At 44.5% G+C, this 67908-nt stretch overlaps 2 protein-coding genes across 4 annotated transcripts in view; both read left to right on the top strand.

Moving 5' to 3' along the window:
* Positions 1–7224: 7224 nt before the first annotated feature.
* Positions 7225–36047, top strand: MMAA (metabolism of cobalamin associated A). Of its 3 annotated transcripts, none has more exons than XM_068269805.1 (7): positions 7225–7325; positions 17239–17788; positions 21575–21697; positions 24213–24383; positions 29794–29879; positions 32931–33080; positions 35647–36047. In XM_068269805.1, exons 2-7 carry the CDS (start codon positions 17380–17382, stop codon positions 35932–35934), a joined length of 1227 nt encoding a protein of 408 aa, XP_068125906.1. In that variant the 5' UTR covers positions 7225–7325; positions 17239–17379; the 3' UTR covers positions 35935–36047. The 3 variants fall into 3 exon arrangements, with proteins under 3 accessions (XP_068125906.1, XP_068125924.1, XP_068125915.1); XM_068269823.1 differs by lacking the exon at positions 7225–7325 and adding an exon at positions 7335–7419; XM_068269814.1 differs by lacking the exon at positions 7225–7325 and adding an exon at positions 7575–7727.
* Positions 36048–55255: 19208 nt separating this feature from the next.
* LOC137546850 (uncharacterized) overlaps positions 55256–67908 on the top strand; it is a 15633-nt gene continuing 2980 nt past the window's right edge. The window contains exons 1-5 of the mRNA XM_068269791.1: positions 55256–55667; positions 58540–58616; positions 58956–59023; positions 63451–63520; positions 67526–67617. Of these exons, the coding sequence (XP_068125892.1) occupies positions 55408–55667; positions 58540–58616; positions 58956–59023; positions 63451–63520; positions 67526–67617 (567 nt within the window). The 5' untranslated portion in view covers positions 55256–55407. The remainder of the gene's footprint in view (positions 55668–58539; positions 58617–58955; positions 59024–63450; positions 63521–67525; positions 67618–67908) is intronic.

Genomic DNA, 67908 nt, shown 5'->3' with positions numbered 1-67908 from the left:
CCTGAGAGCCGGCCTGACCCCCCGCACTACCGCCGCCCGCCACCGGGGGGCGCCAGGGCTCCCGGGTGCCGGGCCATCCCGCGCTCCCGCCGCCCACCACCGGAGGGCGCCAGTCCTCCTGGGAGCACCCGGCGCTCCCCTGCGGGGGCCGGCGGAAGCGCGTGGGGCATGCTGGCTCTCGGGAGGACCAGCTCCGCCTGGTGGCGGGGGGTGGCAGGCGAGCTGGATGACACTATCCGAACTCGAATATCAGGTATCTGATCATCTCTACTGCCAAGTTTAAGGTAGCCATACACGTAATGATGATGGGCAGATTCAACCAAGAAACAAACTTTCTCTACTCAAATTTGATTAGAGAGAGATATGTCAGCTGCCCACACACTGCAGGCCGATTCTCGATCAATGTCAGCATAAAATCTCTCAGGAATTGTCCGAGCCCGCAACATAGCCTGTGTGTGTGTAATATATATGTGCTGTAACGTGTTTCTACATTACTTGTCCTGTGTCGCAGTGCCCATCCGTCTTCCACCTCTCTTCGATTAGCCGCATAAATACTGGCAGTGTGGTGCATGTGTGACGTCACGCGCTGGCAGCATGTATGTGGCTAATAGAAGAGCGGCGGGCACCAAGAAACAGGACAGGTAATGTAGAAACGCACATTTCAGCACATATACCCTGTGGGAACAGTGCCTGGGGTTTCATTGCGTTCGCCGCTCATCACGATATCGCTCGCTTTTACCTCACACTCCCGATCGAGCAAGTTCTCCCGACATCTTGCAACATGTCTAAGTCGCATTGTCGACCGGGCATGCATTTGGCGGCACCGATTTTCATCTGATTCCGATTAAAATAATCAAATCGGTTGGTTGATCGCCCGCCAAGTCACCTGATGTATGACCACCTTTACATTTAGGCACATCAGGAGAAAGTCTGAAAGTGTATGACAGGCTTTAGGAAAGGACCAATTCCCTTCCTATATCTGTGACTGTCCTTTGTAAACTGCACTCCTAATGTACAGGACTATGCTGCGCTGTGCGTTGGCAGGTTATAATAAATTATGAATAACAAAGGAAAGAAAAAGGCAACAGGTTTCCTGCCGCTCCCAAATGAACGGGGCCTTTATAGGAATGGAAAATACAGTTCAAAGTTCAAGTACATAAAGTTGTAACTACCTGTACAGCATTATCTCTAGTGGACATTACACAACACAACAGTATTACGTGCGGCCACGTGTGTATATTTATTAAGGAAAATTGTATACTTACCTTCGGTAATTTTCCTTTCCTGGAACAGAAGATGGCGACATACATTGGGTTAGGCCCCGCCCCCTGACCCCTGATAGCACAGTTCACATATAAATTCTCAGAATCCCCCCCCCCTGGCCATTCTCATGAAAAATCAGTCCTCGAATGGACCCGAGGGTGGGATTTGTATGTCGCCATCTTCTGTTCCAGGAAAGGAAAATTACCGAAGGTAAGTATACAATTTTCCTTATTCCTGGACAGAGATGGCGACATACATTGGGATATACAAAATCAAACAGAGAGGGAGGGAGTATGCAAAAAATACAAAGGTTTATTTCTCAACTGTAGACAAAACAGCTTCTCCAAACTTTAGAGAAGTCAGGCATGCTGGATTTACATGGTAATGTTTGACAAAGGTATGCACAGAAGACCAGCTTGCTGCCCTACAAATTGTGTCTACTGAAACTTTAGCATAACATGCCCAGGAGGCGGCCATTCCTCTGGTGGAATGGGCATGAATTTCCCTGGGTACTTCAAGACCCTTAGATTTGTAACACATTTGTATAATTTTCACAAGCCAGTTGGCTAGAGTCCTGGCTGTAGCTGCCCCTCCTTTCCTGGCTCCCTGAATATTTATAAACAATCGATCGGAATTTCTGAAGGACTGTGTAACATCAAGATATGCTTTAATGCTCCTCCCTACATCCAATGGATGGTAACCGTGGTCTAAATGAAAGGTTGGTAAGGTCAATTCTTGGTTGATGTGGAAGGAGGAGGCTACCTTCGGAACATATTGCAGAACTGGTCTAATGACTACTCTGTCTGGGAAGAACTGGAGGAGGTTGGCTGTACAGCCTAGTGCCTGTAAGTCAGAAACACGCTTTGCAGAGGATATAGCTACTAAGAATATTGTTTTTAACGTGATATTCCATAAGGAAGCAGATTCAACTGGATGAAAAGGGCTATCCGAGAGTGTGTCCATCACCACACAGAGGTCCCATTGGGGGAAGAAAGGCTTCCGTGGAGGTCTTATCTTTTGTACGGCCTGAATAAACTGAATGACCAACGGATTAAGTGCCCATCTTTCATTTGTCAAGGCAGAGAGTGCCGAAACTTGAACTTTAATTGCGGATAAACTCAGTTGCTTATCTACTCCTGTTTGAAGAAATTCCAGAATGTTCTGAATCGTTGGCATAAGCGGATTAAAGTTACGAGCTGCAAAATTTGCAAATCTCTCCCAGATTCTATGATAAGTGACATTAGTGGACCTCTTCCTGGCCTTTAGTAGAGTAGAAGCGACCTCATCAGAGAGACCTAGTGACAAGTACTTTTGCCTTTCAATTTCCAGGCCGTCAAACTGAGATTGTTGACATTGGGATAAAGAAGGTTCTGTTGACTCAGAAGATCCGGAATCTGCGGCAATCTGATTGGTCGTTCTATGGCCAATTCCATCAGGAATGGAAACCAAGGCCTCCTGGGCCAATCGGGTACTATAAGTATGATCATGCATTGCTCGTGTATCAACCTCTGTAAGAATCTCAGGATTAGAGGGAATGGAGGAAAGGCATAGCCCAGGCTGAACTGCCACGGGAGTGTTAGACAATCTGTTCCTATTGCCGATGGGTTGTAATAGCGGGAGTAGAATGCTGGTAGCTTGGCATTGGTTGGAGAGGCAAACATGTCCACCTGTGGTATACCCCAAGTCTCTACCAGATGCTTGAATACTTGATTGTTCAGAACCCATTCGTGTGGGTTCGCAAAGTTTCTGCTTAATTGGTCTGCTAACACATTCTGATGACCTGGAAGGTACACAGCTGTCAGGGTTGATAGATACCTCTGGGCCCACATCATTATGAAGCTCACTTCCTGCATCAGTGTGTGACTCCTTGTTCCTCCCTGCCTCCTGATGTAGGATACTGCAGTCGTATTGTCGATTCGGAGAACAACATCTTTCCCCTTGATCATATGCTGAAATGCTTTTAGGGCTAGGAAGGCTGCTCTTAGTTCTAACACATTTGATGGAACTCCCGTCTGTCGAACTCTCCACTTGTTCTGGACCTGTACCTCCTTGCAGTGTGCTCCCCAACCTGACAGACTGGCGTCTGTGGTGATCACCACTGGGATGTCTGGCTGCAGCTGGAATCCTCTCATCAGATGCTTTTGCTGAGTCCACCACTTTAATGAGTTTTTCACAACCATTGGGAGTAATATCTTTTGTGACATGTCTCCCTTGTTCCAATGACTTAGGAAGTATACTTGAAGTGACCTCAGATTCCAGTGTGCCCACTTCACCATGGGAATTGTTGATGACAATGTCCCGATCAGACTGAGACACTCCCTTGCTGATAGGGCGACTTCTGTTATTATGGATGACACTTTTTGCTGAATCCATAGGATTTTCTGAGGAGGTAGACAAACTTCGTTCAGGTGTGTTCTGAACCTGGCTCCTAGAAAGACAAGATCTTGTGCTGGTGTTAGCTGACTTTTCTTGAAATTCACTATCCATCCCAGGGCCTGCAATGTTTCTAACAGAATTTGCTGATGGTGGAGAAGGAGAGACCGATCTTGACTGACTAGAAGTATATCGTCGAGATAATGGAACACTCTGAGGCCCCTTTGTCTTAGGAAGGCTATTACTGGGACTAATACTTTGGTGAAGGTTCTTGGTGCGGTTGATATCCCGAATGGTAAGCTCTGGAATTGCCAATGTTGACCGTCGACTGTGAACCGTAAGAATTTCTGAAAGTTCGTTCTTATTGGAATGTGCAGGTAGGCGTCTGACAAATCTACTGTTGACAACCAGTCGTTCCTCCTGACTACCTTTATGATGGTCTGTAAGGATTCCATTCTGAAATGATGGATCTTGATATATCTGTTCAGGAACTTTAAGTCCAGAATAGGCCTCCATCCCCCTGAACTTTTGGGTACCAAGAAGAGAGGTGAATAAATTCCCTTGAATTCTTCCTTCCTTGGAACCCTCAGGATTGCTTTGCTTTGTTCCAAACTGTGAACGTAATCTAGCAATATTAGACGTTTCTTTCTGTTGAGAGGCATCTTTGTCTTGACCAAGCGGGAAGTTGGAGGGGTCCTTTTGAAGCTCCAAGAGTGTCCCTTCCTTAACACTTTGGACACCCAATCGTCCTTGATCATATCCACCCAGACCTGCCAGAAGGCGCGTAATCTTGCTCCTACTGGGTGCGCCTGGGCGGACGCACCTTCAGAAAGACTTTTGGTTTGGATTTGCTCCTGAATTAGGCCTTGACTTATTGGTTTTAAGAAAGGACGATTGTGTTCCTCTCCAATTTTTGTTAAATTGCCTGCCAGGCTTGTAAGACTTGGCTTGCTGAAACCTGGAAGAAGAAGAAGAAGAAGCTGATGTCCTTCTAGCTGGCTGTTGTCTGAAGGGCCTTTTCCTATCTTGTGGTAATAGGCCAGACTTGCCTCCGGTTACTTTCGCAATAGCTCCGTCCATTTCTGAACCAAAGAGATGTTTACCATCAAACGGGATCCTACACCAGTTGTTTCTTGAAGACTGATCTGCTGACCATGGCTTCAGCCATAAAGCTCTCTTTGCAGTGACATTATGCAACATAGCTCTAGCCGAGGATCTAATGGTGTCAATTGCTGCTTCTCCCATAAATTCACTTGTTAATTTCAGTTCATCTAAAGCCTTGATGATCTCCTGTCTATCCGTGTCGGAATTGAGGGCCGTTTCAATATTGTCTATCCAAACTTTTAATGCTTTAGCCAAGGATGTTAACGCAACCGCCGGCTTACATGCAGCCCCAGAAGCAAGAAATGCTTTCTTGATATCTGTGTCGATCTTTCTGTCTAGTGGGTTAGCGAATTATACTGCATTGTCCATTGGCAGAGTGACATGGCGAGCAAGTCGCATGATAGACGCATCTACAATGGGAGCACAGTCCACCAGCTTTGCATCTTCTTCACTGAACGGGTAGAGCTTTGCGAACCTGTTTGATAAGGATGGCTTCTGATCTACTTTATTCCATTCTTTAAGAAAAATGTCCTTAATAATCTTCATAAAGGGAAAATTATTAGGTTGCCTATCCAAATGAGGGTAGTATTTGTCAGGTTCCTGAAGGGACTCTTTATCTTCCTCCCAAGCTATAGCGGATTTGATAGCGGTTACAAAAGCTGGTATGAGCGCAAAATCAAATCCCACTGGAGGAAGGCTAGAGGATGATGTGCCTTCCTCTGGTTGCAATTGTGGAACTGCTGTGGCTGGATGTGCGACTGCCATCTTGTTGAATGTATCCTGTACAGCCTGCTGAATGAAGGATAATACCTGCTCATTATCCGCTTCTTTATCTTTCCCCAGTTCCGTAAAGCATGCTTCACATAGCATTTTGTCTGGAAGTGCGGGTTGCGCACAGGACCAGCAAAGAGATTTTCCCGGCTGTGAATATCTTTGCGACTCTATATTAATTGTATTGGGGGAATTAACTCTCCTAGGAGGGCTGTATGGCTTCCTATAAGAAGGATATGCGTAATAATCAGGGGAGTATCTTCTCCTAGGAGACCTGCGGTCTCTGGAATCATGTCTATGCCTTGGAGATCTGCTCCTGCCAGACCTATAATCCCTGCTAGAATAATATCTTTCCCGAGACTTCCTAGAAGGAGATTGTCTTTTAGATGAACGCCTTTTAGGCGATTGTCTTCTGTCATGTGATCTCTCCCGTCTCTCAGGGGTTTTCCTTCTGGATGAGCTTGCATCATGGGAGGAATGCTGAGCAGATTGCCCTTCCCTGGATCCTGAGCGTGACCGGGTATGGGCTCCCCCGGAGGACTGGTGACTTTTAGACACCGCTCGTCCCTTCTCCCTTCCCCGCGGACTGTGGAGACATAAAAGAAAAGGAGTATGTTCCACTAAAAAAATCCGTGTTTTTTTTTTTTTTTTTTAATATTTTAGGAAGGGAGAATGCACTCTTTTATATACCCTATAGACCCGTGCTGCTATGAATACTGGATGCACCTCAAGTGAGTATGTATCTAAAAAGGATAGTAGAGTGATCATTGATCACTCTGATACCTTTCACGGTGAGAAGACTGTGATTTCCTATGTCCTTCCATCTAAAAATAGACATTGCAAATATCAGCAAGCAGCAGTCAACCGATAAGGAAGATATTACCTATTTCCGTGGAGATCCAAATACCTGCTCCTCCTGATGGGTACTGAAAGAATTCCTTTTGGAACCAGCAACCTAAGCGATTCCGCAGTGAGTACTGCACCCGCAAAAGGTCGTGGAGAGATGCTGCTGCCGACGCTGATTAGCTGACCACCGCTTCCACCATTGCCCGCGCCGGCGTCCTTTTAAACATCCGGAATCCGGAAGAAGATGCATCCACCAATCAGATCATCCTCCCGCCCCAAGACTCGCGGGAAGATGGCGTCGGAAGCCTTGGAACGCGGAAGCAGCAGGGTCTATGCTCTTATGCCTTCCGACTTTTAGGCATAAGAGCTGCGAAGGGGAGGGAGGGAACCCCGCATCTATAGGCCCCTTTTAGAGGCCGCAATGCACGCAACAAGCGGGAGAGGCTGAACCCGCGCTGTACGCCCGGCTGGAGGTAAGCTACCCCCCAAAAAAGGCGCTCACAATAAAATTTTTAAAAAGGAAACAAAAAGGAATGCGAACTGTCCATTCGAGGACAGAAAAAGAGAATGGCCAGGGGGGGGGGATTCTGAGAATTTATATGTGAACTGTCCTATCAGGGGTCAGGGGGCGGGGCCTAACCCAATGTATGTCGCCATCTCTGTCCAGGAAATAGTATTCAGTGAACTGAGAACAGAACAGATATCAGACGCCGCTTCCATTTCTTATAGGAGTCAGTCAACTAGCTGGAGTCTGTATTCTCATTCCACACCAGCCCCTTGCGCGCTATGGCTTCATGGGAAGTGTAGTTCTAAGCTTGGTCAGTAGCGATAGAGAATGGAGCAGAATTCGCGCGTCTCCGACTACAGTTCCCAGCAGCTGGCCGGGCAGGGAGCGCCCCCTTGCACTGGGAGGTGGCATGACATCACAGGAAGCCAGAGGACACAGGCGGCTTCTCATGTAGGAGCAGGTAATAGATAATGGAAGATAGACGGGGTAATTAGCGCGTATCAACAGGATGAATGTAACGGCCGGTGCAAAAGTAGACGTGATCAGTAGATTTGGTTAGTTCAGTGTTGCCAACCGTGCTAATTTTGTCTGCCCGTAAAGTCCGTAAGCCTCACTGCGGTGTCCGTAATTAATCTGTGTGTGTGCTCTGACCGGGGGCGGGGCTGCCAGCTGCTGCATGACTTTTTGCTATGATCCTGAGCTGTGGACCAATCAGAGGACGTTGTTTTATCTGCGGGGCTACAATAATATGGCGGCGCTCAGCTGCAGGGACAGAAGCCCTGGGGTGACAGCATTCAAGCAGCAGTGCATGGATATCTGAGGCACAGGATGTGGAAAGCTATGGCCAGATCGTCCAGGCTAAGTAATGACAGCTTTAAGGGGCCCATACACCTAACGATTTTCCCGCTGAAATACGGCCGTTTCGATCACAGTGATCGAAACAGCCGTGAAATCGCTGCGCACACCGCTGACAGAACGATGGATTTCCGTCCGAAATCCATCGTTCCCGTCGATCCATCCGTGCGGAAAATATTTCTCGGTCACCGGTGGGTCGGGAGCGGCGTTCGAATGCCTGACGACTGATGCAATACAGCGGGTATACATTACCTGCTCCGCCGGCGCGAGTCCCCGCTGTCACCGCCCAGCTGGCATCTTCTCCGCATCAGCTTCCGCATCCCGGTGTTGTGTCTGATTACGCTGCCTTTGGATTTGCGCTGCCCCGCATGCGCAGTAGGAGACTGTGCGGCCACATTTCCTATAGAATGATGCTGCTGATGGTAAAATACTAAATATCTCTGCTTCTAAACATCCTACACTCCCCAAATTTTCAGGGTAGGGAGGGAAACCCCCCAATTACCTCTATGCCAAATTGCAGCCCCCAAGACCCACTGGTTCCCGAGATAGGTTTCTCTAATCTATCTCCTGAACCAGCAGGGCTCGGGGGCTGCAATTTGGCATAGAGGTTGTTCGGGGGATCCTCTCCCTACCCTGAAAATTTGACGAGTGTATGATGTGTGGAAGCGGAGATATTTATTATTTTACCATCAGCAGCATAATTACCTTCACACTGAGCATGCGTGCTACTCAGTGTGGAAGGGAGCTTCCGGGCAGCGCAATCAGACATTACACCGGCATAACTTCCTGTGTCACTGCAGTGACAGTAGAAGTACAAATAGAGGGCGCTCTATTTGAACTTCCGCTGTCACTGGAGTGACAGAAAGTTATACGCGGATGCCAGCCGGGAGCCGATGCGGAGAAGATGCCGGGACCAGGCGGAGAAGAAGACAGCGGTGACAGCGGGTACTTGCGCCGGCCGGAAACAGTAACGGTAATGTATGCAGGGGGGGGGGGGGGGTGGCAGCAGCGGTAGCTCCACAGATTGTGATCGGTTTCAGGCTAAAATCGATTCACAATCTGTTTGCAGTAGGTGGCCATACGATCCCTCTCTGATCAGATTCGATCAGAGAGGGATCTATCTTTTGGTCGAATCTGATGGGAAATCGACCAGTGTATGGCCACCTTTATGCTGGATCCACACGGTGCGTTTGCGCACTCGATTTCCCGCTTGATTCCTGTCGATTCGTTTATTTCCAACATGTCCGATTTGGATTTCGATGGATCGTTAGGTCGATTTGGCATACTTTGCATGCAAATCGACCTAACGATCCATCGAAATCCAAATCGGACATGTTGGAAATAAACGAATCGACGGGAATCGAGCAGGAAATCGAGTGTGCGAACGCACCGTGTGGATCCAGCATAACTGTGGCACTCAGCGTCCCAGGCTTTCCTTGCTGAGAGGAGGTGAGATAAGACTTCACAGCATGGAGTCTCAGTGGAGTGATTAGCACTGTGTGCTGGCTTCCCTGTACACGCCCCCCTCCTCCACTATCCTCCTGCACTCATACAATCCCCTGGCTTTATACTCTATTTAGCTCACTATTTAGCTCAGACACACAACCCTCCTGCACTGGATGTGGCGCTACAAAAAAAAAGTCTACAGCCACAATAATGTGCTGCTGGACTTCTTCCTCTCAGTAAAAATAATACTTTTTGCAAATTGCCTTCTGAACAATGTTATTGCTGCTTAGTTCGTCAAGAAGGGGGGGAGGGGGGGGGTGGAGGGGATGGGGTGTGTGTGTGTGTGGTGCTGCCTGTGTGAACGCACATTGATATTGAAATGGAGCTGTGTGCATGTGTGGTATTAACGGTGTGTGCATTCGGTGTGTTGTGTGAGCAGTTTGTGCGGTGTGGTATTTGTGGTTTGCAGTGTGTGTGTGTGTATGGTGTTTGCAGCATGTGTGGTTTGCAGTGTGTGTGGTATTTGTACTTTGCAGTGTGTGTGTGTGTGTGTGTGTGTGTGTGTGTGTGTGTGTGTGTGTGTGTGTTATTTGTACTTTGCAGTCTGTGTGTGTGTGTGGTATTTGTGGTTTACAGTGTGTGTGGTGTTTGCAGCGTGTGCGGTATTTGTGGTTTGCAGCGTGTGCGGTATTTGTGGTTTGCAGCGTGTGCGGTGTGTGTGGTGTTTGCAGTGTGTGTGGTATTTGTGGTTTGCAGTGTGTGTGTGTGTGTGTGTGTGTGTGTGTGTGTGTGTGTGTGGTTTGCAGCGTGTGTGGTGTTTGCAGTGTGTGTGTGTGTGTATGGTGTTTGCAGCATGTGTGGTTTGCAGTATGTGTGTGTGTTATTTGTACTTTGCAGTCTGTGTGTGTGTGTGGTATTTGTGGTTTACAGTGTGTGTGGTGTTTGCAGCATGTGCGGTATTTGTGGTTTGCAGCGTGTGCAGTATTTGTGGTTTGCAGTGTGTGTGGTGTTTGCAGTGTGTGTGTGTGTGTGTGTGTGTGGTTTGCAGTGTCTGTGTGGTGTTTGCAGTGTGTGTGTGTGTATGGTGTTTGCAGCATGTGTGGTTTGCAGTGTGTGTGGTATTTGTACTTTGCAGTGTGTGTGTGTTTGTGTGTGTGTGTGTGTTATTTGTACTTTGCAGTCTGTGTGTGTGTGTGTGGTATTTGTGGTTTACAGTGTGTGTGGTGTTTGCAGCGTGTGCGGTATTTGTGGTTTGCAGCGTGTGCGGTGTGTGTGGTGTTTGCAGTGTGTGTGTGTGTGTGTGTGTGTGTGTGTGTGTGTGTGTGTGTGTGTGTGTGTGTGTGTGTGTGTGTGTGTGTGTGGTTTGCAGCGTGTGTGGTGTTTGCAGTGTGTGTGTGTGTGTGTGTATGGTGTTTGCAGCATGTGTGGTTTGCAGTATGTGTGTGTGTTATTTGTACTTTGCAGTCTGTGTGTGTGTGTGGTATTTGTGGTTTACAGTGTGTGTGGTGTTTGCAGCATGTGCGGTATTTGTGGTTTGCAGCGTGTGCGGTATTTGTGGTTTGCAGCGTGTGCGGTGTGTGTGGTATTTGTGGTTTGCAGTGTGTGTGTGTGTGTGTGTGTGTGTGTGTGTGTGTGTGTGTGTGTGTGTGTGTGGTTTGCAGCGTGTGTGGTGTTTGCAGTGTGTGTGTGTGTGTGTATGGTGTTTGCAGCATGTGTGGTTTGCAGTATGTGTGTGTGTTATTTGTACTTTGCAGTCTGTGTGTGTGTGTGGTATTTGTGGTTTACAGTGTGTGTGGTGTTTGCAGCATGTGCGGTATTTGTGGTTTGCAGCGTGTGCGGTATTTGTGGTTTGCAGCGTGTGCGGTGTGTGTGGTGTTTGCAGTGTGTGGTATTTGTGGTTTGCAGTGTGTGGTTTGCAGTGTCTGTGTGGTGTTTGCAGTGTGTGTATGGTGTTAGCAGCATGTGTGGTTTGCAGTGTGTGTGGTATTTTTACTTTGCAGTATGTGTGTGTGTTATTTGTACTTTGCAGTCTGTGTGTGTGTGTGGTATTTGTGGTTTACAGTGTGTGTGGTGTTTGCAGCATGTGCGGTATTTGTGGTTTGCAGCGTGTGCGGTATTTGTGGTTTGCAGCGTGTGGTATTTGTGGTGTGTGTGTGTGTGTGTGTGTGTGTGTGTGTGTGTGTGTGTGTGTGTGTGTGTGTGTGTGTGTGTGGTTTGCAGTGTGTGGTATTTGTGGTTTGCATTGTGTGTGTGTGTGTATGTGTGTGTGTGTGTGTGTTGCGGTGCTGCCTGTTGATATGGAGTTGTGTGCATGTGTGATATTTACGGTGGGTGTGTGGTGTGAGCAGTTTGTGCGGTGGGGTGTGATGTGTCTGGAATTTGCGGTGTGTGTGTGGTATTTGTGGTGTGGGTGGTGTTTGCAGTGAATGTGGTGTGTGTGGTGTGTGCGGTGTTGCTGTCTGTGTAAACAGACATGTTTTTTGGAATCAAGCTCTCCAGCCGTGGCTTGTCATCTGCATCTTCAGCCATTGTTTACTTCATCTAACATTTTGCTGGGCAGGCCCACATACACCACTTCTAAGTTCATGTATATTTGGCTCCACCCATGATCACGCCCATGTTCCGGTGCATGGACACGCCCATTTTTGGGCGCAGCGTGCTACGCGCGGCGCAGGATGAGGTGTCAGTGAAAAAGATCCTTTGTCAGTAAATTTTCAGACGTTTGTCAGTAAAAAAAATTTGAAAGGTTGGCAACACTAGATAGAGTTCATCTGTTCCATACATGGTGTCCCATTCTGATGTAATCCATACAGACACTGAACGCTGTTTTCTAGTCTACCTTTATGCTGGGAATACACAGTTCGTTTTATAGGTGATTAGATGGTTCGATAGATAATTTCCGACATGTCCGATCTCCCTTTCGATTCCTTCACCGCTCGATTTCTGCTAGAAGTGAATGGAAAAAAGATAAGAAAAACGAGTGGAAGATAAGAGAATCGACTGCAGAATCGAGCGGCAAAAACGATCGAGGGGAGAAACGCATGGCAGAAACAAACCGTGTATTCCCAACATTAGTTGGGTGGAATAGATAAAGCTGGCCATACAGACGTCACCAGTTTTTCAAAACAATCAATGATTGCCACCACACACACCACATCAATGTAATAGATTCCGGTACGGAGCTGTAGTGTTGCTCTGGTCCATGTAGTGCAACACTATGTGCTGTTGATGTGCCACCGTTCCTGCCCTGGCCCCGATCGACCTAGATTTTCCATCCTGCTTGATCTATTCTTTCATTTGATTTTTTTTTTTGTCAAAATCGTTTGAAATTTCATCGATTTATACATTTAAAGGAATTGATTCCAATCCGATTGAAATCAGCTGGGAATCGAATGGAAAAATCAATGTGCGTATGGGCACCTTAAAGTGTATCTGAGCCAAAGTTACTTACCTAAAGAGAGGGAAGCCTCAGGATCCCATTGAGGCTTCCCTTGGTACTCTGATTATTATTATTATTATTTATTGAATTTATAAAGCGCCAACATATTACGCAGCGCTGGACATTAATTTAGGTTACAGACAATATTTAGGGGTGACATACAGCAATATGACAATACGGGAATACAAGAAAACCAGATCACACAGCACAGTATGAGTACCAGGTAATGCTTAGTCAGTCACTGGATGGAGCATGGAGATTAGGCAAGTTAGCTTCACTCAGATGCATAGCATGGGTTCACAGTAATGGAGGTGCATGATCAGGTAGGACGCAAAAGGAGGAGGAACCTGCCCAAAGGCTTACAATCTAGAGGGAGAGGTAAGGACACGAATGGTAGGGGACCAGAGTTCAGCTGTATGTTTAGAACACTTGTGAGGGGTAGTAGGCCAGAGTGAAAAGGTGAGTTTTGAGGGTTTTCTTGAAGATGTTGAAGGAGGGGGCTGCCCTAATGGGTGGAGGTAGGGAGTTCCATAGTGTTGGAGCAGCTCTTGAGAAGTCCTGGAGGCGTGCATGGGACTGGGTGATGCGGGGGGCGGTTAGGCGAAGTTCATTGGAAGAGTGGAGTGAGCGGCTAGGTGTGTACTTCTGAGTAAGATCGGAAATGTAGGTTGGACAGGTTTTGTGGACAGATTTGTAGGTCAGACACAGTATCTTGAATCTGATTCTGGACTGGATAGGAAGCCAGTGGAGGGATTCTAGGAGGGGATCTGCCGTGGTGGAGCGATGGGAGCAGTGGATAATTCTGGCTGCCTCATTCATGATGGACTGTAGTGGGGCTGTTCAGGTCATAGGGAGACCAGACATTGCAGTAGTCAAGGCGGGAAATTATGAGGGCATGGATGAGGAGTTTGGTGGTGGCAGAGGTCAGGAAAGGGCGAATCTTACAGATGTTACAAAGGTGGAAGTTGCAGGACTTTGTGAGGTTTTGGATGTGGGAAGTGAAGGAGAGTGCGGAGTCCAGAGTGACACCCAGACAGCGGGCTTGAGAGGTAGGGCGAATGGTAGTGTGGTTAACAGTGACATGCACATCTGGAAGGTTCGTGCATGGCCGTTGTGGGAAGATCATAAATTACGTTTTGTCTAGATTTAGTTTCAGGAACCTAGCGGACATTCAGGAGGAGATGGCTGATAGGCAGGAGGAGACCTTGTCCATGGTAGTGGTGGATATGTCAGGGGTGTGGAGGTAGACCTGGGTGTCATCTGCATACAGATGATAGTTAAAACCCATGGAGGAGATAACCTTGCCAATGGAGGATGTGTATAGGGTGAACAGTAGGGGGCCAAGGACCGAACCTTGGGGGACTCCCACCGAGAGGTGGTTGGGAGTGGACGAGGACTCATTGAAGGCGGTCGTGAAGGAGCGGTTGGAGAGGTAGGATGAAAGCCAGGACAGGGCGAGATCGTGAATGCCCAAGGACTGGAGTCTCTGATGTCCCTTGTCGCTCAGCGCAGCCCTCAGAAGATTAGAGACAAGGCATTTTTGCTATTCATATCAGGGCCATGCAGCTTCTCTTCCTGTACTGTGGCTGCGCGAGCCCGCCAAGTGCGACTACCCTTCTGATGGGGGCCACGCTCCGCCTCTATTACAAGCGCGGCTGCACACGCGCAATAGCATGGAGATGCTCGTACTTGATCGGCTCGAGCTTACTGCGCATGCACAGCTGCGCTTGTAAAAGAGGCAAAGCATGGCCCCCATCTGGAGGGGAGCCGCGCTCTGCGACGGGGGACGTACCGAGGGAAGCCTCAGTAGGATCCTTAGTCTTCTTTCTCTTCAGATAATAGGATAACAGAGGCGCCAATAGGATAAAAAACACTAAAAGAACTTAAAAACCCATCTTGGTAATAGAGGAGGCAGTGGTGGACTCACCCCCTCCAAGCAGAACACACGACTGTGGATTTTCAGTCAAAACAATTTTATTGGATACTCCAAATAAAGTGCAGAGCGCCTCAGTGTTGATGATACTGGCAGATGCTGTTTACTCCTATCTGTTATTGCCTGATGAAGCGGGTTTGTATCCCGTGAAACGCGTTGCACTTTATTTGGAGTATCCAATAAAATTGTTTTGACTGAAAATCCACAGTCGTGTGTTCTGCTTGGAGGGGGTGAGTCCACCACTGCCTCCTCTATTACCAAGATGGGTTTTTAAGATCTTTTAGTGTTTTTTATCCTATTGGCGCCTCTGTTATCCTATTATCTACATCAAGTCCACCCTTGGTGGAGGGTTGTACCCTTCCTTCTTCAACTACAGAGAGCGACTTTTTAATCCTGAGTGGGGTCAGGACAATCTCCCCACCTGCTTTGACAGTGGTTGCCTACTTGGTAACCCTGGTTTGTGAGTATTAAATTAATAATATTACTCTATCAATTATACCTTATTAGTCCATACTACACTATATTGGGCTCTTGGTGTTCTCTCTTTTTCTTTCTCTTCAGGTAAACATCTTATTTTGATTCAGAGGTTCGGCTCGGGATCACTTTAAAGGGAATCTGAAGTGAAAATAAACTTATAATGAATTGTATGTGTAGTACAGCTAAGAAATAGAACATTAGTTGCAAAGAACAGTCTCATATTGTTACCAATACAGGAAGATTTAAGAAACTTCAATTGTTATCTATGCAAAGAGTTTCTCTGAGAGACAGTCCTATTTTCTGAATCACTTATACATCAAAGAAACAGTGAGAGGCAGCTTCAGATAAGGTTGTACTGCAGGGGAGTTCAAAGGGTCATTAGCTCTGCTCTGTGTCATAGTTTAAAATACAGTGTGTGGTTTGTAATTGCAAATATGACAGAATGATGCAATGTTATATAAAAAAAGCTATATAACTGAACATAAAAATGACTCTTTTCTTTGCTACTAATGTTCTATTAATTATCTGTACTACACATACAATTCATTATATCATAAGTTTTTTTTTTTGTTTTTTTTTGCTTCAGTGTCACTTTACATTTTGGAAGTTTTCATTGTTGTCTATGTCCCCAGTGGAGAGATTCTTCCTGCTTCCTGTCCCTGGAGTCTTTTTTTATTTCAGTGTCTAAAAAGTTGGGTTGCTGTGTAAAGTGAATAAGGACAGGATGATTCTTGAATCAATTAAAACCTATATTTAAAGGAAACAAGTGATCAATATTAATAAAAGATTTATACATACCTGGAGCTTCCTCCAGCCCCATCCGCACAGATTGCTCCCACGCCGCCGTCCTCCACTGTCTGCATCTCCGGTATCGGGTCCTGCTACTTCCTCCAGTCGCGGCCAGTCTACGCAAGTGACTTTTCTGCTGGGGAAATAGAGAGCAGACACTTGGTCATTGGCCTAATACATAAGCACCAAAAAGTCATGCAACAAAATACAGAAAATGAATGGATCATGATAACATGAATGAGGCACACATTAACAATGGCTCCCTGCCAGGTTCAGCTTCTTGACAGGGAACACAAAATTCAAATTGTGTTTTTGGAAAGCATACTTGTCACATTCTGCAAGCAAAAGCGTTTTCTAACGCTACCCCCACCCACTTAAGGTAAACCGTGTGTAAATATTCCTTTTTTTTTTCTTTTTGCGCCAAATTACCAATTTATAAAATTCACAATCTGATTTTAGCTACGGTCTAAAGGTGCCCATGCATGGTACAATTTTTAATTTTTTTTTCGATTACATATTTTAGTTAATTTAGTTTGATTATTCCGTCTGATTGGATTTTTATAGAAAAAAAGGGATCATTGTTCGTTTTTCTTGATTGAAAAAAAAGATTAATTTCATTTTCCATCGATTCGATCGTTTTGGTCGAAAAAAACGGGTAAATCGAACGTTTTTATTGTACCGTGTATGGGTACCATAAGACTTTGCTGGGGAGATTTCCTGTACGATGGACTTCAGTCACTGAGAACAGGAATTTAACAAGTAGCTGAAATTTCTCCAGAGGCAAAAGAGCCATACAAATCTGAACTGAAACTTTTTTTTTTTTTTTGCTTTGGATAGAGTGAGGGTTGTTTACAATTTGTAAACGATTTGTTTTGCTCTCTGCATCCCCATTAAATATATTCTTTCCACTGTTTTGCCGGAAATTAGAGAATATTGTCAGTGTCAGAGACATTAATATATTCATTTATCGATGTAGAGAAGTAGTTATACCGCTTATAAGGTTTGTTTTGCTGTCTGTAGAAGTAATTCACTCACTTCCTATTCTTGATGACTGTGACCTGTGAAACAGGAAGTGACTGGAAATGTCTCCAACCTGAAGACTAAATAGAAACCTGACAGTGGTTTTAATCTTTCCTCACTTCATTTAAAGCTAAAATAAAAGTGTCGTTACCCTTTAACCCTCCCTGTCTTTATCCAGCATGAAACTGAATTTTTCTCGGGATTCCCACAATAGCATCTTTCTGGCAATTGGTTCTGTGTAATAGCACTAGCACTCTCAGAGAGTTATTTCCCGCCGTTATTGTTCCTTGCACATTGCTCTTATGCTTAGTATATAGAAATAAAACAAATATATCATAATATTTCTTAGACTTTTAAACATATGTCTAATTTCAGTCATTATGAAAGTAATTTCAAATCCTTGCTTTCTTTCAGGAATTCATATCCAACATTTGTACCCTTTTGAAGAAGCCATTGACAGTCTTGTCTGCCTAGAATTTACCAGAGACGATCTCTTTTGGCTTTTGATGTGTTACTGTCTCCTCATGATTTGAATTGCTCGGTGTCCCAGTTGGCATGATGCAAGCAGTCACTGTTTGCCAACTAAGGAATGCTGCATGGACGTTTTCTGCTGTTGTGCACAGAAATGCCATGATGCTAGTAACAGCCATGCACACGTCCCGAGATTACTGCTCTACATCCAGGATGCCATATTCCAGGCCTGGCAACCAGAGGAACCTATGCCTCTCAGCCCTGACTCAACAGGAAGCAGAGCCCTTAGCAGAAAAGGAAGAAAGACGGTTAAATCATATTTATGAGGGTTTGATAAAAGGACATCGAGCTTGCTTGGCAGAAGCCATAACACTAGTGGAGTCTACAAATATGAGGAAGAGGCAGATCGCTCAAGTGCTGCTTCAGAAGGTACTATCTCATCATCGAGAGCAGGAGCGCTTAAATAGCGGAAAACCTCTAGCATTTAGAGTGGGTCAGTGTTGAATTCCCTGTTTACAATGTCCAGTTCATTCATATGCTAATGTTCAGCTTTTAGTTTCATTGAAATGGATGTTCTGTTTTTCATCCTACCATCCTGCACTTTCCTCAATCAGTTTACTGTAAGATTGTTATCATGTACAAAGCTTCTTCTATCTTTTCTAAAGATGGTTTGTCAAAGGTCATGCTGGTTCTGTCTTAAGCCCAATCTACACAATACAATTCTTTGTACGATTCAAATACGATTCTATTTACGATCCAATTAAATCTGACATGTGTGATCGGGATTCGATTTGATTCAGTAACAATCAATCAACCAACAATCAATCAACAAACAATGGCAAATCAAATTGAGTTGAATCGAATCCTGATCGGACATGTCGGATTTAATCGGATCCTAAATAGAATCGTAATCGAATCGTACAAAGAATCGTATCGTGTAGATGGGGCTTTAAAGGGAACCTGAACTGAAAATTTAAAGTCAAAATAAACATACGCACGTCATACTTACCTCCCGCATAGTCTATTCATCAATCCCTTTCTACTCTACTCTTTCAACTCTCCCGACTCCCTCCTGTCCACTGTGATCAATGGAATTCTCAGTCCTCCATTTTAAAAAAATGACCCCATAACAGCTTCTGTGTCAGCACACTGTTAAACTGAAATATTGCCCACTTGAGCCATAGGGAAACATGGACATTACCTTGCACATCAGTTGTACTTTCAGTTATAACTGACAGCAACATGTGTTTATTTATTTTTTTAAAAATGTACTCGGTTCAGGTTGCCTTAAAGGTACACGCTATTTAATATTTTAATAGATGAGACATTCATTCGATAGAAACATAGAATCTAGGGAAAAAATGTTAAAAATGAAGAACCTTTTGACCGATGTTTGATCATTTTATCGATTGAATATTGATCCCAAGTATGACATTTTCTCAGCCAGACTTTGCAAATTATTTTTGTGTATTCGTGTACAAGACAAATGTGCCCAGTCACTATGGTTACATACTACTGCAGGTGCTTGTGGCTCGCCCCTGTTTGCACTCCTTTCTGTAGGACAGAACTTACTCCTCAGTAGATAGCTGAGCAGTGTGCTTGTATAGCTTACTGAGAAATAATCACTTTTGCAGTTTTAAGCTGTAAAGTGTGGGCTCAGCTTTTGTAAAGTGTGGGCATTTAGAAAAGCTTGCAGGAGGTATCATAACCACTGGTTTGGTGAAACACAGATACAACCCTCCCCTGCATAAGCGCTTAGGGATGCACCCGCTGAATGACCTAATTAGTCTGCATCTCCCACCAGTGCTGTGGATATTGCACAGTTACCCATGTGATGTCGTGTTCTGCACAAAGGGTGTTTTGATGACGTGAGGAGGAAAGCCATTGACACCTGGGGACATGTGAAGGCAATTTGCTGGTCATTTGCCAGTTTTATTTATATGGCAGAAGTTTGTTGAGATATACCTATAGTCCTCTCCTCTGGAACTCTTGCTGTGACCTCTTGTGAGGAGTACTTTTTCAAAAAGACCTTGTTGTTTTTTAGATAATCGATTTTAAGAAAATTCAAAGAAAAAACTATTTTTTTAACTAAAATATTTTTGCTGCGGTCGGGTACACTGTACTATATAGTACGTTCCAAGTTCTGCATACACATTTTATACATTTTAAAGCAAACCTGTGATCTAGCGCTGGGACTCTCTGGAAGTTTGCATGGACTACGTGAAATCAATTCAATATTAATGATGTATAATTGTAATTGCAAATATTTTGCATAAACAAAATTAGCACATTACAAACATCGCTAGGACAGAAGGAGGCACAGGGGGCAGAGGTGGTACAGAGGGACACAGTGGAGGCAGAGAGACATAATGGAGGCAGAGGTGCCACAGAGAGGGCAGCTGAGAGAACAGATGGACAGAAGTGATAGCATAGGGCAACAGAGGTGACATCGAGAGTGTCACTGAAGGCACAGAGGAACAAAGGTGAAACAGAGGGGGAAACTAAAGGCCTAGAAGAGGTACAGGGGACAGAGGTGGCACAGTGTTCCGACTTGAGAATGACTTCAGGTTAAGAATGAACCTACAGTCCTATCTCGTTCATTAACCAGGGACTACCTAGAGCTCTATGATAGCCTTTTGACTGTATTATCGCCTGACACAAAGGAGGATTGATAAAAAGATACACACAAATAAGATCACTTGATGATCATATTATACTAAATTATGCAGTCTTCTCACAGATTCTGTTTGCAGTATTGCTGGTTTGGATTCGAGTTTGGATTCGCAACCAAATATTTATCTTGCTTGAGTTCTCTTATTTTCATGTCCTGCTGATTAAATATACACATATTAATCATGCATACTTAGTACGCACATGTTGAGTGTTGGCTCAATTAGTATGCTCGTAAATATGAGTAAATAAGAGGATTCTGATTCACACGTAAAGAACTTGTATACAGGAAGCTCCAGTATCCAGGTAAACATCCCACCCAAGCTGGAACACCAATGCTGGCTTTTCACACCCTAATTACAGAATCTCAGACTTCTGAAGTAAGGATGTGACCGTACCATACATGACATGCAATAGAACCTGAAAACTGACGCTACAGGTTTCAAATAGGTTGTTTTATTTCACAGCCTGCATTGGAACAATCAGTGGAGCCTTTCATGCACACAGGCTACAGAATGGAGTCACATTGTTTCTGTACATTCAACCATTAAGGCACATGTACCACTTGAGGCCATGATATTGATCACTAGAATTATGAGACTTGCAAATGACAGCTTAACCCCTACTCTTAAACATCAGCCTTCTGATGTGGAATGTTTGTGAATCTTTTTATTCATTTGCTAGAAATTAAATTTAAATTTCATCTCGGGCTTCAAAAAACAAAACACAAACCCCTCCTGAGAGCTACAGATAGGTACTCTGTAAAGATACGTCTCACTGTATGGAGTGATGCTTGGCAGACATTGCAGGGCTTCCCAATACGCTCTGGACTGCAGTTTGATCTGGGCTGGAGGGAAAGCTGAAGATAATGAGTAGGTGACATCAATCAGATCTACAGAATGTAATCAGTGCCAGCACTATGCATGCAGTTTACAGTTTCAATGCCAATCTATTGTTTAAATTTGGCAGAATTTTAATTTTAAACACATTATTTTAGAACACAAGCATGACGTGAGTCAAGGACTCCATGGGCTTGTTTCAGTAAACGGTGCTAACCCAGTTAGCACGCCTAAAGACTTTGGGCGTGATAACTAGGGTGCTAACTGGGTCAGCACCGTTTACTAAATTTACATCGCGCGCAAAGTCCCACACTGAAAACTTTGCATGCCCACAGCGCGGTGTGCGCGAAATGTCGCATCGCGGTGCGCCGAAAACGGTGCGTTGATGCGCCTATAAGGTCGCATTGCGTGCGACTTTAACGTCACATGGTGCGACATTAAGGTCGCACCCAATGCGACCTTATAGGCGCATCGGGTGCGCTGTTTTTGCGATGCGCGCGCAAAGTTTTGCGTGCGGGACTGCACGCGATGTGAATTTAGTAAAGGGTGCTAACCCAGTTAGCACCCTAGTTATCACGCCTAAAGTCTTTAGATGTGAATTTATCATGCCTAAACTAACTTCAGGCATGATATAGGGCTTTTCACAGGCGTGCTAACACTTAGCACGGTTTACTGAATCGAGCCCCATGTCATTTATCAGATCTTACTGATATTTATAATTTATTTATTAACTTCTGCTATTTTCTGTCTTCCCACCTTTCTTGGCATAGGGCTGTCTGGTCCCCCAGGAGCTGGAAAATCAACATTTATAGAATATTTTGGGAAAATGCTTACTGCCCAGGGGCACAAGGTGGCTGTTCTAGCTGTAGACCCCTCCTCCAGCACCAGTGGGGGTAAGTTGTTATGAAGAATAAGTTCAGCTCGTATTCAGCATGTTCATACATACGATAAAAATGTTTTTGCCCTTCCGTATAGTGTCATTTATGTGTCATCCTGAAGGCCAGATACACATTTCCTGTAAAGGTGTGCACCTGGTATTCCTTTTTATTGTAGTCAACCACAATACCTGCAGTGAATTCTACAACTCATTTATTTGCAACAGAGTGCGAGTTCCAAATAAATCAATTTATGGGAAGAGATCCAGCATTCTTTCCTGTAACTTAGTAGTTTGCTTATAACAATGACACATGAGGTAATGCTTGAAACCCTATTCCAGGCACACGTTTTCATAACTTTTTTTCCCTACGAAAAAGCACTCTTATAGGCTTTTAGTATATGAACATAGTCAGGGCCCATACACTTGCTGCATCACAGACTGACTGCCAGTACTATAAATTGCAGTCTTCTCAGAGAGTTCAGTCCTCCTTGCACTCTGAGCAGCAGCAATAGCAGTTCTTCCCACAAAGGCTGAAATAGATCACAAGATCACAGCTACTACTGGTACTTACATCAAAATATCAAGACTGGATTTTTAGCTCCAGATTTTTCATTTCACAAATAGGTAACATTTGAGCAGCAGTCTTTTTAGTTCTGTGCCTGGAATGGTACTAGTTGCTACTGATTAGAGCTGTTTTCTAGAGATGGTCAGTGAGATGCAAATCATTCTGACGTGCATGCTCATATACCGTAGTGCAGAGTCTCTGCAGCCTGGAACTGAGCCAATCAAATACACGGCCTGGTGACTTTATTGGGTGCAACTCCAAGCTGCAGAGAATTGCATTGAATTTTTTTTGCAAGTTGGAAGTTTTTGCATCTCATTGATCTACTGTTCTGTAGAGCTTGCAAAGCTGGTTGTACAAAAGTGAATGTGTACCTCTAAATCTGATGCTGCAATTTATTTGGTATGTGAATATCTATGCCATGTATCATTGTGAATTACTAGCAACAAATTTATATCTCTATATCCATCAGTATAATTGCATAACCCACTGTTTTTTGCATCTTTTTATTACCTAACTTGCGGGTTTTGCAGAACTGTCTTCCTGTGCGCTTCTCACATGCCATTTGATTAGACTAAACAGCAGTCTGTAAACTATCTAAAATCCTACCCATTTACCATCATCACCCACATGAGGTAGTCGGGGAGGAGTTGGGAGGGGGGCACCGGCTAGGCTTTTCCTGTAAACACAGAGCAGATTAACTGACCCTACCCACTGTGTTCCTCTGCTGCTGACAGATTAACTCTTTCTGAGTAGCAGTTTTAACACATTGGGTATGTTTAGGAAGGGTACAAGAATCTAGCACTAAATAAGAGGAGCAAAATGGTTTATTTCAGGAAAATCGGGGCAATGGGAGGTACACATGGCTTTTATAAACATAGCTGTGAGGGTGTGGAAAGGGTTAAACACTTATTACACACAAAGGCCTCGTTCACATCATACGCGCTTCCGTGCAGATATGGAAGCGCGTATGATGTGCTGAAACTCAGGAACGGCAGAAGGGCATAGACTGCCCTTCTACCGATCACATCTACTGCGCTGCGCAGCAGTACGATGCACTGGGAAGCGCTTGCGTACTGCTGCCTGCATTTTGCCCGGAAGCGCAGAGCTGATCCCATCACTGTCAATAGATGGGATCAGCAGGGCAGCGGCACAGATGGCGCTGCGTTCGGATCGCACGCCTATCTGCGCTCCTCAGATGTGAACGAGGCCTAAGTGCCTGAGCCCACTGATGTAGTTGCATCCGCTTCTGTTCGCTTTTCAGCATCTCTAAATAACTGTAATTGTGTAACTAAAAAGCAGAAACAACTGCGTCAGTGGGCTCAGGCCCTAAACAGGGAGAAAGGGATGAATTGTATCTGCAATACTGGCAACAAAGAGATCATTTCTCTCAGCAGTGGGAGGAGGTGGCTGGGGTCAGGTTACCAGTTTTTTTTTTTTGCTGAGGAAGCAAGCCAGCAAAGTACTTTTTAATATATCTGCTGCAAAAAGTACAGGCACATGCCTTGTGCTGATGAATGCAATTATACTATTATACAAATTTAAAATAAACTAGCTCTTTAAAGATTGCCTATTCCCCCACCTCCCTCTGCCTCCTTCGCCATGCATCCTATCAATACCAGATTCATTCTTGGCCCCCTCCTCCTTTTGCGCATTCCCATGCAATAATGATCTCATTATGCAAGGCATGCTCCAAGTCTAGCAGGCTGAGCACAAATGGGAGGGGTTGAAGTGGTGTCTTCTCAGGGGGCATGGTCGCTTGCACTGATAGAATAGGGCCAGCACAGCACTTCAGCTCAGCAGTACTGACAGCAGAGGGATCAGAGATGGTAAGTGGCAAATCACTTTTATTAGGCAAGTAGGAGCGATTCCCTAAGTTTGCAGCTTATTACATAACGATTACAGAGTACATTACACATTTGCTGCAGGTTTTTCACTGTGGTTCATTTGTTTTAATGATTCATTTCAGGCTCCCTTCTCGGGGATAAAACCCGCATGCAAGAGCTGTCCAGAGATATGAATGCTTACATTAGACCGTCTCCCACTAGGGGGACACTGGGAGGAGTCACCAGGACAACTAATGAAGCTATTCTCCTCTGTGAGAGTGGCGGCTATAATATCGTGCTTGTTGAGACTGTAGGTAAGATGAATACTTTTAAGATTGTGCTATTTGACTATAAGATGCTTTACGCCAATACATCACTTCAGTAATTGTGCATTATACTTTGATTTACATAATATTTGATATTAACTTTCATTTATCAAATTCCATCATATTACTGTACATTAAAAGGCTTATTTAATAAGCATGTGTTTATGTAGACAGTTTAGCACCACTGTTCTTTTAACACTATTCCGTTCTATTTATAAAGCAGAGATAAATAGTAGAGGGTATATAGTACTGAGGCATTTCCCTCTGGTCTTGCTCCAATACTCCCCTCCCCTATGGCAGTACATGCACCTCTCCTCTTGTTCCTCAGGACTCTCCCTCTCTGTGCCTTGTGGCATTTCCCAGTCTCCTCCACTTGATCAGTGCGACTCCTCTTTACACCCAGTTCATCATTATTCAACCTGCACTGTAGTCCTGGATCCTGTTAATTCATTTCCAGCCCATCACTGGTTAAACTGCAGTCCTAGTCCCTTTAACTTCAGTCTCAGCCTCTGACAGTGGACATACTGCACTTCAGTCCTTGTGCCTGTTAGTGTGGTCCCTATCACAGGTCAGACTACAGCCTTAGGCCTTGTCAGTGCAGCCCCGCACTACCAAGTCGCTACAGAGCTGGGGACACATGAGAGAAATAGAAAGCTAACGCTTACATCTTGGACACTGGGAAGTTGGGACACCTTATGAGGGCGCTAGAAAACTGGAATACTGAAGGGACATTGGAAAGCCTGGGGCACACTGTATGTTAGGGCAGTGGAAAAGCTGGGACACTCTACCGGGGATCTGGAAAGCTGAGACACGTTGTGAGAGACACTGGGAAGCTGTGTCAAACTATGGGGATACACGGAGGTTGAAAAACACTATGGGGGAACTGGGAAGCTGGGACAGACTTTGGGGGCACTCAGAAGCTGGGGCACACTTTGGGGGCACTGGAAAGCTGGATCACATTACAGGGGCAGTGTAAAGCTGGGACACATTGTAGGGGCACTGCAAAGCTGGGGCACATTATCCTTCCTGGCGTTATGATTATTTCAAGATTTAGGTTCTAAAAGCCATGCAACTTTTTTCACAAGCTTTTAGACCCTAAAAACAATTAAAAAAAACATACTACAGAGAGATCTGCAGCAGCTCCTGCATATAAATCACTCAGGCATGGGGTTACTGCTCTAAGCTGCGGAATTCCATCGCGAGCCGGACTCGGGATAACCGCTAAGGAGGTTATATGAGCACCGGGAAGTTGGGACTTATTATAGGGGCACTCAGAAGCTGGGACACACTATAGGGGCACTCAGAAGCTGGGACACACTTTGGGGTCACTGGAAAGTTGGGACACACTATAGGGGCACCGTAAAGCTGGAACACACTGTGTAGGGGCACCGTAAAGCTGGGACACACTATAGGGGCACTGGAAAGCTGGGACACTGTAGGGGCACTGGAAAGTTGGGACACACTGTAGGGGCACCGTAAAGCTGGAACACACTGTAGGGGCACCGTAAAGCTGGGATACACTATAGGGGCACTGGAAAGCTGGGACACTGTAGGGGCACTGGAAAGATGGGACACACTATGGGGGCACCGTAAAGCTGGGACACACTATAGGGGCGCTGGAAAGCTGGGACACACTATAGGGGCACTGGAAAGATGGGGCACACTATAGGGGCACTCAGAAGCTGGGACACACTTTGGGGTCACTGGAAAGCTGGAACACACTATAGGGGCACCGTAAAGCTGGGACACACTGTGTAGGGGCACTGGAAAGATGGGGCACACTATAGGGGCACCGTAAAGCTGCTGGGGCATACTGTAGGGGCACTGGAAAGATGGGGCACCTGGTGCATTGGAAAGCTGGGGCACACTAATGGCGCTCTGGAATGCTGGGGCTCACTAATGGTGCACTGGAAAGTTGGGGCACACTAGGAGGGCACTGGAAAGTTGGGGCCCATTTATGGGGGGGGGGGGGGGTGCTATAGGGTCACTGGGAAGCTGGGACACAGTACAGGGACAGTGGGAAGGTGGGTCTCAGTACTGAAAAGCTGGGCCACACTATTGAGGCAATGAAGGGCTTTCCGGTAATAAATCATTTGTTTACAGATGGGATTAGACAGGTGCAAAATTCTAGAACTAGTTGAATACCATAGGGAACATATTATGGGGAGATTGCTGGACCCGCCATTATGATTTACTATATTTGACTTAATTCCCTCACCTGTAAAGGGGCCCATACACTGATCGATCGATTGGAAATTGATTCTATCAAATTCCCAATTCGATTGATTTGCGGTCAATTTCGATCGATTTGATCTATCTGACAGGATGTAAAATATAGGTCGATGGCCCATAGAGTTGCATTGGATCTAATGGTCCAATAATGCATTTAGATCGATTTCCCATAGATTTCACTCTGAAATCTATGGGAAATGTGTTCCTAGTGTGTGGCACACATCAGATAGATTCCTGTCAGATTCAACTTGACAGGCATCTGACATAAATCTATCTAGTGATCGAATCTGCTGCAAATCTATCAGTGTATGGCCACCTTAAGATTTGTCAAGTATCAATCCAGTTTTTTTCTGAAGTGGCTGAACCTAGAAGATATCTTGCCTTAGCATGGACCATGGAAAACTCAGTTAATATTACTGGAATTGGGTTGAATTTATGTATTGTCTGTTAGTGGCCACAATATTTCAGACGTGTGTGTGTGTATATATGTGCTGCCATCCAGGGGCGTAACTAGAAACCACTGGGCCCCTGTGCAAAACTTTGGATAGGGCCTCCTCCCCCTGCACACTGAATAGGGACGATCTACAAATCTTTGTCAACAAAACTTGTATGATTCCTTATCAGTGGCTGGGCAGATGTAGTCATCAGAAAGAGACAGAGAGGTCAGAAAGTTTTTTTTCTTTCCCTTAGTTGTCAGTCTCTCAGGATGGGGCCCCTATGGTGACGGGGCCCCCCTGCGCCTGCATCCCCTGCAGGGTCTATTGTTACGCCCCCTGCTGCCATCACTCGAAAACGCCTTCACCAATTTCAAGAAAATTTTATATACAGATCCCTTACTACCTGGGAAGATAAGTTTGATGGTTAGAAAAGGGGGATGGAGCCACAAACAGCCAATCAGATTTGTTTGATTGATACACTGCTACCATTCTCACATTAGTGATGCCAAGGACCCCAAAGTTCACAAACTTGGTCAGTGAATGACTGTGTGTCAAGGTTAGAAAAAGTGGCCCTACCCAACAACAACGAATATTTTTCGGAATATAAGACGCACTTTTTCTTCCCCAAAACTAGGGGGGAAAAGTGGGTGCGTCTTATATTCTAAAGGTACGGTATTTGGGCCCCAAAACATACTTACCGGTTCCTGATGCCGCGATCCTGTCCTCCTCCGTCTGACTGCCGCCATCCAAGGGTCATCCGAGGGTCCCAGCTGTGGTCATCTGAGGGTACCAGCCATCCCATCCAGAATCCCGGCTCTTCAGTGTCCCAGTTGCCAGATCGTCTTCACTGCAGACAGCAGCCATGCGGTAATCACGCGCTGCTGCCTCGCCGACATCCTCCATGGTAACGGCGTCCTCTTCCTAGTTACGGTGCCCCCTTCTGTGTGACGAGCGGCGCATGTGCGCCGGGGTCACGCATGACTTCAGGCGCACGTGCGCCAGGGTCACGCATGACGTCAGGCGCACATGCGCTGCTCGTCACACAGAAGGGGGCACAGTAACTAGGAAGAGGACGCCGTTACCATGGAGGATGTCGGCGAGGCAGCAGCGCGTGATTACCGCATGACTGCTGTCTGCAGTGAAGACGATCTGGCGACTGGGACACTGAAGAGCCGGGATTCTGGATGGGATGGCTGGGACCCTCAGATGACCACAGCTGGGACCCTCGGATGACCCTTGGAAGGCGGCAGTCAGGCGGAGAAGGACAGGATCGCGGCAGCAGGATCAGGTGAGATGCTGCAGGGGCAAAGTGTAGTGTAGTTTGTGTTGGGTGCAGGATTTAGTTAGTGTAGTGTAGTTTGGGTTGGCTGCAGGGGTTAGTTAGTGAAGTGTAGTGTAGTAGTGTAGTGTAGTTTGGGTTTCTACAGGGGTTACTTAGTGAAGTGCAGTGTAGTCTGGGTTGGCTGCAGGTGTTAGTTCGTGTAGTGTAGTGTAGTTGGTGGGGGCAGCAGGGGTAAGTGAAGTGTAGTGTAGCAGGATTTAGTGTAGATGAGCAGTTCAGCTTAGATAGACAGTTTTGGGGGGTTTAAAGGTCCATAAGACACCCCTGCACCATAGACACACCTAGGTTTAGTTTTTGTTTTTTTTTTTCCCCTGATTTTTGCCTTCTAAATCTAGGTGCGTCTTATATCCTGGAGCGTCTTATATTCCGCAAAATACGGTACATACCCGAGCAATGCCCGGTCTTCATTTAGTAAATGTATAAACAATAAGCAATACCTATTGCAGTACTATACTGTAACTATCTATGCCGATTGCAATATCAATGACCCAATGAATATGTGAAACCTGTATGGTTTTTCTTAACTTTTCCCCATATATTACTCTATGACAGGGGTCCCCAAACATTTTGGGTTGAGGGCCGGGTCAACATACTTCAGACCGCTGGGGGGCCGGAGTAAACATAAAATGATGTAGAAGTCTTTGCGGACCAGACAGTGAAGCATACCCAGGTGACAATCTGCAAGCCAATTGGACAGCAGTGTCACCTGATGTGGAATTTGATTGGAAACCAGCAAAATTTCTGCTTTCTGGCTTCCATGTGGATGGGGGGTGCTGCACTGCTATTCCATATGTGGACCACCAATATTTAAAGATGTAGCTGACTGCATTTATAAGCAATACATTTTCTGTGTGGGGGGCCGGTAAGAAAGCCTTAGGGGGCCACATTCGGCCTGCGGGCCTTAGTTTGAGGACCACTGCTCTATGATAATCTGTCGTGTAGGTGCAGTTTGCCAGCAGATATAGGGCAGTTGCAGCAATGCCAAGCATTCTGGGGAAGTGAAGAATATGGCACAACACAGATACTTTGTAGCTGACTACAATACATGACTCAGCAGTGACACACTCTGGTGTTCCTTAATTGTAGCAAATGCATATAGTAACATCAGTAACAACTTTTTAGCAGCATGCCTCAGAAAATTGTGTCCACTACAGCAAAGTTTGTAATTATGGATAAAGAATACTCTGTGCAAAATTTCAAACTTGCACTTGCTTTTCCATCCATTTTCACATTCCTTCTTTCTAAATGCATTTTTTGTTTTTCTTATCTCAGCGTATTAATCTTTACATTGCGTTATATGTGCTTGTGTGTAGTGGAAAGGCTGTATGTCTGGTGGGCTGCAGGACTCCTGAGAAATGTAACCAGGCGTCCCTTTGTCACTCTGCAGGTGTAGGACAGTCTGAATTTGCAGTGGCTGACATGGTTGACATGTTTGTGTTGTTACTGCCGCCAGCAGGAGGTGATGAGTTGCAGGTACATTTTTTATTTGTATTCAGTATCGGCATAGCACAGAAGTAAATGTATGACAGATCCGAAATATTTTGGAGAAGTCCATCTCCTCATGGTGTATTCTCAGTATTTCCTTTATTCTTTACAAACAAAACACTACCTGGAAAAGGTGTATAAAAAATGCCAGCTAGTTTCCCATATTGTCTGCACACTATTCTGGCAGTTGGACAGAGCAAATGCCATTCAATAAGTGTTTTTTAAAACAAAGAAAACCCTTAAAAACCTCTATGAGGATATGGACTAATCCAAAATCAGCCAGACTTTTATTGATTACTGTAAGCGACCGCAACATAGAATAGTAATGTATAGCTGATTTTACTCTGGGACAAATGTATATTGTGTACATATTTGTACACATGTATTTTAACTGTATTTTTTAAATTTTGGTGTGATAGTGGTCCTTTGATAGCAATTCAACAGTTTTTAATTTACGAGTTTAGTTACACAGTTAAAGCGGCTATCCAGCCTATAGCACACATTGAACAGATTATTTTCTCCTGTAAAGTTATAACTACCTGCTGGGTCTTTCTGCTGTGAATCCGCGCAGTAGCCCCGCCCCACTTAAAAACGGCATGGCGATCTCTCTAGTCAAGATAGACGAGATAGAAAGTACGACAGTGTTTTCGGGGGGCGGGGCTACACGCCTGAAGCCGGCAGACACGGAGCCCTGGGACTGATTCACAACAAAAGCACCCAGCAGGTAATTATAACTTTACAAGAGAAGAGGATCTGCTCTATATGTGTTATAGGCTGGATATCCGTTTTAACTAATGCAGAGAGAAAATAAATCTCTTCCATTCCCTCTTCCATGTTATTCCCTAGCTTTCAGGTAAGTGGTCGCGTGTGTGTTATGTGCAGCGTTATATACAGTGTTATCAGGCAAGCATTGCACAGTGCTATGCTGTGCTACAGATGACACTACATAATCCTTTACCAGCGCTCTCTGCTATATGAATCTGCAGCAAATTCTATCAATCCCTGTCTGATTTTTCTCTTCTTTAAATATTTATCCATCCAGTTAGCCAGTGAATGTAAATCAGCTGCTTTGCTCAAGAAGGCTGACCATATGGGAGCAATCATTTATGTTCCATGTGAGTTAGATTGGAAGGCTTGTAATTTACATTAACATTCACCTCTGTCTGCTTCCTGCAGTGCACAGGAAGTTTTATGTGGCATTAGTTCATAACTGATGGCTTAAATCACTTTACGTTACAGACGCTATACAAACGGGTATGCAAATCATGGAGTGGGTTTAGCCCTTCATCTGGATTACCTGAAATCATTCTCTCTCTCCCTGCCTTCCTGTTACAATCACTGAGGAGCTAAGCATGTTCCTCAGATTGGAAACAGGTGCTGCATTATTTGTATGTACGGCACGCACAGGGAGAATGTATGCCTCATGTTGCCTTTTTCTATCAACACCTCTACTTGCAGTGGCCCTCTTTCATGACCTGCTTTCCTTACTTTCTACAAGTATGGTTAGATGGGATTACCTCAGCCCTTGTGTTGCAACTTGTCAATAGGGATGGGAGTGGCTTGGGGGGAGGGGGGATATAGTACAACCCCAGTTCCAGAAAAGTTTTCATTGTACTTTTAAGGATGTGTGTAAGCCTCTTTTGGACTTTCAATGTTGTTCTGTGTCCCTGTCTGTGAGAATTTCCATCACTTCCTGTCTGGACAGGAAGTGGGAAAATCTAGGTGACAGAGTCAACAAATAAAACTTGTTCTGTCCTCACAAGTACCAGTTTATTATATATGAAAACAACAACGGTTCATGGAGGTCCCAGGGACAGGAAATGAGGAAAAATCTCCCCAATAGGGACAAAGAAAGCAATAAACAGTCCTGAAGTTTCTAACCCATTTCTATGCCATCTGAAACTAAAATAAACTAGTTTCCTGGAATAACTTGTAACCTTAGTCCACAAATGTATCTTGGGTAGAATGAAGGAGGAGCCTATTCTCACCTTTTTAGCTTGATCACTTCTTATCCTCCATCCCAGTGCTGCTCAGGGCATTGATGTAAGCTGAACACCCTATGAGTTTTCTCATCCAGAAGAATATCTGATTCCCATATTTCTGTTGATGGTCCTAATCTGATCATATGCAGACACACTCAGTTACCACATGTTTTCGGTATCTGAGTCCAATCACCTCTGTAAACAGCTGAGAAAGAAAGGCATAGCATCATACAGGTGAGCTATTTGCCACAATCTCTGCAGGGTTTTTTGAAACCATTCATTGTTCTTATTAATATTGATTTGTATAGCTCCCTAATCTTCCATGGCACTAACATGGGTCCATACTACAGACATTGGTATACAATACAGTTAACAGTGACTAATATATTGTGAATAACCAAACACAGCAGTTAAAAGAAACGAAAGGGAGAGAACCCTACCCTTGTGAGCTTACAATCTAAAGCATTTATGTCAAACTCTGGCCCATCAAATTTTGTTCGCAAGTGGTTTCTCCACTTTGCATTGTGTTTGCCCCACTCTAGACCACCAAGGAAGCTATAATGGAGGTGAAGCCATAGATCACCAGGGAGGCTATATGAGGGAGGGGGAAAGTTACTAGACACCAGGGAACTGTTTGGAGGAAGGGGCGCCAGACACCAGGGAACTGTATAGGGGATGGAGGGGGCCTCTAGACATCAGGTAACTGTATAGGAGAGGGAGGGGGACACTAGACACCAGGGAACTTCATAGGAGAGGGAGGGGATCACTAGACACCAGGCAACTTTATAAGGGAGGGCCACTAGACATTGAGGTTGGCCTGCAACTTGGTCCCAGTGTTCAATTTTTACCCACTTTGTATTTGAGTTTGTCACCCCTGATCTAAAGGAATAGAGAGGAAACGAGAGGCTACCGTGATACAAATAGCAGAAACGGGCATCTTACACTGTTAATGTTTCTGTCCTTTTGGCATTATGAAAGAAAACGAAGAATTTGCATTGTAGCCCACAACACTTCTGTGGAGCGGATAATCATACCTTTATGTTCTCTGTCCTTGCAGGGCATTAAAAGGGGCATAGTAGAAATGGCAGACCTGGTTGTCATAACAAAGGCTGATGGAGATTTATTGATACCTGCAAGAAAGATTCAAACTGAATATGTCAGCGCTTTGAAATTGCTCAGAAAACGCTCTAAGATTTGGAAGCCTCAGGTAAACAAAGATTACAGTGGAATTTGGCGTTGCTGTTTATTGAAAGTACAAGATTGCTTTTATTGTTTAGCAGTTTATGAGGGAGGGGCATTACTTACAGTGCTATGAAAAAGTATTTGCCTACTTCCTGATTTATTTTTCATGTTTGTCTCACTCACATGTTTAAGGTCATCAAACAAATTGAAATATTAGACAACGATCTTAAAAGTAAACACAAATTTCAGTTTTTAAGTATGATCTTATTAATGGAAAAGACGGACCCAAACCTACATGGTCCTATGTGAAAAAGTAATTTTCAGGTAATATGTTTATTTTTATAGTTAAGGCTCATCTTGGGTTCACTTTTATTTTTGGAAAACATAGTTATCATTAGTAGTTTTGTTAACCATTTTAGGACCGCAGTGATTGAGATCTACGCCCTGTTTTGGTGGGCTCCTGGCTGGCAGGGCGTAGATCTCAATCACTGTCCGCAGCGCGAATACGCCGTTTCCGCCGCTACCCGTGCCGCTCAAACCCGACGATTCTCGCCGCATCTCACAGGCTCTGCCTGTCTCTATGACGGCAGAGTCGTGTGAGCCGGTCAGGAGCCGATTTCATTGGCTCCTGGCCCTGTCTTTCAATGTAAGCTGTTCCCATTGGCTTACATTGAAAAACAGGGTCAGGAGCCAATGAAAGCGGCTCCTGACCTGCTCACATGACTCTGCCGTCATAGAGACGGTAGAGTCTATGTCCTGAGGGTCTCGGCGAGCGGCGATCACGGCGGTTGCGGCGGGTATGTTCGGCGATTCGTCGGGATTTCGTCGGAATTGGACCAGCGGTCTCTGGTCTTTAAGTGCCCAGAGACCGCTGGTCCTTATAACATTCAAATTAATTATGTAATTATAATTACGAATAATTATTCCCGTTCCATTAACGGGTGCTAAGTGGCCTCGCACCGCATTACGCATGCACAGTTGTGCCCACAGCCCTGCATGCTCGCATGGTTGTGGCCCCCCACACATGCCCCACCTCCTGCACATGCGCATTATGGCACCAGGCAGGACACAGACACCTGCAGTTTCATTATATAGGATGACTGCCACTTGCATCGACTATTTAGGAAACATATACTTTGCATCATAATTTTGAATGGTGTGTATATCATTAAGAGTTAATGCAGAATTCTGCAAATGCTATCAGCAGTCTTAAAATTATTTTTAAAAAATCTAGAAATCCAGATATGAATGCTGTATGTCGTTCCATGCATTTAAAACAACAACGAAAAAAAAACCTTTCAGAATTCGACCTTACATTACACTTGTGATTAGTCACAGATGAGGGGGAATTAGATAGGCTATTCTCTCTAAAAACACACAGGGTGCATTTCTCTCGGTTTTCCTTGTATCCTGTGAGTTCAGGTTCACTTTAATCATGATTGCTGATTGTTTTATCATACCCTGATATACAGTAGCAAGAAAACGTATGTGAACCCTTTGTAATTATACGGATTTCTGCACAAATTATCATTAAAACATTCAACAAATATATAACACCTTAGTGAATACAAAATTAGGTTTTACCCATGAGCTAAATTTTCAAACGTTCAATAAAGTGTTTGATAAAGCTTAGTGAATTGAGGCCATAGTGTGTGTTTCTTCCAAACAACTCCACTTTGGTTTCATCTGTCCACAGAATGTTTTGCCAGTACTGCTGTGGAACATCCAGGTGCTCTTTTGCAAAATTTAAACATGCAGCAATGTTTTTTTGGGGACCGCAGTGGCTTCCTCTATGGTATCCTCCCATGAACTCCATTCTTGTTTAGTGTTTTACGTATCGTAGATTCGCTAACATGGGTGTTAGCATATGCCAGCGACTTTTGTTAGTCTTTAGCTAACACTCACTGAGCATTCTGTGCTGTGCTCTTGCAGTCATCTGTACAGGAGGCCGCTCCTAAGGAGAGTAGCAGCAGTGCTGAACTTTCTCTATTTATAGACAATTTGTCTTACTGTGCACTGATGAACTGCAAGGCTTTCAGAGATACTTTTATAACGCTTTCCAGCTTTATGCAAGTCAACAATCCTTAATAATTGTAGGCCTTCTGAGAGCTCTTTTGTGCGAGGCATCATTCACATCAGGCAATGCTTCTTGGGAAAAGCAAACCTAAAACTGGTGTGTTTTTTATAGGGCAGGGCAGCTGTAACCAACACCTCCAATCTCATCTCATTGATTGGACTCCAGCTGGCTGACACCTCACTCCAATTAGCTTTTTCCACCTGCACTGTGAGTGTTTACATGGTGTGTTCAATAAAAACATGTAAACATTTAATTATTTGTGTGGTATAAGTTTAAGCAGACTGTGATTATCATTTGTTGTGACTTAGATGAGGATCAGATCACATTTTATGACCAATTTGTGCAGAAATCCATATAATTACAAAAAGGTTCACATATTTTTCTTGCTACTGTACTTTGATTTATATGATATGATATTTGCATATTGATTAAGAAAGTACATATGAAAATGATTTTATCTTACTTGACTTAAGGTGGTGGAAATATTTACATTTGTTCCACATTTGTATTCTAGGTTATTCGCATATCTGCTAAGACTGGAGATAATATCCCAGAGCTGTGGGAGAAACTGAAGGAATTTCAGAGCACCATGCTGGACAGCAGCGAGCTGCTAAGCAGGCGCAGGACCCAACAGAAGGTGTGGATGTGGAGCCTCATTCAGGAAAATGTTCTCCTACATTTTAGGAACCATCCTGCTGTTAGAGACAAGATACCTCTTCTGGAGGAAAAGGTCCTCACAGGTGTCCTGTCACCTGGACTGGCTGCAGATATGCTGCTGAAGGCTTTCTCTGAAAGCAGATAACGCACAGCTACTCGTATCACGTGATATACGGCATGGCCAGTATGAGGCGTGCAATAAGAACAATTAATGAAACATGGCTGCTGGGACTATTCAAATAAATAAGACAAAACAGATGGATGCACAGATTGTATTTCTAATACATTCCAGGACATTAATGCTGTTTTGTAAGGATTTTTCCCCATCCATTTTTTCAACTTTGCAACCCATTTGCATCCATGACAAGGGGCTTGATTCACAAAAGAGTGCTAACTGTTAGCACGTCCGTCTTCGCGCGAATTTTCGCATTGCGCGCGCTCGCGAATTTTTGCGCAAAACGATAACGTTTTCGCGCGCAAACGTGAATTTTCGCGCGAAAATGATATCGATTTCGCAGGAAAATTTGCGTTTGCTCGCAAAAATGTTATCGTTTCGTGTGAAAATTCGCGATCGCGCGCAATGCGAAAATTTGCGCGAAAACGGACGTGCTAACAGTTAGCACTCTTTTGTGAATCAAGCCCTTTCTATTAAAACCACACTCTGCAGTCACTCTGAGGCTGCATGAACGCCTTGAAGTTAATGTTTAGCAGTGAAAGGGCTTGATTCACAAAAGAGTGCTAACTGTTAGCATGGCCGTTTTTCGCGTGAATTTTCGCGTTCGCGTGCAATTAAATTATTTTGCGCGATATCGTTATCGTTTTTTTGCGCAAACGCGAATGTTCACGCAAAAACGATAATGATTTCGCGCGAAAACGTTTAATTGCGTGCGAACGCGAACATTCGCGCGAAAAACGGACGTGCTAACAGTTAGCACTCTTTTGTGAATCAAGCCCAAGGTCTGCACAATCCTGCCTTTATTTTTCCGTCATAGGTGTGTATCCTGGTCTTGTCTACCAGGAGTTTTGTTGGGGTTAGAAATTCAGTATTATGCAATCAAAAATGACTGTGGTTTGGGCAGTGTTGATTGGAATAAAACAAATTAATTATGTGCTGCTAGAGTCTTAACAGAAAGGGTTAAAGGAACACTATCAAACCATGTGTTCTAAAATGACAATGTACAAATAATGTCTAAGTAGCAGTGTAAACATTTTCCTACTTTTCATGTTAAATATCATAGGCAAAAGCTTTAACTTATTGAGTGTAGGATTTGGCATCAGTAAAGTGTGAAAGTATTTTGTTAACAGTAAACTAAGAGGTTACTTAGCAGTACTTCCCAAACCATTCCTATCTCAATTTAAAAAAATGTTAATTGATAGTGTTCCTTTAAGTATGAAGTGGATCTAAACTAGGTATGTCAAACCGGTCCTACGAGGGCCAAGATCCTCACACATTTTTCATACAGCTCAAATGAATTGATGGGTCTGAATCAGGATAGGTAGAACACATTCCTTTCTTTCTCAGTCCATCCTAAACACTGACATGGATCAGGCCCTCCAGGCCTGGAGTTCAACACGTGTGATCTAAACTCAGAGATTAGCCACAGCATAATAAACTTTAAGGTAAATTTAATGAAAATCTTAAAAAAAAAACCTGACGTTTAACAGGATGAACATTGCAGGGAGCACAGAAAGGGTTAACCTTCAGTCTTTCCTGCTTTCCTGCAGAGGCTAAGCCCAGCCAGAGCACAGTGCTGATAAGCAAATTACACTCTGGTGTAGCTAAAGAAACACACAGGGCACACTGAAATTGATTTCTACATCACTTACATGTGGATTGAAAACTTTTCATTGTGTGGTGTGCAAGAGTTCTGGACTACTTTAACACTTTATTGTCTGTAACCTCACAGACAATAGTGGTAGTAACCTCACTCACGAGAGTAAATGTTTAGAGGGAAAATTAATTTCAAAAATATTTAAGCAAACCTGTTATAATCTAGAACATTATAATTTGAATACATGATTGGTAAAGAATCCATAATCTGCAGATTTGTGGTACATTTGGTAAACAATATATGCTTATCTGATCATTACCTTATTTCCCACCTTGCACTAGATGCTATTGGACAAGTTTGTGGTAGAAATGTACTAAAGAGCTATGAGAACATCATTTAATTACTATTTTGACCGCAGCTCCCCACCTGTCCACAACCACTTCATGTGACAAAGAATACTCATGTCCAATCAATGACCAAACATCAAATAATGTCTTTAGGGCATGAGCACATGAACGCCTTCTGTCCGATTTTTTTCAATCTGTAACATTGATGTAGTTCTGAAAAGCAAACAAAAGCGCATTAGTGTGCTCAGGCCCTTACATTTTAATAGATTTTCTTTGTTTTAAATTAAAATCCAATGTTTCATCTATCAAAAGATTACTCGTTGTTTGCCCAAAGTTTGTTACACATGCTAGATGACACTCAGCCATTCAGGGCCTCTCTTGGCCGAGAATCTGGTGTGTATACAGGTGTCCTCTGACATCACATAAAACTCTGGCTCGCCAAATCTTCAGTGCCAGTGCCTGTGTGGCTTTTGTAGCCCATTATTCCCCATCACACCCTTCCCGCTGGTTGCCAATTTGTTGTGTGCTGTCGTCATCACTCCTTCCCCCTCCATAGCAACAGTAGCGTCACAAGGCAGTGGCCTTGAGATGTGTCTGTACAGCACTGGCAACCGAATTGCCCCAATCCCTGTGTGTGACTATCTTCATGTTGTAACGATTGTGGAACTTTCTCCGTGATCAGCGCACAATGCGTGCGCTGACACGGCGGAAATCCTCCACAAGCGTTTATTTGCAGGCACCCAGCAAAAAGTGCTACGCACCTGTAGAGGGAAATTCCCGTCGGCAGATGGCACTGGGGAGTGCAGAGGAACCAATCCTCTGTACCTCCATCCACAAGTGCCAGACAGGAATTGTACGAAGCGCAGAACGCAATCGCAAGAGAGGCGATTGCGAATGAGATTGAGCAAAGGGACAGGTTGTATGTGTGTGCGCCAATCCAGTCGCCACCCCGCGACCGCGCACACACACAACAGCAGATACGAAATAGGAACGCGATCGCGAGAGGTGCGATCGCCAGACGTGACACAAGGCAGATCAGAATAGAATACGAGGGTAGCAAAGGTACAGCAAATAATACAATAAGGAGATACGGAAAATAACAAACGCTAGCTAACCGCGAACACCGCACTCATTCGCAACAGTGCACGCGGTTATGCGCGATCTCCACGTGATAAGCACAATAGAGACAAGCACCCCTAACTAACCATTAACAGACAAACATGAAACAGAGGACGCGAGCGCTTGCTTAACGGTTACCTCACCGAGCCTCCAGCAAGCGTAGCGGACAAGACAGACACACGAAAACAGAGACAAACGAGAGATAGGATCCACAGCACTAGCGAAAAGTGGCTAGCGTGATCCAGGTACAGAGTAGCAGAACAGAAGGATCCCCAGCGCTAGCGAAAAGTGGCTAGCGCGATCCCAGGAGACAGAACAGAAGGATCCACAGCGCTAGCGAAAAGTAGCTAGCGCGATCCCAGGAGACAGAACAGAAGAGATAGCTGGTAGCAACCGCTGCACCAGCTATACTCCAAGAACAAAGATCAGAACCATTTCCTGTCCACCACCGCTGGGACAGGACAATGGCAACAGGCAAGACAAGACAGAACCGGCAATACAGATAATACAACCTGACTGGGCTAGAAGGGGAGCCTAAAACAACCCCCAGGAATTAACTATACTAGATAGCAATGGCTGACACTCCAGCAGTGTCCATCAGGAACAGACCATGGAAAGAAAATCACCAGCAAAGCCTTCTGGGAAACATAAAGCTCTTATAGTGCCAGTCATCAAAGAAGGCAGGTAGGGGATTTGCATAACGAATGTATGCAAATTCCCCAGCAAGAGAACAGACCAGAAACTTGCAATGGAAAGACAGGTCCAGAGACCTGCAGCCCACAGACTAGAGGAATGGACAAACAGCTGTCTGCCTGTGCAGCCAGCTGAGCGGATCATCACAGTACCCCCCCCGCCCCCCCCCCCCCTCTAGGGATGGATTCCAGACATCCCTCAAAACTGGTATCATCACAAAACTCTAACTGAAGACTCATGAAGGTCGGGGCAGCCCGACAAGGCCCGATTCCAGAGTCAGTCCATCCGAAACCGACCTCATCGGAAGCAGAAGCCACCGAAACATGCCCATCAGCACTACAAGTCTCAGCGTAACACCCATCAGGACTGTGGACACTAGAGAAGAAGCCATCGACACCCTCCAGACAATACTCACCACCTTCCAAGGTGCGTCCAAGAATACCAAACCTGCCGCAATACCTGTTCGAAGTGTCCCTTACAACACCAAAGCCATTGCTGATCGTATTTAGGGCACCAAGCAAAACCTTTCCCGGAATCTCCCAGAACGCCTTGAAGCGCCGCAGAGATCCCAAGAAACCAGAACGCTCACCAGGCTCACATGGAGAACCACCAAGAACCCCTATGGAACCTATGATCATTCCAGACTCAAAATTAGCAGGACACCCATCAAGATCAGGACTTTCAGGGACCACTTCTGGGCATGCAAGCAGGCAGGCTATATCGGAACATGTCTCCACTGAGGAAGCATCTGAGTACGCTGGTAACCGAGGCACACTTGGGCTTTCTGGGTCACAGAGCACACCGGGGTACACTAGTACAGGAGAAACCTCAGGACATGTCGGGGAACTGCCAACCTCAGAGTCCGACATGACAAGACCAAAACCAGTACCAGGCAGAAAATCATCACGAGTAAAGGTCACAGGTACTGGTCTTTCAAAAGAAGACTCGAACTCAAATTCAGAATTTTCTGTAACTGCCATATCATCATTGATTACACCTGACTGAAGCTCCACCAGAGCTGAAAAGGTAGCCAGCAAGGCAGCAATGCCTACGGAAGAGGGCAACACCTCAGAAGGACTTGGGGGGCAGGAGACATCTCCTACAAGTTCTGCACCCTTTGGGAGGAACTCTGAGACCTCCAGAACATCATTTTTCAAGTTTTCTAAGAAGGATTCTGTACTATCCATGTTACAGGGCAAAACTGGAACTTTATTTTGTGAACAGGGCAGATGTCCCAGGGAAGATTCCACCACAAACTGAGACTGGATCTCATCATCATGAGGGGAATGTACAGGTATATTTATTGGAACACACACTGACTCCCTAACTTCAATCTCACTGCACCTGGAATTCTGCATAGCAGTCAAACTAGCTTGCAACTCCAAAACTGCAGAAAAACAGGTAAAAATAGCAGTAATACCTAGACGAGCCTCTAGGGGCAGGGCAGGAGATATTGTACAAGGCAATATTGACTCATCCAGAGTACAGGGTGGAGAGTCAGAACTTCCCTCAGAGCATGAAAGGGGCTCACAAACATCAGTGTGAAAGGAAAACATGTTTTTATTCATGGTACAGGGCAGGTTCAGAGAAAGCATCTCTGAATAAGGCAAAGAGGGTTCAGCATCAGATTCGCAAAACCGAAGCGCTGTCTCACTCTTAGATTCGGCTAACAATGTCGAATCCGAGGAATCAGAACGCAAAACCTGCGAATCAAAATTCACTTTAGGTTGTGAAACTGACGCTTCTATAGCGCAAACCTCCGCGATCTGTGGAGCAGACTGCAAGGCATCTAGGACCGAAACACTGGAGCAACTGTCCCCAGGCAACGGGCCCTTACAGGTGTGAACAGGGTGAGACAGAGACTCATCTGCAGAAGAAATAGTGACATCAACAGGACAAACTTTATTAGGCATATTAATTTTACTTTTGACGCTGCATAGTCGAGAACTTTTCCCCATAGCAGGGTCACAGACGGAAGATCTCAAAGATCTGTTACTAAATGACAAAGGATCCCACACATCCTTGAGGAAACCGGCAGACTCATGCCGATCACAATCTGCAAGAACATCCGAGAAACAGGCATCAGATCGCACAGATTCAAACTGCACACTGTCAGGAGAGAATCCTTCAGGATTCGCACAGGAATCAACCACAGCGGCACACTCATTCATTTCAGATTGCACAAAGTCAAGACTCTCATGCTTTACCCCAGAAAGGCAGGAACAATCATCCGACAACGATGTCTCTTTATTGGAATCAATTGGTTGGTGTGTGTGTAACTCATCCAAAATCGTTTGCCATACATAGATCACCAGATCCACATCATCCTTGTCACATTCATCGGAATCAATCAGAAGGTACATAGAATCAAGACAAGCATTCAAGACATCTTCGCTTTTTGCAATGTAAAAATCGCAAAAGGCTTTCCAATCAAAATCGAATTCCTCCAGCAAGGCCCCAACATCCCAGGAAGAAAATGGGGGTTCAAACAGGCCAGTATCCAGATAATCTCCATAGGGGTGGAGTTCAGGAACAAGAACAGATTTTTTAACTGCTTTAATGTAGTGTGCGATCCTACCTATAGCAGGATCCACATAAGCTTTGGATTGGGGCAAAAAACCTGGAAACTGATCAGCAGATGCATTATAAACATCATTATCATACTGCATGGTTTTGCCCATTTCAGACTTTACAGAAATAACCTCTCTATCTGTGGTTGCCATGGGCAACGGATCTTTCCGCTGGGAAGCCTTCCTAGATCTTTTACGTTTAGACTTAGAGGCTTTGGATGGCTGCTTTATGGATGAAAGAGTAGATGGAACAGCTGATTGAGCTGCTGACAACAACTCATTAAGGGGGTATGGTAATTGAAGTAATCTCAGCCAATTGGTAATTAAAAAGGGGTGTTTGACTCAGGGTGGTATGATCTAACACATCATAAGCCCACATTGACATTTCGCCCCCCAACAGAATGTAGACCATTTGGGGGGCCCAGGTAGACACTGGGGTGCATTGGAATTCAGGGTTCGCTAACAGTTTCGTACACTCAGACAAAAATTCGTCTGCTGATTCAGGTTCAAGTTTTTTAAATCTCTTAAAGGTACAAGAGCTATATTCGACAAAATCGTACAAATCGGAAATTCCGTCTACACTGGGGTTTTGGGTAGGGCTGGTCATTCTGTAACGATTGTGGAACTTTCTCCGTGATCAGCGCACAACGCGTGCGCTGACACGGCGGAAATCCTCCACAAGCGTATATTTGCAGGCACCCAGCAAAAGGTGCTACGCACCTGTAGAGGGAAATTCCTGTCGGCAGATGGCGCTGGGGAGTGCAGAGGAACCAATCCTCTGTACCTCCATCCACAAGTGCCAGACAGGAATTGTACGAAGCGCAGAACGCAATCGCAAGAGAGGCGATTGCGAATGAGATTGAGCAAAGGGACAGGTTGTATGTGTGTGCGCCAATCCAGTCGCCACCCCGCGACCGCGCACACACACAACAGCAGATACGAAATAGGAACGCGATCGCGAGAGGTGCGATCGCCAGACGTGACACAAGGCAGATCAGAATAGAATACGAGGGTAGCAAAGGCACAGCAAATAATACAATAAGGAGATACGGAAAATAACAAACGCTAGCTAACCACGAACACCGCACTCATTCGCAACAGTGCACGCGGTTATGCGCGATCTCCACGTGATAAGCACAATAGAGACAAGCACGCCTAACTAACCATTAACAGACAAACATGAAACAGAGGACTCGAGCGCTTGCTTAACGGTTACCTCACCGAGCCTCCAGCAAGCGTAGCGGACAAGACAGACACACGAAAACAGGGACAAACGAGAGATAGGATCCACAGCACTAGCGAAAAGTGGCTAGCGTGATCCAGGTACAGAGTAGCAGAACAGAAGGATCCCCAGCGCTAGCGAAAAGTGGCTAGCGCGATCCCAGGAGACAGAACAGAAGGATCCACAGCGCTAGCGAAAAGTAGCTAGCGCGATCCCAGGAGACAGAACAGAAGAGATAGCTGGTAGCAACTGCTGCACCAGCTATACTCCAAGAACAGAGATCAGAACCATTTCCTATCCACCACCGCTAGGACAGGACAATGGCAACAGGCAAGACAAGACAGAACAGGCAATACAGATAATACAACCTGACTGGGCTAGAAGGGGAGCCTAAAGCAACCCCCAGGAATTAACTATACTAGATAGCAATGGCTGACACTCCAGCAGTGTCCATCAGGAACAGACCATGGAAAGGAAATGACCAGCAAAGCCTTCTGGGAAACATAAAGCTCTTATAGTGCCAGTCATTAAAGAAGGCAGGTAGGGGATTTGCATAACGAATGTATGCAAATTCCCCAGCAAGAGAACAGACCAGAAACTTGCAATGGAAAGACAGGTCTCTGTTCCAGAGACCTGCAGCCCACAGACTAGAGGAATGGACAAACAGCTGTCTGCCTGTGCAGCCAGCTGAGCGGATCATCACACATGTGTTGCCTGACTGTCATGCTGAGCTTTTTTGGCTTAAGACATTTTTGAGTCTCACACCTTCAACAAGCATGCAGCCAATTGAGTCAAAGCATCTGATCTACTGTATTTGCTCAATTTGGGCCAGTGCCTTATAGTATTAGAGGCCGAGCATCAGCACAGATGTCAGGCAACTGGCATTGCTTATTACTTCAGGTTCCCTTTGACCATGTTTGGTTATTTGTGGCTACCTTGGGGTCGTTAAAGTGACCCTGAAGTGACCTAAAGAAAAAAAGGTACTCGCCTATTAAGAGGTATTGCTCTGGATCCCATGGAGCCTTCCTGGTCCTCTCTCTCCCCTCCTTGTTCCAGGCCTGTCCCCCCTGGTGAAATTATTTGACCTAAAGGTTGAATAGGTCTTCAGCCCTCCACAGGCAGCCTTTGGAAATACCCATTTCCCTGGGTACTTCCCGAGATGAGCGGATCCGTACTGCGCACATGAAGGAGCCATCAAGCCTTTCGGGACTCCTGGAGGCGAGAGTTTTGAAAGGGGGAAGGAGGGGACTCACAGAGGACAGGTAAGGCTCTAAGGGATCCAAAGTCTTCCCTCTTCTTAGTTGAATAGTTTTTCTGTTTTAGGTCACTATAAATTTACTTTAACGCAAACCTGTAAAGAAAACAACAGCCCCTGCTGGGTATTTGCCTCTGGAGAGGGAAGCCTCTGGATCCTAATGAGGCTTCCCCGTCCTCCCTCGTCCTGATGATCCAGCACTGGTATCCACCGAACTTGTGCCTGTGCAGTAGAGCGGGCCCGATTGGGCTTGGATATTTCCACCAGAGCCCATCGGAAATCCGCTACAGCACCTGCGATGGAGCCCTGAAGGCAAATATTGCCACACACTGCTGCACAGTGCATGTCAGGGGAATTTTCGGGAGAGATAGTGCTGGATCCCCGAGGCTACAGAGGACAGGGAAATGTCATTAGGATCCTGAGGCTTCCCCCTCCAGAGGTAAGTACCCCATAGGAGCTGCTTTTTTTTTTTTTTTTCATTAACAGATGTACTTTAAGGAACTCTGTCAACTTCCATCAGAGGCATGGTAGGGTTCTGTGGTCACTTCTTCTGTCTGTGGCTAGTGCTGAGATAGAATCCTTAACTTTCCATGTGTAAGGGAACACAGGTAATCTAAGAAGTCCAGTTGTGCTACACCTTGGCTGGATATAAGCTCTAGAACTGGCAGTGTGTCGGTGGGTAGCAGAGGTAGTCACGTACACCACTGTAGAGGGACAGAATGTGTCACGGTAATGTTTATTTTGAGGGTCCTGCATCCTCTGCAGAAGTTTAGTTGGGGTGAAAGGACAAGCTTCAATGCAAATACAAAAAATGTCTCACCTGTTGCTTTTCACATTTATGTACACAAGAATATTCACACCCAGCTAATCAATAGAAGATTTACAGTGGAGAATTCATTCCTCTGCAAACATGCCAATCATATCTTCTGCAGTATTATTTCCCTGCCACCACAATGACTGTTGCATGCAAACAAAAAGACAAAATGAATGAGAGCGAGAGCACGTCATGCTGGTTGTTCCAGATCTGATGGCTGCATTTGTTAAACATACTGTATGGCTACCAGCGGAAAGCAACCTGTGCAAACATACAAAAGAATTATGTGGCTTGGAAAGGCATACATTATGTCCATCAGACCCAGTCCTTGTCAAACAATTACAGATCCCCATGCAGATTCAGCACACATCACGGCATTTCTGGCAGTTACGTCCCCACAAACACTGGGAGTAGCTGTAGACTGGAGATACAGGATGTCTAATCTGTTGTCTTTCAGCTTTCTGATTGCTTTGTGTCCCCTTACATCCTTTTAATGACTATACAGACAGGTATAAAAACTGATATCTTAAAGGGAAACTTAGGTGAGAGGGATATGTAGGCTAACATAACAGGGCTGCCATATTTATTTCCTTTTAAGTATTACCAGTTGCCTGGCAATCCTGCTGATCTTCTGTATCTATTACTTTTAGCCATAGACCCTGAACAAGCATGCAGCAGATCAGGAGTTTCTGACATTATTGTAAGCAGGGCTGGATTTAACATAAGGCACTGTAGGCACATGCCTACAGGCACTTGATGGTGAAAAGGCGGCTCACTCCCCTCCCTTTGCGCCTTCCTCCTTACCTATACAGAGTTCAGATGAGAGTGTAAATGAGATCACTCACCCAGCTCTTGGCATTCTACTGACAAGATCTACCTTCAGCGAGGGGCACCTCTAGCTACTTAATCCTAAGGTTCTTCTAGCTACCTAATATTTGGGGGTTAACTTCCAGCTACTTAACATTGAGGGTACTTCTGGCTACCTATTACTAAGGGGTACCTGTAGTTACGTATGACAGTCAAGTGAAGTAAGGGAGAAGCGACACCTGGGCCAGCCAGCAGACTTGTGCAGTTTCAGGGGCAAACCCAGGATTTTCAAAAGGGGGGGATTCCTGAAAGGTCTCCATGAGCCATGCACAATACAGTATAATAATATGGTAGGACATTATGCTGGGTAGTACGCATAATGCAATTTCCCATCCGACTGACAAGATCGATTAGGAGCAGTTTGGATACAGATAATAATGAGGACAGCCGACATTGCTTATGAAGGGGAAAGTGAAGCATTCACACAGCAGGGCACAGGGCTGTGCTCATACCTGACTGTTAAATTCCTAAGAGCTGCTCCATGCTCTGTACACACGCAGCTGCTCCATGCTCTGTACACATGCTGCTGCGCCATCCAAAGTCAACTGTAGCAGGGAAAGAAAGGGGGTGGGGCTGTGAGCTGCAGGATGCCTGCAGATATTCTGGTGTCTCAACTTGTGATTGTCCCCAGACACAGCGCCGGCCCTGGTCCATAAGGGATTCTGTGCAGCTGTAATCCCCCCTTGCATTTTCCTAGGAGTTTGGTAGGGATTTGTAGGTCCACGGAGTGCAAAGTCTAAGGTGCCAGGACATCTGTGCCTATTGGCTCCTGTTAGGTAAATCCGGGCCTGATTGTCCGATCTGATGAGATTAGCCACATGCTTGCCTCTGGTGTTATTCAGACACTACTGCAGCCAAATATACCAGCAGGGCTGCCAGGCAACTGGTATTGTTTAAAAGCAAATAAATATAGAAACCTCCATATTCTTCTCAGTTTAGTTGTCCTTTAAGCAGCCCATAAACATTGCAGCCAGGTACTGCTGATCTGAGGCAAACAGTGACGATCAGGGTGTCCGTTCTACAGTGTGTCCCACTACTGCCCATGCATTGCCTACAATGCCAAATACTAGCAATCTATAGAGTGGTGATCATGCTTATTACCCTTCTATAAATATGGCAGTCATCACCAATATCTAAGATCTTCACACAAAAGTGTCAGTCTGAAAAATAGAATTATTTCATGAGAAGTAATGCCACTTGTCTGCAATTATTTGATAGTCATCTTTAGAAATATGCTCTTTGTAACATGGAGAGAAAACAGTTTAACTTATCTTTTCTAAGGATTACATTTGTTGGTGAAATAATTTGGGAAAAATAATGTATACATTTCCTGATGGTGAATGAGCTACAGTATGTCTGGCACTGAAGTTGTGAGGAAAAAGCTTTGTGCTGCCACCTGCTGGTCTTATGTAAAAATGCATCTGTTAGCTACCAGATAAAACTAAATGTAGCTGCAACATTTTTTTGTTTACTTAAAGCTAGGGTTATTACAAATTTTATTTATCAGAAAAGAATAATTGCAGCTATATTGTCTTAGCCTCTCCTGTGGTCCCTGACTTAGATCCCCAGTCTAATATTTTAAAGGGACACTTAAGCCATGAACAAAAAATCAGTTTTACTTCCCTGGGGCTTCTACCAGTCCCCTGCAGCCATCCCGTGCTCTTGCAGTCACGGAGCCTCAGGTCACCCGCTGCCTGGCGCAATACGCATGGCCGGGCCTGTCAGCGAAAACAAAACCAGCTGGCGGCGGGGGACTAGTCCGCGAGTGACTGCGAGGGCACGGGATGGCTGCAGGGGGCTGGTAGAAGTGTCCCTTTAAAGAGAACCCGAGGTGGGTTTGAAGAATGTTATCTGCATACAGAGGCTGGATCTGCCTATACAGCCCAGCCTCTGTTGCTATCCCAACCCCCCCCTAAGGTCCCCCTGCACTCTGCAATCCCTCATAAATCACAGCCACGCTGCTGACAAACAGCTTGTCAGAGCTGGCCTTGTTTATCTCTATAGTGTCAGTCTGCTGCTCTCCCCGCCTCCTGCAGAACTCCAGTCCCCGCCTGCATCCCTTCCCTCCCTGCTGATTGGAGGGAAGGGACGGGGGCAGGGACCGGAGCTATGCAGGAGGCGGGGGAGCAGCTGAGACTGACACTACAGATGTAAACACAGCCTCACAGCATGGCTGTAATTTATGAGGGATTGCAGAGTGCAGGGGGACCTTAGGGGGGTTTGGGATAGCAACAGAGGCTGGGCTGTATAGGCAGATCCAGCTTCTGTATGCAGATAACATTCTTTAAACACACCTCGGGTTCTCTTTAAGTGACTCACCAAACCTAGACTAGGTTATTTAAACATTTTAGGCAGTAAATTACTGCAGCCCTCAACTAGGTCATATTAAAGCATAGCGGGGGTTACTGTATGGTTAGTTAATTAATGGTTTTGTAATTTCAGTTCCATCCAAGTGCCTAGATTGAAAGTATTTATTAACGTCTAAAGTCAGTTTCTATGTCTCTATTGATTAAGCAATAAGTTTAGGTATGTTTATAAACCACCAAGATCTTCTGTGGCGATGTACTAAGTACGAAACAACTGTGGGGACCTCCCATGTACAGTGTCTTCCTCTACATAGCCCATCCCTCGTCATCCAATTATAATCCCTCCAATGACCTTAGTTAGGGTGTCCCTGACTGGAGCTGTTAAAGGGGTTCTGTGGAGGGGCACAAAAGACAAAATCCGACACTTACCTGGGGCTTCTATCGGCCCCCTGCAGCTGTAATGTCCTGCTTTGTCCTCCTATGATCTTTGGTTCCCCGCCGCCGGTCCCAGTCTAATATTCGTCTAAGTAGACGTATAGTGCTCACTCCCGCGCGCGTCATCGGGAGCTTACTGCGCGGTACGAAGTTTTCTTGTACTGCGTCTGCACAGTAAGCTCTCGATGACGTGCAGGGGGGGCGAGAAAACATTCTGATCAGTTTTAAAATAAATTGTTCCTCAAAGTAGTTATTACAGATTGCCCGGAAACACCTCCAATGTATCACAGACAATAACCATCAGTCATATCAAGAGTTTCCCACACATGAATATTAATAGCTGTCTTTCAGCACCAACAAAAACTCATGGTAAGCACTATTACATTTTTTAATAAAAACTAGTGTTATATTGTGAAATTTCTCTGTTTTGTATTGAATAGTGCATACAACTATAGGTGATAAAGCTCCCTTGAAAACTCACAGAGCAGTTGTCTCTTCCTTACTAATGGATAAAAAAAAAATGTCTCAACCGAATAGGGAATTATCTAATTTATACAAGAAAAAAATCAGGACAAGACAGCCACGGTGTAAACTCCTCCCCCTAACATAAGTGAACTATTTCAGACATGCTTGGGGGGGGGGGGGTTGCCTCAAAAATCATAATTGGTAAAAATAATGTAAAATGTAGTTCTTATTTATGTTACCATAACAATGTGTATAGTTGAGTATTCAGTTAAGATGTCTTGTAAAAGTAATACCAGCATATTAAAAAAAAAATTCTGTATATTTACACTGAGGTCGATGTAAACTTAGCCTGAGCCATGGCCATGCAGCTGCAGTCTAGGTAGATGCTAGATTAGACTGGGACCGGTGGCAGGTAACGGAGGCCCGTAGGAGGACAGCATGGGACAGGACAGCTGCAGGGGGCCGATAGAAGCCCCAGGTAAGTGTTGGATTTGGTCTTTTTAACCCGCTCCACAGAACCCCTTTTTAAGATCCCTGAGGTATATTAACATTTAGAGTTACAGATTGCCCAGCAAGCTCATGGTGAAGCAGAACTAGGAGTGTGTAAGGGGCTAAAAGGGACCAAAGAGCCTCCTTACTAAAATGCTAAGCAAGAAACAAATTTGCATAGCATTTAGCGGTTCGGGGGGGGGGGGGGGGGGGGAGGGGGAGGGTGTTTAGCTTGTAGCGACAACACAGTGATGATTTGCATATTCAGCAGTGATGCACTGTGGGTGGGATACCTCATATACTTATGGGCGCTTGCTGACATGTGCCCTGCGCTCTTTAGAAGCTAGTGATGTACTGTATATCTACATCACTGAGCTTACCCCTTCCCGAGCACCTAACGCTGATAGGCATCAGGAAAGTGGCAGCCCCAAGGCCCCCTAACGCCGAAAGGAACGGTGGGCGGAAATTAGCAGGGAATGCGCGCGCCAATGCATGCTCATCCCCGCTTGAGCGACAGAGCTCCGTTTTGTCAACATTCTGCCAGTGGCGATCGCCGCTAGCAGACTGTTAGGGCGAGTTCACACTCAGCGCGATTTGCGGACAAAGTCTTGCGATTCAGCGTGATTTGCGCTTGTGATTCCTGTTCAATAGAATGAGAATGGCAGCGCAATTGCCCCAAAACGCTGCATATGCTGCTGTGTGAATGTATCCATAGGGATACATTAGTAGCAGCGTTTTGCTGATCGCCCAGTGTGACACGATATGATCCAGGCACAATAGTCATACAACAATTATATAATTAACAATTATAACTGATATCCCCACTTGGTATTGTCTAGGATCACTAGAGATGTCTAGAACTACAATTGACACCAGAATCTAGTTAACTAAAGTAGACCTGAAATTGGAACTTACGCTCTGCTCTGAAAGATGAGCAACATCATAATGACCTTTAAAGAAAAATATTTATTTGTTTGAGCTGATACAAACCCTGCAATAAATCTGCAGTGTGTCTACTTCCTGCTTTCATGGAAGCAAACATAGGGTTAACATTCTATGTTTACAAATTAACACCTCTGCCATGACAGAGGCGATTCCTGAGCTGACACAGCTGAAGAGATCAAATTACACTTGTGATTAGTCACAGATGAGGGGGAATTAGACATGCTAAACTCTCTAAATACATAAAGGCACATTTCCCTCTGTTTTCCTTCTGTCCTGTGCAAGAGTTCAGGTCCATATCCTCAGATTCTTTGAGCTGAGGCTTTGGATATCAGTTAAATCTAATTACAGTAATTATTTCCCTCTTATTAGAATAATAGTCCATACCACCCCACATTTCCATTTCAATAATGTTCAGATTTGCTTGGCTAAATTTCACAGGTTATAAATAATATGGTATGCAAGATTAGCCATCTTTGTCTGGAGAACTCCAACTGTGTAAAATAACAGGATTGGAGCGGATATTTTGAGGATGTTGGAATGTGGTGAGATGCAGGAATGTATGAGGTGTGAAGATCTGTATCTCCACACCCACAGCAGGTCATTTATGAAGGTTCCTTGAGTTGTGCTACAGACAGTGCAGAGCTTCTCTGAGTTTTGCTACTCCACAGCAGTGTTGCTGAGATCTTACAGAAATCATCTTTGTTGTTTACAATTTACAACAAATTGAGCTGCAGTTTAGAGCTGTGCTGTCAGCACAATACAACTTCTCAATACAACTCAGTGCTGCCTCAGTAGGTGTCACTGGGGTTGCTGATGGGAATGGAACTCTCCCTGATTCACCTGAGTAGCCATCGCTTCACTTGTAGCTCAGTAGCTATGTGCAGAGAAGTAATTGCTGTTAGAAGTCTTGTCTTTCTGTGTGCAACCTCCCTGTCAGAGGAGGAACTATAATTGCTAACTATTATTGCTGTCAGTGCCTTTATCAGAGAACTGTTTACTCATTTCCTTTACCTCCTGCATAGCTAATCAGTCTAGGATAAGCAGCACTGGGAGGGGCTATATTCAATATACAGCGATATAGAGATATAGGTTGCTAAAAGCGGGAAAATTACCATAAAAAGTGTGTATCCTGAATAATTTACTACATTCTACTGTATGTCATTGCAGTGCCTTTTTAATGCTTCCCCATCTTACAGAAAGTGGTTTTCCCCTCTCTGGATAGGAAGTCATGAGAATTCTCACAGATAGGAACCTTAGACAGCAGTAAAAACCCCAAATAAGACTTTGCCCCTTATACTGTCCAAGCACAAATCATTTTTTCCTTAAGTTGGGACCTACAGTATTATGAAAGAAAATGCTGATGATAAGACTGTAGAGTCCATTGCTGGGTGCCCACACATTTACTGCATCTCGTTTCATGCTGTTGTGAAGTAAAATTGCCTGACAGGATATTGCTGCTTCCAGAGTTATTACGACCACCACATCCTGCTGCTGCCCAGTCACTGAAGTGGAATTGTCACCAATTACTGCTTGATCTTTTCTTATTGAACGCCAGCTACCATATTTAGACTGAAAGCTATTGCAGGATTTTCTGTTACAAGTAAAATACAAGTGTCTGTGTGAGTTTTTCTGGTGAGGAAGGTCAAGTTCTGTCCCTAGGTACAGTCTTATTTATTCTTCAACCTGAGGGATGCTGAATTTATTTATATACTGAGGGGACATTATGAGCTGGGAGGCATGGCCATGCCTAGAATTATATTTGCAGCATTTTCTTCGAGATGCACTATGTGAATGGATGCAGCCCTGTGCCTTGGAAGATGCAATTTCCTTCTTACTCTATTATTAGTATTATGCATTTATCTAGTGCTGACATTTTCCACAGCACTTTGCAGAGTACACTGAATAATTCATGTCACTACCTGTCCCTTAGAGGAGCTCACAATCTAATGTTCCTATCATAGTCTGATATCACTAATATTCCTGAGAATGTTACCTCATATAGGCTCAGCCCTCTCCTCTACTGTTTTTTTTGGTATTGCTGTATTTGCTGACTAATTCTTTTATGTCTACTTATCACAATATGTGTAATGCAAATGTTTTCTCTAACCTGTCTGTATAACGCCACAAAATACGGTATATTGATGTAATATAAATTAATGATGATACAATAGGTTAGGGTCAATTTAAAAGGAAGCAAATTAAATTACTGGAATGTTTTGCAGAAGTGGGAAAAAAAAACCAGAGTGCCCAAGGGAAACCCATGGAAACAGGTAGAACATACAAACTCTATATCATAGTAATGTTATACATTACCTGCTTCCGGCGGCAGGAAAGGTCCTCTTCACGCCTTTTTATGTAGCCACAGCCAGCCAATTACCACGTGGCTCACAATACCTGTCACATGATGCCAGCCATATGGTAATTGACTGCTCACATGATGGGAGCCATGTTGTGATCGTCTGCACAGCACCGAGCTTTTATGAAGAGGAAAGTGAACGCCCGTCCCACTGCTGGAAGCAGGTAATGTTTAACGCTCAGCTGATCCATTGCATAGAAAAATCAAATGAAAAGTTTTTTGCTTTTTTTCTGATCAAGTAGAACTGATTGGTTTTCTAAATTTGAGCAATGAACAATTTTCTAATCAACTGTGGTGGAAAATTCTGATCAATTTTCCAGAAAATGTAATAGTGTATGATAGATTAAAACGATTTTTCAAACAGTGCAATTGATTGAGAATATCGATCGAACTCGCTTCCATCCCAAATCTGACCTGAAGTCAGCTGGCCAGTGGCGTAGGTGAACCAGTGTGTCCCAACTGGTAAGTAGGGACTCCATCCCTGCTGGCCAGATGACTTCATATCAGAGGTAATGCTGGATATTATGGGATGGAAGGTCAGTGATGGAGAACCTGTGCCATGGAAAATTCCATCCCTAATGGCCACCTTCACAGTGATCAGATTTCAGGCCAGAAACCCACTAGGAGCGATTTCTAAGTGTAGTGATTTGAAAAAGTACTTACTAATGCAGTGCTATGGGGGATTTTTTTAAAAACACATCGCTCAAGTGGGATCACACCCAAAGCAAGAGTTTTCAAATCACAAAGTGCTCAGAAAATCACCCCTAGTGGGTTTCTGGCCTCAGGTATATCATTAGCTTATTGGGTACTGTACTTGGATCTTTTAAAGTGTGTTCAGGTTCCCCCCTGACATTTATCAAATGCTTGTTAGCAAACAGGCATGCTGGAAACCCATTCCAGATGACTGTTGTTTAACTGCAGAGGGAGAGAGCAATAATGATCGCGGGTGGCTTTTAAGCATGCCCAGTTGCTAATAGTCAGTTGGGCTAAAGGGGACCCCCGTATATTCCTGCAAAGGCAACGAAATGATCTCAAAACATTGTTGGAGAAGGCCAAAGCTGCAAGCGTGTTTATGCTTTTAGGCCCCTACCCACTTGAGTGCATCAGGAAATGCACGGGACATTACAACGCACTGCACTTGTGTTTTGATACAATTCTTCCCAATGTTGTGATTTCTATTCATTACAATGGATGAAAATCGCAATGTGCTTGCAGGAATTTGTTAGCAACTGGGTGTTGCAATACCTCTGTGGATCGCAACGCATGGATGAGGACATCAGACAGTGCAGTGTACGCACTTCTAATGTTCCTGAGGATCGCGTTATGTTTCCAAAACCGTGACCGAAATCGCAGTAAGTGGCCAAGAATCAGAGTGCGTCACACAATGCACAATGTGGTGCATTATAATGCACATTATAATCGCACAAAATGTGGGGCATTGCTCCCACAATGGGAGAATTCACGAGTGCGTTGCTTCTACAATGTGTCGTATTCTATTGTAAGAACATAACCCGCCAACAACAAAGGTATGGCTACATGGTACCATGTGTTGTGATGCCTGTGTTACCGATGCACCGATTTTTGAAAGCCATTGCAATATGAACTTAGCCTTCACTCAGGATTTTTTTATTTTCTTTTTTTGTAGAAAAAGGTGAGTTTTTCTTTTATACTTTATGCATTATATATCTGCCTCTTCAAATTGCTCAGCCTGCATTCTCTGTTCTCACTGCATAGTAATTGATATTTAGTGTTTCCTCTGGTACACCTTTTGATGTGGTTGTCACCGAGTAACGAGGGTCAAGTACCATGCTATATATGGTTGCCGGGCAACAGATGTCAACAGAGCTGAGCATTCCAAGCTAGCTGCAGAAGAGGAGTTTGATGAAAGTAGAAGCACTTGTTAGATTTCCTCTTCAGAACGCCACATTGTACAAATGAGAGCCTTGGCAGTCTGCCTGTGAACATGGAAAAGTATTTCATGTACCACAATGCCAACTTTCAATCATTTGTGCGGCCCAACTATCATCAACCTACCGCCGCGCAGACAAAATATGATGAGATCGCATACAGAGCGCAGCAGCAGCACACCCAGCAGGCCGCTGGAAGAGCCAAAAGTGCCACTGTGTATGCTGGAGAATACAGGGAAAAGGAACTGGATAGAGACTGTCAGGCAGCCATGAGGCCCAGCTCAGCCACCAGGATGAACAAGCCTCACCCACCTGAGTAAGCTGTGTTTGTGTGTGACAGAGTATACTTGTGAAATGGCAGAGACTGCCACAGTGACCTGTAGTGGAATGTACAACAAAGCCTAAATAGGATAAGCCTATGTGCATGCAATGATTCTATGTCTATGAGCACTTTAGCAGATTGCAAGGGAGGAATTGGTCGAAATTCTGAGTGCTTGTTGTGCTGATTGTGTAGCATGCGTTACACTAAGCAACATGCGCATTGTGTGCATGTACAGTAGTGCTTTATGCAAACTTCATGATGTTCTGTCATTTGCATATTGGATGGTAAAATTTACGTCCACTGTGCAAGCTTGTAGTGACAGTAAAGCATACATTTCATTGACTGTATGCTTCACTGTATGCAACAGAATACGCGAGTAACATGCGTCTTTGCTGTTCCGTTACTTTCCAGCTTTTACAGGTAATGTCACACCCACTGTGAACCTAGCCTAAGGGCCTGTACATACTGGCTGCCTTGCGCTGTGTTTTTTTCAATCGCAAAGCTTTTTAAAAAGAATGAAAATCATAATGAACTGCGGTGCGATGCAATTTTACAAAAATTGCAATCGCAGTGACTGCAGCACTTTTCGAGTGCTGCGTTTCAAAAATCGCATACAAAAGCGCAATGCAGTTTTTTCAACGTCAAATCCCAGGAGACCTTGCAACTTTCTGTTAAAGGGCTTTTAGCCAATCACCAATCACAAGAAAAACACAAATGCATTAAAAAGAAAGCAAGAAAAAACACAAATCACAGCATCATATGTCATTTTAAAATCACATTGCGATTGCACTTGACGATTTTCAATGTGTACAGGCCCTAAGGGCCATTTTCCACAGGCTGCGCTCCGATTCAATCATAAGAGCTCTCTCATTTTGCCTATCGCAAGGGTGCTACGATTAACATGATAATCGCGGTGCCTCTTTTCCACTGGTGCGCTTCATTTAGTTGCAGTGCGGAAAAGTGCTGCATGCTGTATTTTAGCAGCCAATCGCAAGCGCTACTAAATTGCAGGGAAAAGCAATGTGATAAAAAAGAAGCCTTAAAGAGAACCCGAGGTGTGTTTAAAGAATGTTATCTGCATACAAAGGCTGTATCTGCCTATACAGCCCAGCCTCTGTTGCTATCCCAAACCCCACTAAGGTCCCCCTGCACTCTGCAATCCCTCATAAATCACAGCCGTGTTGTGAGGCTGTGTTTACATCTGTAGTGTCAGTCTCAGCTGCTCCCCCGCCTCCTGCATAGCTCCGGTCCCTGCCCCCGTCCCTTCCCTCCAATCAGCAGGGAGGGAAGGGATGCAGGCGGGGACCGGAGTTCTGCAGGAGGCGGGGAGAGCAGCAGACTGACACTATAGAGATAAACACAGCCAGCTCTGACAAGCTGTTTGTCAGCAGCGTGGCTGTGATTTATGAGGGATTGCAGAGTGCAGGAGGACCTTAGGGGGGTTTGGGATAGCAACAGAGGCTGGGCTGTATAGGCAGATCCAGCCTCTGTATGCAGATAATATTCTTCAAACCCACCTCGGGTTCTCTTTAAAGGGACTCCGAGCTCAGACTAAAAATAAAATTTGAACTTACCCGGGGCTTTCTCCATCCCAGCCCTGGTCGGGACGTCCCACGCCGGCCTCCTGGCTCTTCTCCCGGCGGCTGTCCGCATAGCGCGTACAGGCCGGTCCCCCGGGCGACACTGGCGAGTGTCGGGCCTTCTCCTTCCTTATACGTCACGAATGACGTCACACGCCGGCCGCCGCGCGTCATGATGGCGGCCGGCTGACAGCACGGCGCATGTGCGATTAAACCGCGCATGCGCCGTGCTGTCACGTCCCGACCAGGGCTGGGATGGAGAAAGCCCCGGGTAAGTTCAAATTTTATTTTTAGTCTGAGCTCGGAGTCACTTTAAGGTGGCCACACGCCATACAATTTTTAAATACCATATATTTTCAGGCCTCTTTCACAATGGGACGTTGCGTTTGATGCGACGATAAAGTCGTACAACGTGCCCTTAACGCAGCGCATGTAGATTATGAAAATGGATGTTATTTTACACTGCGTTATGTGTCTCTTGGTGCGCCGTTTTAGTTGCATACTGATGGAACGAAAATGGCGCATGCGTTACATTAAAAAAAAAATAATAAAAAAAATTACTGAGCATGTGCAGCACACATAACACAGCAAATGTATTGCTAAACGCACAGCATGCAGCACAGTCTAAATATTGCTACACGTTACACACAATGCAACGTGTGCTCTGTGAATTTCGCAAAGACTTTGTATTGCTGTGCGTTAGTCTGCGTTATAATTTTTAACGTGCGACTTTAACGTCCCGCTGTGAAAGAGGCCTCAATTCAAGAATTGCAATCAATTTTTGTGATTGGATGTAACATTCCAAAAATCTGACCACTGTACCACACACGTTAAATTTTTCCCCAATTATGAAAAAAATTATTGAAAACTCTGAAAAAGTCTTATGTCTGTACATCAAGTAATTGACAATCTACCACACACAATTAAATTGTCATATAAATTGATCAGAAAAATCCAACACTCCCGATCTTATCGAATAAGAATGGGAAATTCAATCAGATTTCTTGAACGAATGAAAAAAAACGTTCGATTTTTCAGGACAACTGATCGTATTTATTGAATTAGTGTAAAATTGGATCTTTTAATTGTATGGTGTGTGGCCAAGAGCCATTAATCTGTTCGGTTGTCATGGATGGACAGCAACTGCAATACTTTAGGAATTATTATAAGTAAGTGGCGACTATACATTACCCTCCATAAATATCTTGTGGTTTGAGGTTTCTGTTTTGTGACTTTGCCTCAGCTTTCCAGTGAAAGGGTTCTTTGCTCTCTTCTGCCCACTGCAGGATATTTCTGGTCACCACCCTGCATAATATGCCAGGATATTACAACTGCGAGGGAGCAAGCTCTTTAGGAGGCAAAGGTACTGACACAGATGTATATATTTACATGTATTTCATCATTTCTTATCAACAATTTCATTTTCAAATCCTCTTTGGATGTAATAGATTGAAAACAATCAGAAATGATTTTGTGGAGAGCATAATTCCCATTCTTTACAATAAATGCTCCTGTATTTCTTTTATGCCTGCTCTCCTGATTACAGTGTGTAAGTGGGACCACACTTGTGATATCAGCAATGTAAATGGGATTTCTGTGATAGGTGCACTGTGAAACCACTGGCGTAATGTCTAGCTCTGATACAGCAGCCATTACTTGTACTTCGTGCATAAAGCCTTAATGCTGTTACAATATCTTGCAGGAAAAGTCTATAGAAAGAATTCACCTGTACATAAGGAACACAGAGGAGCTCTCCGAGACAATAACCAGGTATAGTAGTCAGGTGAAATGAGCGCGATACACAGTTAGGCCTCCTGCACACTACATGCAAATCCAATTTGTGATTTTAATAGCTTTTTTACATGCGATTACGATTTCTCATTTTTAATCGGTACTGCATGCTGCGTTTTTTCTGCATTTTTCTTTTGATAGCATCCAGGGAAAATCGGAATCGCAAATCGGATTTGCAGTGTGCGGGGGGCCTAATACAGTGTCTGCAGCATGCAATCTAGGTTCATACTGCACATTTGTTTTGCCCAGTATTTGGTCCCACTCTTTTGTAACCACACCCATTTTTCATCACACCTCCCTAAATGCTCATACACACATCTGACTATAGTCTTTGGAAAATGAAAGATCACAGACCAATCTTACCACCCTTCATGTAGTATGAGAGCCATACTCTACACAGTCTTTTCTATGGAGCTGAACGCCCCATCAAAAAAAAATCTTTGCAAGATGCTGCACACACAGATGCTGTACAGACACAAAAGATCAGTATCTGCAAAAGATCTGGGTACTTATCCGTTAGCCGGGCACATCCGGCAGGTGGCGACAAAACTCCACCAGAATTACATCTTTCCCTACTATCCATGTCGGCCTGGAGGGGGAATAGTAATTAGCGCCACCTGCCGGATGCGCCCGGCTAACGGATAAGTACCAAGATCTGTTCCTGACAAAAATCCATTCCTGCAAATTGCAATGATAGTCTATGAGATCTGCAGATCATCATACACACATGATTTAACTGACATTCATCTGCAGATCAAGCAATCATCTGCAGATCTGAAAATCCATCCTGGTGGATCTGATCTGCAGATGAATGTCAGTTAAATGATGTGTGTATGATGATCTGCAGATCTCATAGACTATCATTGCAATTTGCAGGAACGGATCTTTGGCAGGAACAGATCTTTTGCAGATACTGATCTTTTGTGTCTGTACAGCATCTGTGTGTGCAGCATCTTGCAAAGATTTCTGTCTGATGGGGAGTGCAGCTCCATAGAAAAGACTGTGTAGAGTATGGCTCTCATATTACATGAAGGGTGGTAAGATTAGTCTGTGATCTTTCATTTTCCAAAGACTATAGTCTGATGTGTGTATGTGGCCTAAGTGTGCTGCACATTTCCACCTTATTTGTTGCCCATAAGTGCTCTGGATGGTGTGGGATGCTAACAACACCTCTGTTAGGTCCCTTTCACATCAAAAATCGCAATCAGCATTGTGTGCGATCGCATTTTTCACTTTTTATGTCGAGTTCATTTGCTACCACAGTTTGTGGCAAAAAAGAATCAATTATCACACATGAGAAGTGCAGTGCTTTTGCAATCATTGAAAAATCGCAGCTCAATGGTGGTAAAAGGGTTATGCTATCACCATGTTTTATAACAGTGCCCTTGGATGTTTGCAACATTGTGTATTGCCAATCACAAGGGCATGGAAATAACATGGTAATCACAGATCCCTTCTACCTCCGGTGTGCGTACATTTTTCACTGATTGCAAAAACACTGTAATTTTTTCTGCAATTTTCATAGGATTTCACTTGTACTGTGCAAAGTACTTCTACTGTTGCATTTTTATTTTATTCTATAGAAATACAGTTTTTATAATTAAGTGATCACCCTATATTAGTGACAGTGCGTTCAAACTAGGCACATTACTTTGCGCTGTATTGCTGCATGGGAGCACACTGCTTATACAATCGCATGAGCAGCTTCACATAACCGCATTGTCTGCCCGAGACCACACTCAGATACAATATAGATAAAAAATGTTATACCGGTAAGTCGTGGCTTGTCTGCCTGTGCTGATTGCTTGGACAGTGGTCTTCCCAATACCCAGGTTGCCTGCATGGCAAATTTTATGAGACACTTTAAACAACTGTCCCCTGAATACATTTGAGTACAATGAGCTGTCTCCTGATCCTTTAATTCTTACTGCCCTCAGTGGGTAAGGTCTCCCAGTATATCTTCCAGTTGTTCCAATACACTTTCTGCTAAGGTCTCTTTCCAGGACTAAAGTTTAGGCTTCTAACCTATTCCAGACTTGGGGCACTCGGTAGTGCTCTTAAAACAAAGAGCACTACAAGTTGGTCTCAGTAGACAAGTGGCAAATGAGCTCAGTAGCTGAGTCTCAGAGGCGGCCATGCCCATGGCGTCAGAGCTAGAAGTAGAATTGTCTGCAGATTGAGCCTCTGCAGCTCTTGCACCACTGCAAGTGACTATTAACACAAGCAATGCATTGTCATTAAATTCGGCATCAGTTACACTTAGAGATGAGCGTAATGACTTAATTACGATTTCGCGAAATTTCGCGTAATTAGTGTAATTACGATTATGGCCGTAAGTACATAATCGTAATGAAGAAGGATTTCGTGAAATTCCGCGTAAGCGTAATTTCCGAGTAATTTTCGCATTACAGTGGGTATCGCGAAATTACGTTTGCCTTGCATGCAACCGTTTGTAAGCGTAGTTACATAACGTAATTTTGCGATAGTTCATATTACTGTAAGCGTTAATTTTCGCATCGTTTTTCGCGTTACGCATGTAAAATTCGCCATGTAGTGATATTTCGCATCAAAATTCGCCATACAGACAAAAACGCGAAAAAAAATAAGCTAAATTTCGCGAAAAATAAGCTAACCCGAAATTACGTTATGGTTTAACGCGAAATTACGTTATGAACGAAACGCGAAATTACGCGTTGAAAATTAAGCTTATGGTATTTTCAATTACGATTTTAATGGCAATTACGCTACCATAATTTCGCATCGTAATAGCAAATTTATAGTTATTCATAGTAACGCGAAATTTTGAAAATTTCGGCTCAACACTAGTTACACTCACATTAAAATCAGCAGTTTTCTGTACATTAGGTACACAATGCAATCCCGATTCTTCATCAGTCAATTCATTTTGATTGGGTAGAGAGAGCCTAAAATGTGCAACAGAATATTAACTCTGTTGTTTATGGTGCTCCGACACATATAGGGCTTGATTAACTAAACCGTGATAACTCAAATATCACACCTTATCAAAGTTAACATGCCTTATCAGAGTAGCATAACGAGCGCTGCAAACTTATGCCTGCTGATTGACAATGGCACTCGACCTGCCCTGAGCCCCTGCGGGTTCGTAGCGCTCGCTATGCTACTCTGATAAGTAGGGATGTTGCAATGACCATTCTTGATGAGTTTTTTTGCCATAAAATGTGCCTAAAATTGGAAATGAATCTAGTGACAACTGGCTTTATGCACTATGCTTGCTGTGCCTTGCTGCATCTCGCAACCTCATCAGCTACTAAAACTAGTAACTCCTCTCATTTGCTACTAATCCTGCATGTGGAATCTGCTTCTTTGTGCTACTATAACTGCCATCTACAGTCTCTTGGAAGTTGCACTTGGATATGTTGTATAGTAAGCTTTTCTGCTATTCGCTCAAGATCACTTCATGTGCACAAAAGTACTAGGAACTTTGTTACTTTGGAGGACTGCAGCCTCCTTCAGGTTGTGATGAGTGAGGGGTAACTCATATGTATTTTTGTATACTTGTATTTATGTCTTTTTTTTTTGAATAAATAAATAATAAGAGTTTTTTGCATGCACCCAATAGCCAATTCTCTTCCTTTTGTGGTATTCTATATGCAGTCTATGTTCCTGATTCCTGCTGTTTGTTTCCAGAAATGTGTGCTTAGCAGAGAACACACCACATACAATACTACTGCACAGATAGAGGAATACAAACATCTAAAAGTGCATTTTAAAGGACAACTGAAGTGAGTAGAATATGGAGGATACCATATTTATTTCCTTTTAAATAATACCAGTTGCCTGGCTGCCTTGCTGATCTGTTTAACTGCAGTAGTGTCTAAATAACACCAGAAATAAGCATGCAGCTAATCTTGTCAGATCTGACAATAATGTCCGAAACACCTGATCTGCTGCAAGCTTGTTCAGAGTCTATGGCTAAAAGTATTGGAGGCAGGGCCGGGCCGAGGCATAGGCTGCAGAGGCTCCAGCCTCAGGGCGCAGTGTAGGAGGGGGGCGCAGAATTCATTCAGCTGTCATTCCTAATTGTGTTTGAAGCAGAGAGAAATAAGAAAAAGGGATACATGGCAGTGACTGCAAGCCAGATAACTAGATATTAAGGTGTTGGGGAGGTTGTGGGCCCTGTGGCGCCTCTTAGTCTAATAGCAATCAGTGTGTGGGGGGGGGATGGGGAGCGCACTTTGGTGTCTCAGCCTTGGGTGCTGGAGGACCTTGTCCCGGCTCTGATTGGAGGCAGCGGATCAGCAGGACAGCCAGGCAACTGGTATTGCCTAAAAGGAAATAAATATGGCAGCCTCCATATCCTTCTCACTTTAGTTGTCCTTAACCTTGCCTTGAAGAGCTCATGGGTCTGCTTTGTGCTCCTATAGGTGTTCATTTTCCGTGAGACAGATTCCAACACAGCAGCTCAAGCCTGGCTGAAACTGGCTAGTGACAAAGGTAACCTAACTGTACAGAGAAACGGGATAAGCACTAATATTGGAAACGCCATTAGGGCCTTGTAGAAGGACTGTGATATGCCAGCACCAAATATTATATTATAATAAAACAACATACTCCGCAAGCTTTACTGGTCAGACAGAAGGTATTCCTGACTTAACCTCAGTCATGTACAGCTAAACTGAACATCTGACTCTTTCAGAATTGCTGGGATTATCAGGTCTTTTACTGTAAGTGCAAGGCTGCATTTACTAATAGGTTTCCTGACCTTTGCTTCAGAATGGCTTTGAGTTTCAATGACACATTTAGTGGCATATGCTGTGAATGGCAATATTGCTTTATTGCTTCACTAACCATTTTTTTTAGGGTAAGGCTTCTTTCAAAGAAGAAAATGATCCACACTCCAGAGGTGTCGCTTGGAGATTTTGAGAAAAAATTGGGTGCTTACAATTCTGGAGCAACAAAGTTCCATCGCGTTTCACACTGCATGCTTAGTCATAGACTCAATTTTTTTTAAGCAAGCAAGCATGCCTGGAGTGTGGATTAGTTTCTTCTTTGCATAGAGGTTGGGGTGGGTGGTCCTTGGTCTTCGCACCCAGGTGTATGCATATCATGCTCCAGGCACAAATCTAGTGGAGCGGCCTTTCTTTGTTGTTTTAGGCTCCATTTATATTACATACAGTGGGATGCGAAAGTTTGGGCAACCTTGTTAAGTCATGATTTTCCTGTATAAACCGTTGGTTGTTACAATAAAAAATGTCAGTTAAATATATTATATAGGAGACACACAGAGTGATATTTGATAAGTAAATTTAAGTTTATTGGATTTACAGAAAGAGTGCAATAACTGTTTAAACAAAATTAGGCAGGTGCATACATTTGGGCACCATAAACAAGAAATGAAATCAATATTTAGTATATTCTATTTTTGCAGAAATTGCAGCCTCTAAACGCTTCCTGTAGGTTCCACTGAGAGTCTGGATTCTGGTTATAGGTATTTTGGACCATAACTCTTTACAAAACATCTCTAGTTCATTCAGGTTTGATGGCTTCTGAACATGGACAGCTCTCTTTAACTCACACTACAGATTTTCAATTATATTCAGGTCTGGGGACTGAGATGGCCATTCCAGAACATTGTAATAGTTTCTCTGCATGAATGCCTTAGTGGATTTTGAGCAGTGTTTAGGGTTGATGTCTTGTTGAAAGATCCAGCCCCGGCGCAGCTTCAGCTTTGTCACTGATTCCTGAACATTAGTCTCCAGAATCTGCTGATACTGAGTGGAATCCATGCGTCCCTCAACTTTGACAAGATTCCCAGTCCCTGCACTGGCCACACAGCCCCACAGCATGATGGAACCACCACCATATTTTACTGTAGGTAGCAGGTATTTTTCTTGGAATGCTGTGTTCTTTTTCCTCCATGCATAACGCCCCTTGTTATGCCCAAATAACTTAATTTTAGTTTCCAAAATGAAGCTGGATTGTTCAAATGTGCTTTAGCATACCTCAAATGGCTCTGTTTGTGCTTTGGGCAGAGAAAAGGCTCCCTCTGCATCACTCTCATGTACAGCATCTCCTTGTGTAAAGTGTGCCAAATGGTTGAACGATGCACAGTGACTATCTGCAGCAAGATGATGTTGTAGGTCGTTGGTGCTGGTCTATGGGTTGGCTCTGACTGTTTTCACCATTCTCCGCTTCTGTTTATCCAAGATTTTTCATGGTCTGCCACTTCAAGACTTAACTTGAACTGAGCCTGTGGTCTTCCATTTTCTCAATATGTTCCTAACTGTGGAAACAGACAGCTGATATCTCTGAGACAGCTTTCTGTATCCTTCCACTAAACCATGATGGTGAACAATTTTTGTCTTCAGGCCATTTGAGAGTTGTTTTGAGACCCCCATGTTGCTACTCTTCAGAGAAAATTGAAAGAAGAGGGAAACTTACAATTGACTCCCCTAACCTTCCTGGCGGTAAGCCCAAGCTGTGCTCGGGCTATCCCGTGCAGGAGAATTTCTCAGGCCCTGTTGGGCTGATTTGCATAATTTTTTTTTGCAACACGCAGCTAGCACTTTGCTAGCTGCGTGTGCACTCCGATCGCCGCCTCTCCGCGCGGATTAGCCGGCGCTCGCCGCGCCGCAGCCCCAGACCCCGTGCCCTGCCTGGCCAATCAGTGCCAGGCAGCGTTGAGGGGTGGATCGGGACTCCCTTTGACGTCACAATGTCGATGACGTCTGTGACGTCATCCCGCCCGTCGCCATGGCGACGGGGAAGCCCTCCAGGAAATCCCTTTCTTTGAACGGGATTTCCTGATCGCAGATCGCCGGAGGCGATCGAAGCGGGTGGGGGGATGCCGCTGCACAGCGGCTATCATGTAGCGAGCCCTGGGCTCTCTACATGATTAAAAAAAATAAATTAAAAAAAACCTGCTGCGCTGCTCCCTGGCAGTTTCTAATAGACCGCCAGGAGGGTTAAATACCCTCTCATAATTGGATTTACCTGTGTATGTAGGTCAGGGGTCACCGAGCTTACCAGGCCAATTTGAGTGCGAATAATTAGCTCTAAAGGTTTTAGAATCAATAAAATGACAACAGTGCCCAAATTTATGCACCTGCCTAAACTTATTTAAACAATTATTGCACACTTTCTGTAAATCCAATAAACTTCATTTCACTTCTCAAATATCACTGTGTGTGTCTGCTATATGATATTAAACTTACACGTAACAACCAACGATTTATACAGGAAAATCATGACGATTAACAAGGTTGCCCAAACTTTTGCATCCCACAGTAAGTTCCACTGGACATCCTAAAAAAACAGGATCGCAATGCAACAGTGATGCAAAGTTTGTCACATGCACGGGGAAGGGAGCCTCTGGGTGCTCAAGCACCCTCCCCTCTATGACCCACTACCCCAAGCCCTTCCCCCAGATTTCCTCATTACGACTGTGATGTGGACTGGAGTGTTGCAGCAGACTTGCAGTAAGTAACTTATACTCACTGGCTGCCGACAGGTGCAGAGAAGTCCCTCGAAGTTTGGTGTCTCCTTGGCAACTGCAGTGGCACGTAATGTTGTTGCCATCCTGACAGCAGAGATGCAGCTGCCAAGGAGATCGGAAAAAGGAGGAGGGAACATGCAGCCACCAGTGACAGGTCTGACTGACTCCACACCACATGCGATTCCTATTGTCCACACTCAGCTGCTGTCAGCTAAGTGTGCTGGAAATGTGGCAGTTTTCTGCAGACTGAAGTGTGATCCCTGCTTAACTGTTGTAAACTCCGGTCCACATTTCTGGGAAGGCCACAAAGGTCCAGGTCTTGGATGGGGGGGAAGGCTGGGTGTGGTGTTGCAGAGCAACTGTCTTATAACTTCCTGTGCACATCGCTGCTGTCATCCTCTCCTCAAGTTTTCTATGTCTGCTCTCCGCCCCTCCGCACAACCGTGACCCTGAGGACTCTTTCAGACAGGAGGCTAAAACACAGCACTTTGCAGAGTAGTTCAGCCTCCCATCTGTTGCCCGCCAGGGTAATTGGGATGCATTTAAATGCAGCCAAAAAGCATTGGCACATGGTGCTCTTACCCAGCGGCAGAGGACCGCAACATGTTGCTCAGATCTGGCTCCATGTGGGAGCCGCCTTTCCTGCGATGGTACCAAGCACTAACAAGCACCTGGCCATTCAGTTTCCAGTGGCCTGAGGGGAGGAGTGGAGCGCAGAACAGGAGACAACTCGAGGAGGAGGTAACAGCATCAGCATAGACAGGTTTTCACCATACTCATTGCAGGGACCTGGGTGTCAGCCTGTACATTGTGGAAAGGAGGAGGACGGCAATGACAGCTTCACTGTTTAGTTACACCACTTGATAGGTAGCACTAATACAGTAGAAGTAGTAGTACTCAGGAGGGGTGGCTGAGGAAAGTGGGTCTGGGTCTTAATCTCTGACTAAATTTTTATTTCTGTAATTTAACTCCAACCTATTTATTTGTTTTGATCAATAATGGAGACCATGATGCTGTCCAGAAAATGATAAGGTTTGTCACTGAGAAGCAAATGCAGAAGATAGAGATGGGCAAAAAAAGGACAGCTGTTCATCAGGTAATTACCTCTCATCCATCATTATATCTTCAATGGATCTTTCTTAGCTGTGCATCATTTCCAATTAAAAAGATAATGTCATCTTATACAATATCACCTGATTTCATATGGAACTTTTTAAACCTCTATATACTCACTAGGGAAGGTCAATAACCAGTTTAGGTAGCCAGAGGTGCCTCCCAGTACAGTATTATATAGCTACGGGTACTTGCCAGTATAGTCAGAAATTTTCCTCAGTATAGGTAGCCAGTATTGGGTACCCCCCAGTAGTTGTTCACTAGAAGGGCCTCG

Source organism: Hyperolius riggenbachi, chromosome 1 (assembly GCF_040937935.1).
Source record: "Hyperolius riggenbachi isolate aHypRig1 chromosome 1, aHypRig1.pri, whole genome shotgun sequence".
Lineage (NCBI taxonomy): Eukaryota > Metazoa > Chordata > Amphibia > Anura > Hyperoliidae > Hyperolius > Hyperolius riggenbachi.
Note: the sequence above shows the minus strand (reverse complement) of the source record. Positions and strands in the feature narration are given on the sequence as shown.

Coding starts and splice junctions, on each gene's coding strand:
- MMAA (XM_068269805.1), top strand. CDS start 17,380: ATGATGCAAGCAGTCACTGTTTGCCAACTAAGGAATGCTGCATGGACG. Junction 21,698..24,212: donor CTCCTCCAGCACCAGTGGGG/GTAAGTTGTTAT, acceptor GATTCATTTCAG/GCTCCCTTCTCGGGGATAAA. Junction 24,384..29,793: donor CGTGCTTGTTGAGACTGTAG/GTAAGATGAATA, acceptor GTCACTCTGCAG/GTGTAGGACAGTCTGAATTT.